The 65,283-nt window shown below is 41.9% G+C and overlaps 4 protein-coding genes across 4 annotated transcripts in view; 2 read left to right on the forward strand and 2 right to left on the reverse strand.

The window, feature by feature from the left end:
- The window catches only part of slc23a4 (solute carrier family 23 member 4), a gene marked incomplete at both ends in the record, with an annotated part of 19,786 nt that extends 12,809 nt beyond the window's left edge, over positions 1-6,977 (forward strand). Inside the window, 6 exons of the mRNA XM_083762800.1 lie at positions 188-344; positions 2,328-2,581; positions 4,993-5,157; positions 5,486-5,594; positions 6,047-6,142; positions 6,712-6,977. Of these exons, the coding sequence (XP_083618926.1) occupies positions 188-344; positions 2,328-2,581; positions 4,993-5,157; positions 5,486-5,594; positions 6,047-6,142; positions 6,712-6,977 (1,047 nt within the window). The remainder of the gene's footprint in view (positions 1-187; positions 345-2,327; positions 2,582-4,992; positions 5,158-5,485; positions 5,595-6,046; positions 6,143-6,711) is intronic.
- A 14,533-nt stretch (positions 6,978-21,510) lies between these two features.
- LOC310857420 (protein FAM180A-like) lies at positions 21,511-26,887 on the reverse strand. Its single transcript, XM_083763077.1, has 3 exons — positions 26,600-26,887; positions 22,547-22,641; positions 21,511-22,329 (listed from the first exon to the last, which is right to left on the reverse strand). The coding sequence occupies exons 1-3, from the start codon at positions 26,685-26,687 to the stop codon at positions 21,997-21,999; spliced, it is 516 nt and encodes a 171-aa protein (XP_083619203.1). The 5' UTR covers positions 26,688-26,887; the 3' UTR covers positions 21,511-21,996.
- Positions 26,888-34,576: 7,689 nt separating this feature from the next.
- Positions 34,577-35,884, forward strand: LOC310857191 (E3 SUMO-protein ligase ZNF451-like; the record flags this gene model as incomplete). Its single annotated transcript, XM_083762801.1, has 1 exon — positions 34,577-35,884. The coding sequence occupies one exon, from the start codon at positions 34,577-34,579 to the stop codon at positions 35,882-35,884; it is 1,308 nt and encodes a 435-aa protein (XP_083618927.1).
- Positions 35,885-37,447: 1,563 nt separating this feature from the next.
- On the reverse strand, positions 37,448-60,314 carry LOC310857192 (sodium- and chloride-dependent GABA transporter 2-like; the record flags this gene model as incomplete). Its single annotated transcript, XM_083762802.1, has 16 exons — positions 37,448-38,042; positions 38,168-38,338; positions 39,760-39,860; positions 40,032-40,134; positions 42,005-42,142; positions 44,571-44,683; positions 45,438-45,562; positions 47,009-47,112; positions 49,404-49,538; positions 49,753-49,885; positions 50,342-50,432; positions 51,197-51,337; positions 54,732-54,866; positions 55,101-55,301; positions 59,620-59,908; positions 60,279-60,314. The coding sequence occupies 16 exons, from the start codon at positions 60,312-60,314 to the stop codon at positions 37,878-37,880; spliced, it is 2,181 nt and encodes a 726-aa protein (XP_083618928.1). The 3' UTR covers positions 37,448-37,877.
- Positions 60,315-65,283: the final 4,969 nt, after the last annotated feature.

Consider the following 65,283-nt stretch of genomic DNA (forward strand, 5'->3'; position numbering starts at 1 on the left):
GCTCACAGTCACATAGGTGCATGGGTTAACGTCACATAGGCGGACACGGACATTGCTGTTCCTGCACCACTCAAAAACAGAGAAATATGATTTTCTCTTACTTTCACCTATAATGACACAGCAATGCCAGAGGGAAAGTAGTTAAGACTTCAGCTCTCACACGGTAGTGCTCTGGCTCCTCCTGCAGGTGCTGCTGGGTATCACAGTGTCATGGCTCGTTTGCTACATCCTAACAGTCTATGATGCGCTGCCCTCCAGCCCTGAGCAGTATGGCTTCCTGGCCCGCACTGATCTGCAGGGAGACATCCTGGAACGCGCCCCCTGGTTCAGGTTCCCTTATCCAGGTAAGAGGATGCTGCCCAGTCAGGGGGTCACCAATATGTCCGTACACGGACACATGTGTAAGTAAGCAAAGTTACCATGTTTACCCATGGTAACTGGACTAAGCTCAATAACTTGTTTACAGCCAGGCCCTGCTCATAGAACATTTCATGGTAGGGGTCCAATGCCTTGCTCAAGGGCACTTCAACGGTGGTAATTTTAACGTGCCGGTCCGGGGATACGAACTAGCGACCTTCCGATATCAAGACCGCTCCGCAGATGTTCGGTCAACACTGCCCCCGTGTCAGTGGCAAAGACTTGACCTTTTTTGGACACCATTATAATGTTTGTATTTTGATCATAAGACCCAATTACTGAATGTCAGTGTGGAGTTGGCCGACCAGCCAAGGCTCCAAAAAGACAGAAGAGTCCAAGAATGCCCTTTTAGGGTTTTTATTCACCTTTCCAGTCCCGTGCAGATTATGGTACAGTGCGGCCTCTGCAAAGACAATGACGAAAAACAAGATCTGGCCAAAATAACAGATGTACAAACAAACACACTTTTAAGACAACACTACTGAACAACACCGAAAACAAGGAGAAGCTACAGTAACAGGCCATACCCTTACTTTCTAAAGGGCCCTGGCAGCTCTCACTTAGGCTGTTACCTGTGTGTCAACCAAGGTCTAACTCCCACACATCAGCTGCAGGCTCCCTTTTATAGGAGTGAGACATACCAAACCATATCACAGCAAATTGGCAATTCAATTAACTCACCATAAGCATACGAAGACCAATGAGTTAACACACCTTACTGAAGGTTTTAACATTAACTTAAACATGAAATTCCGGACGTCCATTCATACACAAACTATAGTTTTGTTTTAAATAAGATTGCTCTCGAACACCCCTCCTCCTCTGCAGCACTTGGCACCTTCCCAATCAACAGGAATGCCACTGCAGAGGGGAGGTGTACGTGACTCACAATCACTTCAACTTCAAATCAATAAATACATTTAAAACAATTAGTATACTTCAGCAATGCATTTCAGTTACAGTATCAATAAATATAACATACACTTTACAACTTGACCCGCCACTTCCAAGCTGGCTGATTGATAATTAATTGGAAGCAGGTGTAGTAAAGTTTATGCAATGTCCCCAATCATTGTCTGTGTACAGGGCGCGGGCTGCCCCGTGACAGTCAGTCTCCAGGTTTTCTTCAGAATATGTATGACAGTTATTTATGATGACACTAATGCATATTAGGAGTCCAACTAGTACTAGTGGCTATCAAATGTTTTATTTTCAAGGACCCCTTTAACTCTGAGAGTGTACAAATGGAACCATATGGACCCGTAAGTGTCAATTTGATTCCATTTGAACACATTGTTCCATTGTTACAGACCTGCTATGGTCATTATTATTGTCCGGTCATTTTATATGTCCGTGATAAAAATTGAATTCTGACAAAAATCTCTATCACAAGCCAAAATGCCGATGACCCCTGTGCCCTGCAGTAGCAAGTATGAGTCACAAGGTATATAAGTCAAAGTCGCCTAGTCACATTTTTACTTGAGTACAGTAATGGAGTAAACTCTTCAAAAGCACATGCTTTTAAAAATACTATGTAGGCCTATATATTACAAAGTACATTTTCTTCTTCACATTGCTGTTTAGTGCGTTTTGTGTATATCATGTCATTTATTGATGCAGCAACAGTGGCCTCTGTTTCAGTGTACTAATTAAACATTCCAGGAAGAGAAAGGCTGTAGTTTCTATGAGCTTGGAATCTGGAATTTGATAATGTCATTGATAGGTTTATGAACTGTCCACATCCCACCTCTGAGACAAAGCGTTTGTTGACAAGCAATTGTGCCATCTTAAAACGAGCAGTGCACTATTAAGGAGAGGACCAATTTTATGAAGATAAGGTTGAAAATGGGTGAAGTGTTCCTGTGTATGCACTATGCAGTGACACTTGTATGTTTGAAATCCAACCTCAGGTCAGTGGGGCGTTCCAACTGTGAGCTTGGCGGGGGTGGTGGGCATCCTGGCCGGCGTGATTTCCTCCATGATAGAGTCCGTGGGGGACTACCACGCCTGTGCTAGGCTGTCTGGCGCGCCACCTCCCCCTAAACATGCCATCAACAGGGGGATCGGCATCGAGGGACTGGGCTGCCTGCTGGCTGGGGCCTGGGGCACAGGAAACGGAACGACCTCATACAGCGAGAATGTTGGAGCGCTGGGTGTCACTAAGGTGAGCACACTGTAATATCTATCCTTCCATCCATTGGGGTTGCAGAGGCAACAATAGAGTAGTAGCCATTGTAAAGATATGTGTAATACCAATTATAAGGCTCTGTTCCATTTCCTATGTAGCACAGTAGCTCTCAAACCTTTTAATTTCAAGGACCTCCATAACTCTGAGAGTGCATGTGCATGTGCATTGATGCAGGTGCATTTGGTCTCTCTCAGAGTTACACACCTGTAGGCGTAAGGGGCCATTTGGAATCCCCTCAATGAACCATGAGGGTAGCTAGACCACACGACACTTTGGCGTAGCAGTGTTTCCAGTGAGCATTAGGCCTACATGCACAATATCAGAATGCCTCTGTTTGATCGGAATGGAACAGCCTTAATTAGTTTTCACCATATTCACAGCAGCTATGTCTTAATGTCTTCATTTAACTCTGAGAGTGTACAAATAGATACATTAGCATTGAGGAGTTTACTGTAGGAAGTGATTTAGTTAGGGCGCCTGAACCGTCATCACATTTGGGCACATTTGGGTTAGGGTTAGTGTGTAGTGTATTTTGTGCAAAACGAATGCTTTGAGTGTATTCGGAATGATGAAAAACCCCTAGTTTGACACAAATTGTTTGCCTATAGACCGATTCACAGAGGGGTGCCCTGGGCGCGGCCATTACTGAGGTGTAATACATGGAGCAGGTGCTCTGTAGACCAGGTGTAGCTAATCAGTGCTGCTGCACTTAATGGTACACCTCAGTAATGGCCGCACCCAGGAAACCCTCTGTGAATCGGTCTATAGGTTGTTAATGGTGGCCATATGGATTTGGCCGCTGTGGCGCCCCCGAAGGTCGCCGTTTCCGGCGTCCTATAGCTAAATCATTAGACTAGAGCATGCGCTTACAGTATCCTTACAGTATCTCTTCCTAAGCTTCTTCCGCTAAGCATACCTATTGCATACATAATTCAGAGGAAGTGTGCGAGTCATTAAAACGTATAATGTCACAGACCTGCAAATTTACCGTCATTAGGGCCTGCTTCAAAATGACCATGGGACCGGGTGTGAAAATATGTTTTGGCTCAAATTCAATTAAATGAATTGTCTGTATGTCAGAATTGAGAATTACATTCTTAAGGTTGTGATATTGTAAATGTTTTTGTACTGTAATAATTTCAAGTGAACTGAATTACTGTGAAATTACATTTTGGCGGGGGACGCCAACCAAAATCCCCAGCCAGAATCCCCTCAAGGGCTCCATATTCCAAAGACCCCACTTTGAGAACCACTTTTGTTAAATTGCCACCACATGCACACTCCACAAAAATCCACAGTATAACTAAGAAAAACTTCTAGTTTGGGATGTCCCGATCACGCTCCTGATCCGATTCCATTCATTTTAAAATGACGTGATCGACACCGATTTCTGATCATGTGATCGTATCGGGATATATCCAGTCTAATATCATTATATGGATATAATATTGATACTAGGGTTGTCCCGATCGAGTTTCTTTGCTACCGATCCGATTCCGATCATTTGAAAATGGCGTGATTGTTACGAGTGAGTACGGATGAGTACCCAAATGCCGGCGACAGTAGGCAGAGCAATGTAACTTAGAAGGATTTATTAAACAAACTGAGGTTCTTCCATAAACAGGGCAAAGAAGGCAGGACAAAAACACAGAAACCATACAGGAACTCACACCACAGGGAACTACGAACCAACAAGAACATAATGCAAACACAGGACTTAAATACACACAGGATAACAGGGCACAGGTGGAACCAAAATACAATCAACATTAGGATAGGCTGGGGGACTAAAAGGACACAGGTGGAAACACTGACAAATTACAAGGCAGGATAGACAAGGTAACTAACAGTACGGTAACTAGGAAGACAGGAACACTAGGCACAATACTACAAAATAAGAAACACAAAACCAAGGCAACAACAGTGTAACAGAAAACCAAAACCAACGAGAAACAGTCAGGAACACATGAGCAAATACATGACATGATACTATACAATGATACTGACAATATACTGACCATGATATTGACATGATGACCATGATACTGACATGATATTGACAAGATACTCAAAGTTCACGGTCCGAGGAGCGGACCGTGTCGCGGGCGTGTGCACGAAACGAGCATGCGCGCAACAAATTAACGGGAAAACTCTCACGTAAATACGCTTGCGTTGTCCCACCGCAACTTCTCCGAGCAAAAACGCAGGTCTCATTGAAAATGAACTATAGGCGCATTTTAACGCTCCCCGTTTGCAAGGCCCTTTAAGGGACCAAAGCTTGCTGTATGTCATTAGAATGTCTAGTCTAGACTACTAACATGGGAAGTTTGGAAAATTACTCCACAAACAGCTTGGTGAATCGGCCCATTGTGATTGTCTGCCTGCAGGTTGGCAGTCGCATGGTGATAGTAGCCAGTGGAGTGTTGATGGTTCTCATGGGTGTGTTTGGTAAGGCCGGGGCCTTCTTCACCACCATCCCTTCACCCGTCATAGGAGGCATGTTCATGGTCATGTTTGGGGTCATTTCTGCTGCTGGAGTTGCAAATCTGCAGGTGAATAATGCAACTTCTGAAATGAAATTTATCACATAACAACAATGCTCCAAATGTTTAAACTAAGATTTGATGCTGTCGGGCAGAAACCTTGTAAAACAATTTGTGAAAATAGCAGATCTACAAGTTCACAACACGTAGATCGGCTATCCTTTCATGTGACACTCTTGTACGACAAGTAGGGCTTTAATCTTAAAAAAAATTAAGGAAAAAACTGAAAAAGTCCAAATATGGAAATAAGAGGTTTTTGAGGTTTTTGCACAACAGCAATGATATCATTGTGTTCACATGATTGACAAGCCTCCTTTGTTTTCATGTAATTGTTCAGTATGCAGACATGAACTCTTCTAGAAACATATTCATCTTTGGATTCGCCATGTTCTCTGGCCTGGTCATCCCAAACTGGATAATAAAGAACCCCAACGCCATCGCTACAGGTACCTGAGTCTAATGGTTCCATAAGCAGATTACTGTAGCCAGGATTCATGATGGACATTACACCTTGTTTTCATAAACTACACACAAAGATCCATCTCAAGCTAGTTTCAAGCCTCAAGCTGATTTTCATACCCTGATGAAATAATTGGAATCCAATCACTCTATCACAAGTTAACGCTCCATATTTTACTGAGTGCAGTTTTTGGTCCCTGTAAATTTTGCTTGATAATAGACAAAAATGAGGTGTGGTAGAACTGGAACAGGTGTAAATGTTGGTATTGTTCTATACAATGGTTATGGTAGAACTGGACCAGATATAAATGTTGGTATTGTTCTATACAATGGTTATGGTAGAACTGGACCAGATATAAATGTTGGTATTGTTCTATACAATGGTTATGGTAGAACTGGACCAGATATAAATGTTGGTATTGCTCTATACAATGTGTAGGTGTGGTAGAACTGGACCAGATGCTGCAGGTCCTTCTGACCACCAGTATGTTTGTAGGAGGTATATTTGGCTTCATACTGGACAACACCATACCAGGTATTCAAACACACACACACACACACACACACACACACACACACACACACACACACACACACACACACACACACACACACACACACACACACACACACACACCCTCACACACACACACACTCACACACACACACACACACACACACACACACACACACACACACACACACACACACACACACACACACACACACACACACACACACACACACACACACACACACACACACACACGCGCGCACGCACACACGCACTGCCAGATTACAAAAGGATTCCTCAGCCCAAGAACTGAATGCATGTCTGTGCGTTGTAAACAAGTATGTTTCTGGTGACAAGTAAACTCAAACCACAAGGCCAGGCCATATATTTACGATGGATTCCCTTCATTTCAGTACGGTATGTGAACATATAGCTCATGTTCACATACCGTACTGAAATGAAGGGAATCCATCGTAAATATAATGAAGCTATAATGAAACGCAATATTCCATTCCACAACACATCAATTATGATTATCAACACAGGAGACATGCTGTGTTTTTACAGTGACGTTCTTGTGCCCCCAACAGGATCAAAGCGCGAGCGAGGCATCGTGGCCTGGAACAAGGCTCACGAGGAAGACTCCAGCAACACCCTGGAGAGCGGAGAGGTGTACGGCCTTCCCTGGGGCCTCGGCGCTCTGCTGGCCTCGTCTCCCTGGCTCCGCTACGTACCGTTCTGCCCTCCTTTTGTCCCCAGCTCCTCGGACGGATCGGACACTGCTGCTCTGGAGCCCCGGGGGCAGCCGCCCGGGAGCTCAGAGCAACCACAGAGCGTCAGCACGGTGGCTCTGTGAGCTCTGTTTGCTGACAGATGGATCCACAATGAATCACACCCACCACAGGCAGCTCATATACAGTATACCTTAGCTGAATTATGTAACTTTTTTTAATGAATAAAATAATATTTTTGTCCAATCTGTATGGTAAGAGTATGTTCTGGCGGCGGTGGTTCAGGGGTAGAGTGGCTGGATGGGAACAGCAAGGTTGCCAGTTCGAACCCAGGCTCCAGAGTTAGTGTCGAAGACACTGAACCCCTAATTGCTCCTGAGACATTATATCCTGTGTCTAGATTGGACACAACATTTGAGAGCGTGCTGCGTGTTTCTGGTTGAGCAGGCAGGCTCTATAATTAGCTCAGTGGTAAAAATGTGTGCAGGTGACCCTGGTTCAGATCTGGGGTATAACAGGAAAGTTAGGGTACATAAATGCTTGTAAATGAATGCCCTACTTGATCACACTATAGCGTCACACAAAAGCATCAAAAGTAGAAGATCCACAAGCTCGGAGCGTTGTGCGAAGCGACACATTTTGAGCTTGTAGATCTACTTCTTTTGATACTTTTGAATATGAATCCTGAAAAGTATCCGAGGCCCATGTCATTTTTAACAGAATAGTGGAGCCCACAGCAGGTGGGCCTAGTAGCCCACCCTGCACAGTCTTTGTCACTGGTATTTTGTATTTTATATTGATACAATTTGGGGGCTATGTGTATGTTCTTTGGGTAGAGTCTTGGCCATCCTTCATACGCTATAATGAAACTGATAATTACAGATAGAATTGGAGGTGACAGCATGATGGTTTCTTAACATTGCTGGCGATGGTGAGAACAAATCTCTACCCTACCGAGTGGAAGTACATCGGCCATGTTGGTGAAAGGCTTCCATTATTGGACATTTTTTTCATAAAAACAGTCTCAAGACTCAAATACACACTATGTACATTTAAAAACCATAATCCATATTTCCATAATTCCAGTCCATAATTGAGCATCAATATATCCGGAAATGGATAGTCGATCTACAAGGACAGTAGATAGCTTTCACCACATGACACCACTGTGCTATAAAATAGCACATAAGGGGTTAAAGTAACTGTTATGATGTTGGCACCAGGGGGGCAGTCAGCCAGATATTTCTTGAAGCCTCATTTGAAATCGGTAGTTCATATAATGGCCTGTTGTGGCGCTGGACTGGACCCAAAAAGCCCCATAGCTCCATAGAGGCCCATGTATTTTGGCCCAACTTCACCTAGACTATTACCTTAATAAACATGGTCATGAATACTTTCTTCTTCCAGTCACTAGTTTAAAGTCTCATTTCTAATGTCATAATATTCTTTTTGGAAAAGTATGGTCCCATTAATTAAAAAAATGACCATAAAGAAAAAAAAACATCGCGTATGTTCTGAGGGGCGTGGCTACCGTTACAGTCTATGATCGGGATTCCCCTCCCACTCGAGTCAAAATAAAAACCAACGGAGAAGAAGGGGGGAAGTCCCGCCTCGTTGTCTGGGCAGCCAATGGCCAGCTGGTCCAAAACGGAGCCAGCCAATGGCAAGCTGGTACCAAACGGATCTAGAAAGATGGCGATTTACAGTGCAGGAATAACAGGCTTCATTTTACGTCCATGTTAGACCCGGCGAACGCTTTGTCCATATTTTTTACAGTCTATGGTTGGCACACATAGAACTGGTCTTATTTGGGGAACATTTTATTGATGTATGATTGGTATGGTTGATTTTTTTGTTTGTTTTCTAATTGCTGAACATACTGAAATGCATAATTGTGTAAAGATTTTTTGTACATGATTCGATTTTACAGACACAAATACATAATGCATCGTTTTGAATGCCAAGCGCAAACACTGATTCCAGAGACAGTATGGATTGTGCTTCATTTCTTATCAGACAATCATTAAAAATAATCTTAATTTAAATAAATCAAAGTTTACTGCTGTATTATTACTTACTTTGTCATACTCATTTGTTTCCACTATTACAGAAATGGTTTTCCATATAAATGCATTGTTTAAAGTCATGCTGTGTAATTTTCCTTTTAGTAGTGTTTTTGTCACCACTCGTGACTTGTGATTACAGAATTTGTCTATACGGAAGTACTGCTCAAAAAGGAATGCTGCAGAGTCCTAGCCTTAGAGTATACAGTATATGATATATTAATATATATACTCAAGGTCCTAGCAGATAAGGATATTTTGGACCACAACGACCTCATCCGGGACAACGCTCCACAGGTCCGAGATTCTTCTGGGTCCCAAACTCTTCCAATCTTCCACCGTAGTCTGAAGAGTGAAGAAAGACTCACCTCTTCAGACTCCACTTTAGCCCGTAGTACTTGCCGTAGAACTCGACGACCTTGCAGGCTTATGCAAAGGCTAAAATCTTCATTTAGATAGCATGAGTAGTATGTAAGGACACTATTATTCCCCAGAGACCCCGAGGTCCGATTTCGGCATTCTCAGGACACTCCCTAGGGACGAGGGGGGCGGGGCCTAACCCTTTTTTTCCGATGACGTCATTATATTGATTTTGGTATTGGCACTTCCGGTATCTATTGATCTCATCATATTGATCCTGTTTGGGGGCACTTTGCCAGTTTGGCAATCAGTGGTCATTAATTCAAACTAATTCGCCGTCAAGATTATCTAGTATATACGTTTATTCATTAACCAGTGGTAGTGTGTACAAGCCAGTGAAACTAATTCTCGCCTCGTCTGGGGCAGTAGGTTCTGTACAGGCTGTGTGGCTGTGTGTGTGTGAGTATTGATTTTGCATGCTTGGATCAATAGTTCGTATATGGGTCGTGACAGGGACATGCTTTTGCTGTGTGTGGTGTGTGTGTGTGTCTCTGCGTCAATAGCTTTTTCATTAGCGCCGATCTAATTTCTAATCACCCACGTCAACATATGGTACTCTATTCTTGTGCTTAGGATACAGTGGGGTTTGAATGGTCATTATATTGGCTCCACCTCACAGACTAGTGATGTTCCTCATATCTATTGTTGGGAGTTAAGCTGTGTGTGGTGTGGTGTGTGAGTATTGATTATCTATGCTTGGATCCAAATTACTACGCAAGCTCAACTCCTTTAGAGTGAGCAAGCATATCGTGGAAACAGTCTATAAAAACCTGATAGAGGGAGTCTTGTGTTTTAACATGGCAATGTGGTTTGGCAATCTAAAGGTCAAAGGAAGAAGCAAGCTGCAGCGAATAGTAAACCTAGCCTCAAAAATAATTGGGAAGAGACACCAGCAATTAGGCTGTATCTACAATGAGATACTTCGTAAAAAAAAAAAAACTATCAAGATAGCAAACGACCCCGTCTCATCCACCGTGCACCGACTTCCAGCTACTTCCCTCTGGTAGACGGTACAAACTAGGCATGCCATGGTATGAGATTTTACAGTACGGTACGATGCCGATATTGATAATCTATACCTCGGTATTCCAAGGTATTTATATTTATAAAAATAAAATAAAAAGATTACCCCCCCTGACCTATGTCTAGTGACTACCTCCACATCCTTATAAGCCCTTCTTTGTTCCCCAACATGCAGGCCTACACATATATATATATATATATATATCATAATATATGCCATGATTATGAATTGATTACCCTGGACCGAATGGAAACAAGACAGCAAGGACTTTTATCAGTGATCCCTTTGGATATGTGGTTGACTGTATCCTATACTGATTATACTTCTGCCAATAAACTATTCAGTCAGTGAATCAATAGCTATTCCCCAGTCCCCATTGTATTTCACTGTACTATGGCTCCCCCTAATGGCCGTTTTGTACCCAGTATGGTGGAGCAGAGGTGATGCAATCTGCGCATGATCACAACTGTCAATGTGTGCCTCCGTGTTGACAGTCCACACTTAGTTACTACATATGGAAATATGGAATATACATTTGGATCTGGGTGTTTTTCAGCAACACTAACTCAAAGGTAGGAAGCAACTTTTCAATCTACTGCATCTGTGGGGTGAAAATATTTGTGTTAAGTGTTGTTGATGTTGTTGTAACTGTTTGTTTTTTACTGTTTGGTAAAGTTTTGCATGGTTTAGGTTGTCTTAAGGTTTTGTTTTAATGTATGACTTGGATTATTTTGGTATGTGGTGGTGTATTTTGTGACAGTTGCATGGTTCAGGCAACTTCAGGGTGTCTTAATGTTTTGTTTTAATGCATGACATGGGTTATTTTTGGTACGTGATGTGGTGTTTTGTGACATTTGCATGGTTCACGGTGTCTTAAGGTTTTGTTTTAATGTATGACATGGGTTATTTTTGGTAAGTGGTGGTGTATTTTGTGACATTTGCACGGTTCAGGCAACTTCAGGGTGTCTTAATGTTTTGTTTTAATGCATGACATGGGTTATTTTTGGTACGTGGTGTGGTGTTTTGTGACATTTGCATGGTTCACGGTGTCTTCATGTTTTGTTTTAATGCATGACATGGGTTATTTTTGGTACGTGGTGTGGTGTTTTGTGACATTTGCATGGTTCACGGTGTCTTCATGTTTTGTTTTAATGCATGACATGGGTTATTTTTGGTATGTGGTGTGGTGTTTTGTGACATTTGCACGGTTCATGATGTCTTATTGTCTTGGTTTAATGTATGACTTGGGTTATTTTTGGTATGTGGTGTGGTGTTTTGTGACATTTGCACGGTTCATGATGTCTTAAGGTTTTGTTTTAATGTATGACTTGGGTTATTTTTTGGTATGTGGTGTGGTGTTTTGTGACAGTTGCATGGTTCAGGCAACTTCAGGGTGTCTTAATGTTTTGTTTTAATGCATGACATGGGTTATTTTTGGTACGTGGTGTGGTGTTTTGTGACATTTGCATGGTTCACGGTGTCTTAAGGTTTTGTTTTAATGTATGACATGGGTTATTTTTGGTAAGTGGTGTGGTGTTTTGTGACATTTGCATGGTTCACGGTGTCTTCGTGTTTTGTTTTAATGCATGACATGGGTTATTTTTGGTATGTGGTGTGGTGTTTTGTGACAGTTGCATGGTTCAGGCAACTTCAGGGTGTCTTAATGTTTTGTTTTAATGCATGACATGGGTTATTTTTGGTACGTGGTGTGGTGTTTTGTGACATTTGCATGGTTCACGGTGTCTTCATGTTTTGTTTTAATGCGTGACATGGGTTATTTTTGCTACGTGGTGTGGTGTTTTGTGACATTTGCACGGTTCATGATGTCTTATTGTCTTGGTTTAATGTATGACTTGGGTTATTTTTGGTATGTGGTGTGGTGTTTTGTGACATTTGCACGGTTCATGATGTCTTAAGGTTTTGGTTTAATGTATGACTTGGGTTATTTTTGGTACGTGGTGTGGTGTTTTGTGACATTTGCATGGTTCAGGTTGTCTTAAGGTTTTGATTTAATGTATGACAGGGGGTATTTTGGTAGGTGGTGGTGTATTTTGTGACATTTGTATGGTTCAGGGTGTCTTCATGTTTTGTTTTAATGCATGACATGGGTTATTTTTGGTACGTGGTGTGGTGTTTTGTGACATATGCATGGTTCAGGTTGTCTTAAGGTTTTGATTTAATGTATGACAGGGGTTATTTTGGTATGTGATGTGATGTTTTGTGACATTTGCATGGTTCATGGTGTCTTAATGTTTTGTTTTAATGCATGACATGGGTTATTTTTGGTACGTGGTGATGTATTTTTGGTATGTGGGTATGTGGTAGGGGGATTTTTACATGGTTCATGATGTCTTAATGATTTGTTTAAGGTATGAGTTGTATTATTTTGGTAAGTGATTGTATGTTTTGTGGCATTTGCATGGTTCAGGTTGGCTTAATGGTTTATTTTAATGTATGACTTGGATTATTTTTGGTACATGGGGGGTGTATTTTGTGACGTTTGCATGGTGCATGGTTCACGCATGCCACGGGCATGTCTGTGGCCGTTTGAGCTGTGAGGTTGGGGGTTAATACTGAGTAATGTACGGTTAGTTCATGCTAGTAGGGTACATGTTTAAAGTAATCATGTATATCATATTGGCGTAACTAAATTTGAAATGAGTTGAGTGGACTATGTATTTTTAGATGAACACACTATGTTGTTCACCTACAATTATAGGGATCGATGACTAGAGTAGATTGACGGCATTTTACAATAGCTACTATTACGTATTATTGACATTTAAAGTTAGATAGACTATAGTCTATACTACATGGTGGTATAGGCATCCATGGATTTCCAGGGAATTCAACCCGAATCTGTAGACGGGGTCTGTACACAAAACACAATGTTTTGTGTTGACAATAACTACGAGGCAATAACAGCCATCATACTACTAAATATTATGTATACTAGTTAAATTATCTAAACTCTGTGATTTGGCATAGACATTTTTTCACGACACATAGGAAGAGTCTAAACTACATGCATAATAATAAAATATGGTTGAATGTTTCAAATACTGGATAGTTAGAATGGGTCATGCATGTTTTTAATACAAGCACCTTAACATCACCATGTCTGATGGTGCAGTGTGTAAATGTAACAGGTTATCTACATGGTGTATACTAAAGCATGTAATACTGATGTACCGATGTTTTTCCGAGAGTTCAGATCGTATAGTTTAGAAAATTGTGTAAGTCTATACTATACGAGGTCTTTAGATCATGGTCAGCACCAAATATCATACCAAAAGTCTGTATCTTATGTTTATCAGGTTTTATTTTGATCAGAAAATAGACAATTATGCAGATGAACATACACTGTAGCACAACATGGAGCAAAATGTACAAGACAATGAATTCACCAGGACATCAAATATACTCAGTCATCAACTATTTATAATGTATATATATATATATATATATATATATATATATATATATATAGATATATATACAACGATGCAATCAGGTCAATCATAGTGGCAATAGTTATGTCCTTGATTATTATTTTTTGGATCATATCAGGGTAAATCCTTCCAGTAATGCAAATAAGATGTACATAGCCTATGGATTCTTGACATTGGCAGTGGTCCTACCTCAATACCGCTAGTTCTCAATACCTTAATAACCCCCGGTATAAAATCATCAGTCCACAACTTGTTCATTAAATCTTTAAAATGATTGTAGAAGTAATATCGTGGCGTAATATTCAAACATGTGTGCTCGGTTTGACTAGAATGGTCTATGCGGCAGCCGTTGCAATCATCCTTCATCTGTGCGGTTATAGCCTTTGCGAGTAGTTGAGCAACATGTATTTTCAGAATATCTGTAAGATTTGTGGGGTTTGTCCCATCAAACTCATCCAAAGTCAGTGGCCAATTCAATGGGTATGGCGGAGGCTGGAGGGTCATGGGGAGCAGTTGAATTTGGGGGTGATAGGTCTACCCTCTCAAAATACTCAGTGTCCCCCGCACCATAGCCCCAAAATGCCCTCTCAAAATGTTCATCGTTCTCCGGATCATAGTCGCAAAATGCCCGGGCATCATCATATTCATCGCTGTCCGTATCTGCAGTACTGATGTTATGCCACCACGGGGGGTGTATACACGGCCCATTGCGGGTCCATCCATCAAGAGCGGTCCCTTCATTCGAGTTTGATTCTCCCAATGAAGAAGTAGAATCCTCCATGGTGCGTGAATGGCGCAATATACTGGCAATAAGGATATTATCTACATCTATGCATCTACTCTATATAGCCTATGCCGTGGACTCTCCAAGCTTAAATTATAAAGTATATTGATCAATATTATTCAAAATCGTATGGCTAATAATTAACAAAAATTGATACATGTACATGTAGAAACATGCATTATTTTTTAGATACTGGTTTAAAACTGCTGACGACAACATAAGTTAATAGCCTAGTTGAAATGTATCAGTGTAAATGTATTGTAGACACTACCATGAATAATCACTGAGAGGGGTGGGGTGTATAGCTAAGGAACAAACTAATTAAAAGGGAGGGCTCAGATCTAGATGTATGTATAGAGCAAAGAGAGTTAGGCTTATTCACACCAGAGGATAAGGCTTATTCACACCAGAGGATAAGGCTATAGGAGATAATTTCTCAGGAAACATCATTTGTCATCAACTATCTCCTCTCACTATTAGTCATGGAGGCTATGGGTAAACCACGTAACCCCGTTGAACCTGTGGAGCACCAGTCATATAGCCCGTATATTACCCCTCTCAGACTAGAGGAATATAATTCAACACCCGTGATTTTGAATTATACAAAGAGAGGGCAGAGGACGAGATCATGGCCGCGGAGTTGCTAAGTAACCATATGTCGAGAATTGATGAGCAGGACTTCGAGTCGGACGGGTTAATAATCGATACGGATGAGGAATATTTTGCTACCATCGAACCATTGGACATGACTACGAGCAAGAAAACTCGTGGACTGTCCGAAAATGCGGAATTTGTACACCTCTCCCTTACAACCCCGTCCTCCCGAGCACCGAACTCTGAACCAGAGAACTACTCCAATCCACCACCATCCCCTGCAGACTCTGGTGATGAGGATGTACCCTCCCCTCTGTCTGCACCCAAGGCATGTCGACGATCTCAGCGTCTGCTTCACCTAAAAACTAGATGGTTGAAACCCAACTCTACCTGGTTGAAACCCCAAAGCGAATGGGAATGAACTGAACATGTCTATTAATTGTAATGTGTAACATACTTGTGTAAATACGTGCTATGTTTCTCCGTAATAAAAACAAAAAAAAAATCAACATATCTTCATTGTTGTTTTTATTTCATATATATATATATATATATATATATATATATATATATATATATATTTACACTATTACCGGTGTTAGATTCTAGTTAGGTTCTTACGGTGGTAGTATACTAAACTTTGCGACTATTGTAACTAATCAGGATTATGCAATGGTGATGATCCTTCCTTTTAATTAGTTTGTTCCTTAGCTATACACCCCACCCCTCTCAGTGATTATTCATGGTAGTGTCTACAATACATTTACACTGATACATTTCAACTAGGCTATTAACTTATGTTGTCGTCAGCAGTTTAAAACCAGTATCTAAAAAATAATGCATGTTTCTACATGTACATGTATACATTTTTGTTAATTATTAGCCATACGATGTTGAACAATATTGATCAATATACTTTATAATTTAAGCTTGGAGAGTCCACGGCATAGGCTATATAGAGTAGATGCATAGATGTAGATAATATCCTTATTGCCAGTATATTGCACCATTCACGCACCATGGAGGATTCTACTTCTTCATTGTGAGAATCAAACTCGAATGAAGGGACCTCTCATGGTGGATGGACCCGCAATGGACCATGTATACACCCCCCTGGTGGCATAACATCAGTACTGCAGATACGGACAGCGATGAATATGATGATGCCCGGGCATTTTGCGACTATGATCCGGAGAACGATGAACATTTTGAGAGGGCATTTTGGGGCTATGGTGCGGGGGACACAGAGTATTTTGAGAGGGTAGACCTATCACCCCCAAATTCAACTGCTCCCCATGACCCTCCAGCCTCCGACACACCATTGCTTTCGCCGCCATACCCCCTGAATTGGCCACTGACTTTGGATGAGTTTGCTGGGACAAACCCCACAAATCTTACAGATATTCTGAAAATACATGTTGGTCAACTACTCACAATCGCTATAACCGAACAGATGAAGGATGATTGCAACGGCTGCCGCATAGACCATTCTAGTCAAACCGAGCACACATGTTTGAATATTACGCCCCGATATTACTTCTACAATCATTTTAAAGATTTAATGAACAAGTTGTGGACTGATGATTTTATACCGGGGGTTATTAAGGTATTGAGAACTAGCGGTATTGAGGTAGGACCACTGCCAATGTCAAGAATCCATAGGCTATGTACATCTTATTTGCATTACTGGAAGGATTTACCCTGATATGATCCAAAAAATAATAATCAAGGACATAACTATTGCCACTATGATTGACCTGATTGCATCGTTGTATATATATCTATATATATATATATATATATATATATATATATATATATATATATATATATATATATATATACATTATAAATAGTTGATGACTGAGTATATTTGATGTCCTGGTGAATTCATTGTCTTGTACATTTTGCTCCATGTTGTGCTACAGTGTATGTTCATCTGCATAATTGTCTATTTTCTGATCAAAATAAAACCTGATAAACATAAGATACAGACTTTTGGTATGATATTTGGTGCTGACCATGATCTAAAGACCTCGTATAGTATAGACTTACACAATTTTCTAAACTATACGATCTGAACTCTCGGAAAAACATCGGTACATCAGTATTACATGCTTTAGTATACACCATGTAGATAACCTGTTACATTTACACACTGCACCATCAGACATGGTGATGTTAAGGTGCTTGTATTAAAAACATGCATGACCCATTCTAACTATCCAGTATTTGAAACATTCAACCATATTTTATTATTATGCATGTAGTTTAGACTCTTCCTATGTGTCGTGAAAAAATGTCTATGCCAAATCACAGAGTTTAGATAATTTAACTAGTATACATAATATTTACTAGTATGATGGCTGATATTGCCTCGTAGTTATTGTCAACACAAAACATGGTGTTTTGTGTACAGACCCCGTCTACAGATTCGGGTTGAATTCCCTGGAAGTCCATGGATGCCTATACCACCATGTAGTATAGACTATAGTCTATCTAACTTTAAATGTCAATAATACGTAATAGTAGCTATTGTAAAATGCCGTCAATCTACTCTAGTCATCGATCCCTATAATTGTAGGTGAACAACATAGTGTGTTCATCTAAAAATACATAGTCCACTCAACTCATTTCAAATTTATTTACGCCAATATGATATACATGATTACTTTAAACATGTACCCTACTAGCATGAACTAACCGTACATTACTCAGTATTAACCCCCACCCTCACAGCTCAAACGGTCACAGACATGCCCGCGGCATGCGTGAACCATGCACCATGCAAACGCCACAAAATACACCCCCCATGTACCAAAAATAATCCAAGTCATACATTAAAATAAACCATTAAGCCAACCTGAACCATGCAAATGCCACAAAACATACAATCACTTACCAAAATAATACAACTCATACCTTAAACAAATCATTAAGACATCATGAACCATGTAAAAATCCCCCTACCACATACCCACATACCAAAAATACATCACCACGTACCAAAAATAACCCATGTCATGCATTAAAACAAAACATTAAGACACCATGAACCATGCAAATGTCACAAAACATCACATCACATACCAAAATAACCCCTGTCATACATTAAATCAAAACCTTAAGACAACCTGAACCATGCATATGTCACAAAACACCACACCACGTACCAAAAATAACCCATGTCATGCATTAAAACAAAACATGAAGACACCCTGAACCATACAAATGTCACAAAATACACCACCACCTACCAAAATACCCCCTGTCATACATTAAATCAAAACCTTAAGACAACCTGAACCATGCAAATGTCACAAAACACCACACCACGTACCAAAAATAACCCAAGTCATACATTAAACCAAAACCTTAAGACATCATGAACCGTGCAAATGTCACAAAACACCACACCACATACCAAAAATAACCCAAGTCATACATTAAACCAAGACAATAAGACATCATGAACCGTGCAAATGTCACAAAACACCACACCACGTAGCAAAAATAACCCATGTCACGCATTAAAACAAAACATGAAGACACCGTGAACCATGCAAATGTCACAAAACACCACACCACGTACCAAAAATAACCCATGTCATGCATTAAAACAAAACATTAAGACACCCTGAAGTTGCCTGAACCATGCAACTGTCACAAAACACCACACCACATACCAAAAATAACCCATGTCATGCATTAAAACAAAACACGAAGACACCGTGAACCATGCAAATGTCACAAAACACCACACCACTTACCAAAAATAACCCATGTCATACATTAAAACAAAACCTTAAGACACCGTGAACCATGCAAATGTCACAAAACACCACACCACGTACCAAAAATAACCCATGTCATGCATTAAAACAAAACATTAAGACACCCTGAAGTTGCCTGAACCATGCAACTGTCACAAAACACCACACCACATACCAAAAAATAACCCAAGTCATACATTAAAACAAAACCTTAAGACATCATGAACCGTGCAAATGTCACAAAACACCACACCACATACCAAAAATAACCCAAGTCATACATTAAACCAAGACAATAAGACATCATGAACCGTGCAAATGTCACAAAACACCACACCACATACCAAAAATAACCCATGTCATGCATTAAAACAAAACATGAAGACACCGTGAACCATGCAAATGTCACAAAACACCACACCACGTACCAAAAATAACCCATGTCATGCATTAAAACAAAACATGAAGACACCGTGAACCATGCAAATGTCACAAAACACCACACCACGTACCAAAAATAACCCATGTCATGCATTAAAACAAAACATTAAGACACCCTGAAGTTGCCTGAACCGTGCAAATGTCACAAAATACACCACCACTTACCAAAAATAACCCATGTCATACATTAAAACAAAACCTTAAGACACCGTGAACCATGCAAATGTCACAAAACACCACATCACGTACCAAAAATAACCCATGTCATGCATTAAAACAAAACATTAAGACACCCTGAAGTTGCCTGAACCATGCAACTGTCACAAAATACACCACCACATACCAAAATAATCCAAGTCATACATTAAAACAAAACCTTAAGACAACCTAAACCATGCAAAACTTTACCAAACAGTAAAAAACAAACAGTTACAACAACATCAACAACACTTAACACAAATATTTTCACCCCACAGATGCAGTAGATTGAAAAGTTGCTTCCTACCTTTGAGTTAGTGTTGCTGAAAAACACCCAGATCCAAATGTATATTCCATATTTCCATATGTAGTAACTAAGTGTGGACTGTCAACACGGAGGCACACATTGACAGTTGTGATCATGCGCAGATTGCATCACCTCTGCTCCACCATACTGGGTACAAAACGGCCATTAGGGGGAGCCATAGTACAGTGAAATACAATGGGGACTGGGGAATAGCTATTGATTCACTGACTGAATAGTTTATTGGCAGAAGTATAATCAGTATAGGATACAGTCAACCACATATCCAAAGGGATCACTGATAAAAGTCCTTGCTGTCTTGTTTCCATTCGGTCCAGGGTAATCAATTCATAATCATGGCATATATTATGATATATATATATATATATATATGTGTAGGCCTGCATGTTGGGGAACAAAGAAGGGCTTATAAGGATGTGGAGGTAGTCACTAGACATAGGTCAGGGGGGGTAATCTTTTTATTTTATTTTTATAAATATAAATACCTTGGAATACCGAGGTATAGATTATCAATATCGGCATCGTACCGTACTGTAAAATCTCATACCATGGCATGCCTAGTTTGTACCGTCTACCAGAGGGAAGTAGCTGGAAGTCGGTGCACGGTGGATGAGACGGGGTCGTTTGCTATCTTGATAGTTTTTTTTTTTTTACGAAGTATCTCATTGTAGATACAGCCTAATTGCTGGTGTCTCTTCCCAATTATTTTTGAGGCTAGGTTTACTATTCGCTGCAGCTTGCTTCTTCCTTTGACCTTTAGATTGCCAAACCACATTGCCATGTTAAAACACAAGACTCCCTCTATCAGGTTTTTATAGACTGTTTCCACGATATGCTTGCTCACTCTAAAGGAGTTGAGCTTGCGTAGTAATTTGGATCCAAGCATAGATAATCAATACTCACACACCACACCACACACAGCTTAACTCCCAACAATAGATATGAGGAACATCACTAGTCTGTGAGGTGGAGCCAATATAATGACCATTCAAACCCCACTGTATCCTAAGCACAAGAATAGAGTACCATATGTTGACGTGGGTGATTAGAAATTAGATCGGCGCTAATGAAAAAGCTATTGACGCAGAGACACACACACACACCACACACAGCAAAAGCATGTCCCTGTCACGACCCATATACGAACTATTGATCCAAGCATGCAAAATCAATACTCACACACACACAGCCACACAGCCTGTACAGAACCTACTGCCCCAGACGAGGCGAGAATTAGTTTCACTGGCTTGTACACACTACCACTGGTTAATGAATAAACGTATATACTAGATAATCTTGACGGCGAATTAGTTTGAATTAATGACCACTGATTGCCAAACTGGCAAAGTGCCCCCAAACAGGATCAATATGATGAGATCAATAGATACCGGAAGTGCCAATACCAAAATCAATATAATGACGTCATCGGAAAAAAAGGGTTAGGCCCCGCCCCCCTCGTCCCTAGGGAGTGTCCTGAGAATGCCGAAATCGGACCTCGGGGTCTCTGGGGAATAATAGTGTCCTTACATACTACTAGCATGTTACAGTATAGTGATCATAGTTTCAATGTATGGATGTTGGATATTCTAATGTTAGACTGATGATATGTTCTTGGTTTATTTATGATCCTAGATGACTATATTTCTATGCATCTATACCTTGTGCTGTTCTTGCCTACTGTAAATCACTCTGGATTAAGAGCGTCAGCTAAATGTCTAAATTGTAATTGTAACGACAAGTTGTCAGGAACTGTTTTTATTAACGTTAAAATACATAAATAAATACCTTTCCCGGTACATTTCTGGTGACTACGTCATTTTGGCATGAGTCTTGTGTGCAGTGAAAAATATACCAGCTAAAAAGTATGTCAAAAGTAACGTTGACATTGACAGAAAAACTGTGTTTCCCATGATTAAGCACTTGATGTCCCTACTCCCTATTCTGGTGTGTACAGTTTGCGAATACAGATTATCTACTCTTGCAGATTGGCTATTTTCGGTGAAGTATCGACCCCTGTGGGGCTTCAATGAAGTATAGGGTTTTAAGTGGATAAATTCAACTGGAATCCAGTCAAAGTGTTCCACTCAGATCCAGCTTGATGGCTTTGTACAAACTGACAAAGGACTCTGCCCATATGTCCCTCTGGTGGCCAGCGGTGGAATTGACCACCCGCTGGGCTGTGTAGACCATGGTCAACAGGGTGCGTTCAAAATCCCCCTGGCGCAGTTGTCCAGCGTGATGCGACAGGTCTGCGGTAAGCCTGCGCACGGCGGTCAGTTTCCTGGGCAACGCGTCCTCGCAGATGGCCTCCAACTTCCTGGTTTGTCGGAGAGACGCCAGTTCAGCGTCACTCACCGAGAAGCTCCCGGCGTCCTCTCCAATCTGTAGGCCCGACAGCAACATCTACACGAGGGAAGAAACACACACCCATGTGGTGGACAAAGTGCTCAAGTTTGTGGAGTGTGTAGTGGAGTATTGAACATACAAAATAATAATAATAAAAATTATAATAATCAAGTACAGTACTCAAAACACCTTCTGCCAACTGAGTATAGGCCTTCATGCCTACCATTTGAAACGTGCTTTGGAAAAGGGCTCCGTGTGTTTCTTTTTTTCTCACCTCAAACAACAGATTGATGTCATCTATGGAGTTGTGAAAGGTTGGATTCAGCATGGTTGCCAGACCTCTCTTTATCCTCATGGATGGAAACAATGCTAATAGAGAGAGAGCGAGAGAGGGGGACAGGGGGTCAAGAAGGTCAAATATCATGGTCATAATGGAGACCAGATGGGTAAATATCATGAAACATCACACTCACAGCAATGATCAATATAGGGAAGAGGGATCGTTAACTTTTGGGTGGAAAGTAGGCTAAAAGGTGAAGGTCATAATGATAATGTCAAGAACATACATATACAGTAGGATAACAGATGGAGTTAGTATAGGCCTATAGGGCTTGAAACACGTGTACTTTAATTTGAACTACACCGTAAAAGTTTTACTAATATACAGTGATGATCAAACGTTTGGCATTATAGGGAAAATAAAGTTTAAACCAACATAGGATGCGACATATTTTGAATAACTGAAAACGGAAAATACACTAGTATAGAGCCCTGAGGGACTGTGCAAGAAGTTTTGATAAGCAGGAAGGATGAGGAGGGATACATGATGAAGAGGTACTGTAGCTATTCAGTGTCAGAACTTCCAAAATCCAAAATGTCCAAAATGCTACTGTTTTCACTTACTGTCCCATAATTTCTCTAATCTCTACAAGACGTCCTTCACCTCCTCTCACAAAGCCGTGCCAGGGCTTTTATTGCATTGTATTTTATTATGCAAGTGCATTGAATCTGGATCTTATTAAACAGCATGTTTCTTGTCTGTGCCAACTAGTGGGAAGGATGTCCAGATGTTATAGAAGACAGACAGACAGACAGACAGACAGACAGACAGACAGACAGACAGACAGACAGACAGACAGACAGACAGACAGACAGACAGACAGACAGACAGACAGACAGACAGACAGACAGACAGACAGACAGACAGATAGACAGACAACTACATATGCCTATTGCAGTTTTATTTGGGTGGTGCGGAAGGATAAAGGTCATGGGATCACCAAAAATCAGTTGGGTTCATCATCTGTGACGGAACCGGTGCACAGTACATACCATGGCATTCTAGCCAGTATAGTTTGTGTGTGTGTGTGTGTGTGTGTGTGTGTGTGTGTGTGTGTGTGTGTGTGTGTGTGTGTGTGTGTGTGTGTGTGTGTGTGTGTGTGTGTGTGTGTGTGTACGTGTGTGTGTGTGTGTGTGTGTGTGTGTGTGTGTGTGTGTGTGCGTGCGTGCGTGCGTGCGTGGTGTGTGTGTGCGCGTGTGCGTTTCTACGGATGTTTGCCCCAGAATACGGATGCTAGGGTACTCTATGACTACAGTACATCTGTCTCCTGGAGCCTGGAATCCAGATGAAAACCACAACATGCGTCCAGAAATCCACTTTTAATTGAAAGTTGTCCAAATCGAAGTTAAGTTTAGAATCAAACGTCTACTGGATCTCCTTCAAGGTTCAGTGTGATCTTCAATCACATGCTCATACTATACAGCTGCAGGCAGGGCATTTATTATACTCCAAGGTTTCCTCAACGCTGAAAATAGATAAGATAGAAATAAACCAAACCTTACTTAGTTTGCACTCCAAATGACCCAAATGTATCCATAGCGATGTGTACAGCGTGTGCCTATATTACAATATTCACCGATCATTCATTATCAATGATAGCCATTTCCCACAGATATTATATCTGTGGGAAATGAATAAAGGATAATGGATTTTAGACGATAATGACATGACGAGCTGTCGAGCTCCAAAAGTGGTCTTTGGCATACCACTCTACAAAAAGTGGTATATACCACCAAAGTCTGTCGATCTTCGTCTCATGTTAAGTATTTGTACTTTACTTGAGTATTTCCAAGCAATTTCCAATACTTTTACTTATACTTATACTAAATATTGCACTTTTACTTCATTATATTGATTGTAAAACTAGTTACTATAGTTACTTTGTAGATTTGGATTATTATTACAAAACATACATTAACCACTTAAACCCTATACACATTTGAAAATAGCAGATCTAAAAGTTCACAATGCGTCCCATCGCGATTATTTATTATCGCCAATGATTTTGCATGCCAATAATTTTGTACTGCAGTAATGATACTTTTACTCACACTCACACATTCCGTGCTCAGCCAATCAAATCATCACAAATGTCATTCAGCCCATCACTTTTGGCGTCCTCACATCCGTCTTCAATGTTTGTGTAACAGTAGTACACACATTTGTCTTCAATGTTTGTGTTTACAAACCTTTGTCTTCAATGTTTGTGTTTTAATACACACTTTTGTCTTCACTTTTGTCTTCAACACACTCAAAGCTCAACATAGGAGGGGCTAGCGTCCCTCAAAGATGTAAGTACATTTCCCACCACTGCTGAAAAGCTACATACTGATACTATAATTAAAAGTAAAGTAGTTGAAGCAACCCATACTGGGAAATGTAACGTTAAGCTAGTAGATTGGCTCATGAAAGCTCAGCTACTGCCCAGCATGTATAATTTGATCGTTACATCTAAAACAAAACACCTGCAGTCTCCGAGGCTACTAAATGCATCCAGCTTCAAGCTGGGTGCTACAATAATACAACCAAAAACAAAATAAAACACCCCACCTCTTCATCAGCTGAAATGTCCTGGCTTGGTTTAGAAGTTCTGAATATTTCTGCTGTATGCTTCTCATTCTTTGGAGGAACATCCGTTTCCTGAATCCCATGAATGTTGGACCCTGGCTACCATGTTCATATTGGAACCATGTGTAGATGACATGTGTGAAACAAATTGGTAGCAGAGAGACTCAGACTGAAGTGTCTAACTTCAAACAGTGTTAATATATACTGTACAAGACTTAAAGACTGTAGTGTAGTGTTATGGTGAACCAATTACCCAGTAGCAAACTAACACTTGTATTGGTCAGCTTAATGGGAGTTTCAAAGACACTGGAATTCAAGTCTTCTATAAAATGTCTTACAGCACATGAGGTTCACGACTGAATCTATATTCTATTCTATTCTATTCTATTCTATTCTATTCTATTCTATTCTATTCTATTCTTCTTCAAATACCAGAAGAAAGGTATTTTCAAGAGATGAAAAAGAAAAAGAAAAAAAAAACTGATTGGGCTGTATAGCTGCCTGGGAAACAGAAGGTCCCTGGTTCTAGTAGTTGCACACAAGTAAAATATTTATGTATGCCCAGCCAGAATAAGAATGATTCTACCCAACTTTCCTAGTTGAGTAGTTTTAAAACTGAAATTTAATATAATTCGATTCATACACGTTAAAATAACATCTTATTTGCTAAAGAGAATGTGATGGGTCGTAGTACAGTATAGCTTAAAGTAAGTCCATCCTTGCAGTTGGTGACAATGCAGTGTTTGTGTGTTGAATTCACAGTGCTGGGCTGTGACACTGTCTGGAACATCTAACGTGAACACCATCAACATAATGAGCTCATTCATTCCATTTGTTTCTATATAGTCACACTCACTTTTTTCCAAGTTCACTCCCCTAAATTTGGAACAGAAATATGGTAAAAATAGCTTCTCTTTGGGCTCAATATGGCAGCACATGCAGCTGTGTGACTCACAACATCAACAACACACAGTCAGACAGTTCATATAACTCAGATAGTGTACAAACGGAACCAATTGGATTTCCATTTGGTTCCTTGGTCCATTTGGCTCCACTTGTACACTTTTTAACTGGCACTATTTGTTATAAATGTTATAAATTTAATTTCAACAGGTAAACTTTAAATAATTAATAAAAACACATAATCCAACATGCAATATATGCCAATAATACTTCCACAATAAAAGTCTGTTGTCAAAAACAAACAATCTCTAAGCCCTATACAGCTCTAATGTTACAGTCAGGGTTATAGATTAACACAGCAATCACCAGATTCACCACACTGTGAAGAACATACACTCCAACATTGTAACAACATATACAGTTCTCTCTGTGTGAGAGACATGCACATGCAACAAAAAAAGAGAACACTATTCAACATTGAAAGGTTTTTCAGCTGGTTTAGCTGCAGGGTCTAACCTTTCCTCCGGCGCTGGTGGCCACTGCCCATGTGGAGCACGAAGCAGCAGCAGAGCAGAGAAAGCGTGATGGTTCTGCAGGCCGTCATGCTGGTCCGGTCAGTGTCTCTCAGCTGGACAGAGGCAAAGATCACTGTCCCCTGCAGGCCTCTATCTATATGTGCTCTGGTCCATGTGTACCATGTTATACTGCTCACCAGAGCACTGCACGTTCCATCTGTTCTCTGTGTGCTGCTTCCTTCAGGGTGTCACATGCCTCGGTCTACTCTACTGTGCTGTTGTACCTCCATCACCTCCCTGTTTAAGAACAATCGGCTGGACAGTCTTCTGCCAGGTCTCGCTGTTAACGCCCTTTCCCTACCGTTCTCTCTCTCTCTCTCTCTCTCTCTCTCTCTCTCTCTCTCTCTCTCTCTCTCTCTCTCTCTCTCCCCTGCCAGCTGAAATTTGTCCAGTTAGTGTTTCCAGCTGGTAGTCATCATTCATCAGGTTTAAAGACCCACCTCTGTAAATCACTTTGTTAATCCCAGTAACAGGTGTGTGTCACACATCACCATCATCATCATCATTGAAATAATATAATAGTTATTTGGTAACTACTCTGGGGTATGTTTGCCACTGTATTTTTGCATGTGTAAATTGTCCTCTGCATTTACCTGTAACTATAACAACATTAGGAGCATGTGAGTGCTATTATTACAGCGCTCGGGGAGCAGTTAGGGGTTAAAAGTGTCTTGCTCAGGCAGGGACACTTGGACACAGCAGCAGTAGTTGTCTAATGTCCAGTTGTCCAAAATCATCATCAATCAGGGTTGTGTAAGTCATGGAACTGAGGATGCTGCAATTTTGGAAGACGATTACAGGCAAACCTTATGGAATTTAGCAGTTTCACAATCCTAATAAAATTAATAATACCAGTCGCCCTGAGTACCAAGACGCCCTGAGGGGGAGGCATACTTTGGTTCAACATATCATTGGTTCGAAGGAGCATTGGTCTGACTGGATTAAGGTTGGTGAGGGGTGCGTTAAATCGACCGGATTAAGGTTGGTTAGGTTTAGGTGTGCTGCCCCGTGGGAGGTTAGGGTTAGGGTGACAGTTTGAGAAAGGTTGTCGTTATCGGACCAATGGTATGTCGGACAAAACGCATTCACCCCCTGAGGGCCCTAAAGGGCGTGCATGCATCCGCCTTGGTGACTGCAGGGCGAGTGCTGGCGCTTTGGCATGGGGGGCATGGAATGAATTCTGTACTGGCCATATATGGAGCGTGTCTTGAGTGTACAGGGTTTGATGAGGTCAGATCAACATATGGAATGTCAGGTCAGGTCCATATAAGGAGATCTAAGGATGGTAGAGCGGGGGCAGCGTCTTCAGTTTTTTCGGGCCTGTTGAAAATTCTAGTTTTCTACGGCTGCCGGGCGGCTGCAGTAATAACTGGTATCAATCAAAAGGGAGACATTGAAGAGGAAGGACAGGTTGGACTCAGGATCAACATATGGAATGTCAGAACAGGTCAGCTCCATATATGGAGATCTAAGGGTTTGAGGTTTGAGGTCAGTTGTAGAGTTGCTTGCCGGCTCCATATATGCAGATCTATGACCCAGTCTTCTTCATGTATGGAGGGTTTGATGAGGTCAGTGTTGTGATCTTCATATCACAATGCCTGACAGACTGACAGCCATATATGGTGGTGTGACGTGTCACAAGGCGTGAGGGACTGACGGCCATATATGGTGACATGATGGACGGAACGACGGAATGCAGGTTTTGCAGGTTTTCATAGTAATCTGCGACCTAAGGTCGCAACTATAACTAGCAAATGGAACCTGGAATCCGTTTTTTCTTTGCTATTAATCTCAAGCAAATCAGTTTTACTGCAGCATGCATGTAAACAAATCTATGATCGTTATTTATTTATTTTACCCGCTATGATCCCTATTAAGGCCAGTCCACACCAATCCAACTATGGGCGGATGGCCTTGAAATATTTCTGTGTGTGTATATATATAGGGGAGGATGGGGGAAGATGAACCACTTTTTACTTAAGTTGTCCTGGAAGCAAGGCAAAATGAGATGGCAGTCAAATCTAATGATCTACACATATTTCAGGATGTCCTCTATCAATTGAAATGATGAGTAAGCAGCTATGACAAAGGGCCATGAAAATATGACCTTTTCAAAAAAACTGGTCATGTGGCTCAATTTGCCCCAGGTAAGGGGTAAGTTGATCCAAAATTGAACCACATGATATTTTAATGTAAAGAGCTTAAACTTGAACAGATAATGTATTCACTTATTGAAAATAATTTAATAACAGTTTTCCCTTTTGCAAATAGTCTTATTTATCTGTTTATTTATTATTTAAACAATATAAAGACAATTAAATAAAGTTTGTTATTTAGAACCTTATAATATTTGCAATATTGTTAATACAATATAGCAAATTTGCAAACATTTGCAAACATCCAAATTAAAGGTCATTCAGTATAATTTGAGTAGCAAATACTTAATACAAAAATATGAATGGTGATTCACATTAAGAAAATTGGCTCAATTTACCCCAAGGAATTGGTTCAACTTGGATGATGGCCACTTTTTGACAAAACATGGCTAGCTTAATGCTCTAGGCTAATGTTTAGCTAAATGATTCACATGGGTTTTATACATTGGTATATCCCAACATGCATGATATATAAGTTTAGACCTGGGTGCTTTTGCTTTAACATAAAAATGATTATTCCAGAAAAGTTTTTTTTTTTACTTTGACCAGCAAAAAACAATGTTTTGTGTATAAATGTACTTTCCACTTTGTCCATGTGTCTCTCATCTTCACAGTCAGGTTGAAATGGTGGGTGTGTCCTGATTTTGAGGTCACATGACAACTCATGTGTGTAGTTTTAAAGATACAGGGGGTGGTTCAACTTACCCGACGGTTCATCTTCCCCCATCCTCCCCTACTGTGTATATACAGCCCAACACAGGCCTAAGTTACTAGCCATTTAGTATATATTTGTTACAATAATGTATGTTTTCTATGTGAAACAATTTGCATCTGTAGATTATATTTTGTTTTTGCTAACAAAATGCTTTGAGGGCAAAGTGCACTGCATTCTAATACTGAGTTTGTGGTTTTTAGAATGCTAATGGACACCTAACAAAAGTATTCCAGTTTTATGAGACCCATGTTTATGTATTTGGTCGTATAGTTATACCCCAACAACAGCAGTGTCCATTAGAGGAGTGCATGTGCACCAGTGCCAAGATCACCCCAGGGAACCCACATAGTTACACTCTTTTGCAAGGTCGATGTGGAAAGTTCACACTACAAATGCACAATCCCCACTGAGTATTTTTTTGTTTGTTTTTCACAGCTAAAGACCTGGAGAGAAAACAGATGCAGGGACCACAAAGAAAGCCTCTGTTCTGTTCAGTGGTTGGCAGCATCATGCTTCTCCAAAGGGGTGAACTGCGAAGATAGGTTAAGAGTGGTGTAAACTGAAAACAAATCAAATTACTGTAGTGTTGGTCCACTGGTTCTCAACATGGGGTCCAGGGACCACCACAGGCCCACTGTTGTGGCCTCATGGTGGCGCTATAATAGGCCAATGTGAAATGGGAGCCATTTGTTCTTACACCTTTGATGGCAATTGGATGATTTGAGGCATTTTGTTCCAAAAATTTGTTTTGCAAAGATCCAGCTATTGGTGGCACAATAACAGGCCAATGTGAAAAGGGTGGGATATATTCCTCAGCCTAGTAGGACAGTCTGTGAAAGATTTCACGTAAATTGCACACTGCGTTCATCATTTGAGGCTTTTTGTTTCAAAAGGGCCAATCCTAAAAAGAAAATGTTTTCAAAAGTCGGCCTCCTGGTGGCACTATAACAGGCCGTTCTGGAAACTTTGGGGCAGAGGTTCATTGTTGCCATCCAGGGAGTGTGTGTGCAAAATTTGGCATCGACTGGGTTAACCCGGTCGATGCCATATTTTGCACACACACTCCCTGGATGCCAACCATGAACCTCTGCCCCAAACTTTCCAGAACGGCCTGTTATAGCGCCACCAGGAGGCCGCTTTGTGCAAAACAAGTTTTTGCACAGTACACCTACAGATTTTGTCCAAACATCACGCAAATTGGTACACAGTCTCTCTAGAGCCATTCAACGAAACGGGTCTTTCAGATTTATCAGACTCCATCCTGATTGGTTAAGATTGGCTTCCAAAGTTCACAGGAGTGCTCAGTTTCAAACAAAATGCTGCAAATCATGAACACATCGCGTGATTTCCGTGAAATTGTGCACCCACATTCCCACTAGGCCGAGGACGAAATGCCACATGAACAATTTCAACTCAGCCTCAAGGTGGCGCTATAACTGGCCGAAAAGTGTTTTACCTCTAACTGCACGGATCTGTGGATAACCTGGTGGAGACCTGTGCCCGGAAGGGCACTTTTTCTAGTTGTCTCCACCAGGCCGAAGGCATGTGGGGAGAGTATGTTTTGCACTCCGTCCGTCCGCGTGTCCGTCCGTCCGTCCGTCCGTGTGTGTGTCCGTCCGTCCGTCCGTCCGTGTGTCCGTGAACAGCTAATCTCGGCCACCGTTAACCCGGTCAATGCCATATTTTGCACACACACTCCCTGGATGCCAACGATGAACCTCTGCCCCAAACTTTCCAGAACGGCCTGTTATAGCGCCACCAGGAGGCCGCTTTGTGCAAAACAAGTTTTTGCACAGTACACCTACAGATTTTGTCCAAACATCACGCAAATTGGTACACAGTCTCTCTAGAGCGAAACGGGTCTTTCAGATTTATCAGACTCCATCCTGATTGGTTAAGATTGGCTTCCAAAGTTCACAGGAGTGCTCAGTTTCAAACAAAATGCTGCAAATCATGAACACATCGCGTGATTTCCGTGAAATTGTGCACCCACATTCCCACTAGGCCGAGGACGAAATGAACAATTTCAACTCAGCCTCAAGGTGGCGCTATAACTGCCCAAAAAGTGTTTTTACCTCTAACTGCACGGATCTGTGGATAACCTGGTGGAGACCTGTGCCCGGAAGGGCACTTTTTTTTTAGTTCTGAGTTTGAGTTCCTGCACTTAAGTACGGGGTCATGCCTATGTTCCCTCAGCCCTATATGTTCCCTCAATCCCTAACATTTATCCCTAGGCCTTATGTTCCCTCAGCCCTATGTTTTTTTTTTTTTTTTTTTTTTTTAAGATATTTTTTTGCGGCTTGCGCCTTTTATTGATTTTTTTTTTTGAAGGGACAGACAGTAGGCTGACAGGAAACGGGAGAGAGATGGGGGGATGACATGCAGTAAGGGCCGTGTCGGGTCCGGGAGTCGAACCCGCGGCACACTGCGACTGGATTACCAGTCCGGTGCCCAGACCGTTACGCTACGGCCTGGGCCCCTCAGCCCTATGTTAAGTGTAATAGTGTAATAAGTGTAATAGTCTAATAAGTGCAATAGTGTAATAAGTTCGCGGCAAATCATGGGCAAACAGGGACATGGGCCCATTGTAGAGGCCATGGTCATGACATCAAAAGGTTGGGAATCACAGATTTAGTCCATTTGCTTTTAAAAGATTAGACAAATTGTTAATATTTTCTTACAATGCACTCCCTTGGGGTGTCAACAATACAATACAATGATTGGTTGGATGGTCGGTGCTCAAGATAAGGACAGACTATTGCACACGCACTCGCATCTACACACTCACATGTACACGCACGCACGCACGCAAACACACACACACGCACACACACAGAGAGAGAGAGAGAGAGAGAGAGAGAGAGAGAGAGCAAAGATTGTGGAATTTATAGATATTTCTCTGGTTACTCTGGTCTCCAATAATTGTTCAGCCATACAGCTGTTTGTGTGGGACAGTGACAGAAAGCAGTGTGTCTCACACTGGGATGTGACACAGTCACACTGCTGTAGTGGAATGCAGACAGATAGCCTCGCTGCATTCTCCAAATATCGAAGCACAATAAGTTACATAAAAAAAGTAAGTAAGTCAGAGATGCTTATTGTCGGTATCAGCCAGGGTGCGGGTCTATCCCCGTTTGCTGAGGTGGAGCACAACACCTACCATCAGCTCCCAGAATTTACTGCATGACTTCAAGCCGTGCTCCTCATATGCTGAGTTGGCGGTGCCCAGGATGAACCCCATGACCTTGCAGTCGAAAGGCGAGTGCTCTACCGAGTCCCGACTGAGCAAATATTATAAATTTTTGAGTTAGAACAACACAAAACTGAGCTCCCTGCCATACTTCGGTCAGTTCAAAGGAATGCTCCAGAACATTTTTCACCGTGATTGCTCCTGCTTCAATTGATTTATTTTACTGGTTGTTCTGCATTTAAGTTCCTTTGTAATTTATCCTGATTTATAATGTTGTGTTGATGTACTGTTTTGACTGTATTTGTGAATTGTAACCTCGGCTACATTGAAAATGAGGGCTTGATCAACTGTATTTCCGAGTACAAATAAAGGTGATGATGATGATGATGATGATGATGATGATGATGATGATGATGTTCGGATAGGAGGGAAGACAACACCACGTAACAATCTAATGTGATAACTATTCACCCACACACAACCAATAATCACGGCAATAACTATCACACCCAATAATTATCACAGCATCCGATAATCAATAACTCATCCCTCCATCCTCACATCCCCTCATCACATCCCTTATGAATACCCTAAATCCCTCCATCCTCACTCCATACTGAACATGGCAAGTACAACAGTAACCTTTATTACATTTCGGTCTATTTGTTTAAAGGTGTGGTCTTCACTATATATAGTGAGTGACTCATTGCTCCTTTGACTATAGGACCCAGAAGTTAGAACCTTCCATAACCTGGAACTCTACAGAACCCTTTTTGTGTATTTCTCCATCATTTTGCATCATCATCACACATTATTTCTTACTGGATTGGTACAACCATTAACCACATTAACACGTCTTTCCACAGAAATAGCAGACAAAGCTCATACTGTATATCGCATCACAATGTGACACAGTGTGAGCTGGTACATTTTGAAATAACCAGTAGAGTCTGTTGTAGTCTATATGTTCTGGATCCAGTGATCTTGATGAATAATTATCTGATAATCTCTACAAATATTTACTTTGAAGTGCTTCAGTTTGTAACCCCTGAACAAAAATTCCTTAGGGATAAAAAAGGGGACAAAAGAGGGAAAAAAAGACCAAGGGGACAGGACATGCCTGCAGTCTGGCAGCGCAGTAGTTTAGCTGCAGAACCAGATGAGGTAGCCACATGGTTCTTACTATCACATTCAGTCCCCTGACTGCACCCACTGACCCTCCTCTCTTCTAAAGTCATCATTTCTGAGGCTGAAGCTTCATTTATTCCATTCCATGACGGTGGAAATAACAGTTCTTCGGCCAGTGACACCAGCCATATAGGCTTGAACTGTAGTTCAAGTGACTTTCAAATAATATATATTTTCTCCTATACAGCTGTCCCCACACGTCTCAATATTTTCCATTGACAAAGAAAGGGGAAATTAGGTAAAATGTCTGCTAAATCTTGTCCCCACAAGTCTCATATTTGCCATTGACAATGAAAGTGTGTCATGTGTCGATTGTCATACCGTTTCATGGCATTTAATATTAAGTCGCCATGGTTTCCGGATACATCTATGATACCATCGGGGTTGCTGTGGTCGCTAATCAGAAAGTTTAGAGGCTAGTGTAACATCATGGAAACCCTATATTTGGGCATGTCTGACCCGGAATTGCATATTTGGGCATGGCTGAACCGCAATTCCATATTTGGGCATGGCTGAGTCATTGTGACCTCATTGCAATGGTGAGAGTGCCATCAATGGACAGGTTAAAAGCTACTCACCTTCCGAGTCTTTTGGAGAGCTTTTGTAACCTCTGGTTGGACCCCCGTTCCTAGTCAACTAGTTGTATTCTTTGAGTTGTTTTTTTACCTCATGGCTACTAGAAGCGATTATGATGCAAAGCGTTGTGTGGACATGTGGCTAAACATGCCAGATCTCGAACCTGGCGTGGTCAGTACTAGTCCTGAACTAACAAGACAAGGCAGCCGAAGACGCAGTCATGCCCTTTCACTCAGCGATATCTTAACCAAACGCACCTGTCCAGTGGTTGACGGTGAACCTGATTTGCTCTCCACTGGTCCTGGCAGAATGGGCAGTCACGCCCGAAATACTTTAACCAAACGCACCTGTCCAGTGGTCAACTGTGGTCGGGTTTTTGACAATGTGCATCTTGTCATGGGTCACATGAAAAGGTTTGACCATTCCCCTTGTGATCCAACGATCCACCTCAAAGGAAGTCCCTCAGAGCTCTTTGCCTGTGTTGCGTGTGGCCTCCATTTCAAAACCAAGGAGGCATGGAAGGTCCATGTTCAGTCCAAGATCTCCTCATCCGACACTGAGGGCCACCTGAACACTCAGACCTGTCAAATGATTGTATGCTTTGCATGTCCTGCATGCTACCTCCTCTTCAACAGCACAGATGAGTGCCTTCAGCACATGTTAGCCAAAAACCACTTCACCGATTCAGTAACCCTGAACGCGTCCAAAGGAAGAGCGCTACCTGTTCCAATGCCACTCTACGCTAAGAATCGTATGATCGCCTTATGCAAGGATGTACCTTTTAGTGTCCGATGCACGATTTGCCGAAGAGCGTTAAAGTCACATCAGACAGCTCAGGCACACTTTAATGTGTCTTGCAATCAGGGCGGTGCCATTGCTGTAGCAGAGAAAACAGTGGTGCAGATAATGAAACAGCTTCAAGTGCGAGGACAATGTTCTCTATGCTGTGAGATGTTCCTCACCCAAGATGTAATTGAGAGACATGATGAATCAATGCAGCACAAGGCAGAGGTCAACCAGACTATGGACAGAGCAATTCTTCAGTACAGCAGCTTGAGTGAAATTCAACATGGCAAGAGGGAAAAAGAGAGACAGAGCCTGGCGCTGGCATGGTTATGTGAGTGTGGTCAGCAGTTCCCAGAGGAGGCCACCGCCTGGAAGCATCTCCTGTCAATCAACCAGATTCTCCACCAGTGTGGCGTCTGTGACAAACGCATGGGCGATGCTCCACTTGCCCGCCTCCACATGAGTCGCTTCCACGGAGGGGCTCATCTCCACAACTACTTCTACCATTGTTGTCTGTGCACAGTGGACTTGCCACGATGTGAAGACATCCTGCGGCATGTGTCAGAAGCTCACAGCAGTGATCACACCCACATAACTGAAAGAGAGGTCGTCTGAGAGAGGTCATTGTCATTGGTCACCAGTGCCAAGCTACAGGTACAACCATGAGTCTTGTTCTGGGTGTTCACTCCAAACTCACAGGGTTCACCTTCTATAGCAAAACGATGTGACACCGCTGCTATTTTCACTATATTTTTGAGAGCCGCTATCCCCTCCAATGTCTGGCTTTGTGTGTTCCGCCCGTGACGTATTGTGTATGGACTTCTTATGACAAATGTTTTGTTTTGTAAATGTTTTGTAGTCAACGGCAACAAGTTGTTGCAAACGAATAGTTTCATTGAATAAAAGAGCATTTTGGCGATTAGACTACATTTACACTTGATTATGAGAATAGTTTTAATACCCCCCATTGGAGTCTAGTTATAGTGGTGTCAGTGCAGAATGAACCACAATCCATCCTTCTCAATACTAGACACATTGGGGCTGGAGGTGGGTTGATGTTGCATGCTAAAACAAGAACAAACAAGTGTCAGAAGCAGTGATATTTATAGGTGGAGTCCAATCACCTGATTGGCTGACTGCATATTGGCAGATTGGCTAGAGGTGCTCACCTCTCAAGCTGTAGATGACAACAGAGATTCCTTATTGAATGTTTGCTTAGGGAGCGGGCACATTTGTGTGACGTCATGTGGGTCAATAGAAATACATCTTCACAACTGAGCACATGCACATTGATGATTAATTGGCGTGTATACTTGCCGTTATTAGACCCATCCATAAAAGGTTAAAGTAAAAGTCAAATTTGTTCTCGAGTTAAGCAAGTAATGTTCCAAACTTTACAAATGCACTATCTACAAAACCTAATCATTAACATTCACTAATGTAATGTCCATGTTGACTCAGTAGTCAATGTGCTTATACTTCTATGGTGCTTCCCTGTCTTCTATGGTCCTTCTGGAAGCATGGAATCCTCCTAGGGTTTAAGTAAATGGTCCCGCCCCCTTCCTACTAGCAGTAGGGGAAGCTTCCCTGTCTATGGTGCTTCCTTGTTATCCAGCATAGAATGGTGAAATCATTGTTTATTTTGTATGTAAAACCAAACTATTATTAACAGGCTAAATTGAAAGTGAATCGACACAGTAGACCTACCTTCACTGTAGAGTATCCATGCAGTATATACTTTAGAAATATAATAGAAAATACATCATATGTCCCACAGTCTCATTTCATTCCCAGACACACATGTAACTGGCTTTTATTCAAGTGAAATTCTATGATCTGTCCCTCCATACTGTTATAGAAACAATTAATCTATACATTTTACATCATGTCACACACATACTTCTAGAGATGTCCATGAAAATGAGAAGACAAACAAAAAAAGCTTCCTCAGAAAGCAGACGTGATAGTGTACATTCTCAGCCACTGTCAAAACACAATGGACTATATGCGCATTAAAAGAAACGTCTGACAAACATATGGACAAACAATATATTTTTAATGATTATGACCTTTGTCAGATATGTTCAGGAAAATAAAAGAAGCCATATCACACAATTAACAGTCTCGTGACAACAGCCCATACAGTCAGAACCTTCCTCTGTGCTCCTCAACAAAAATATTGTGTGCAAATATTTTTGTGCGCTTAGAAAAACAATACAGCAGGAAACAACATATGTCTTCTTTTATATTCCTCAACCGATTATTTGCAAGGGTTGCAATCGTTCAGAAATAGTGTTCGTTCCTAAGCTTCTCCTTCTGGTGGCTGTCATTGAACTTTAATGCATTCCATCAAACTTCCAGCTCCAGTTTGCCTCCTAGTGCGACAAATCTGCCGGATCAAGAAAGTGGCGTAGTTGTCCTTTCTTAAGTTTATTCACATGTCCTTGGATAGAACCAACAGAACCAGACAGCACAGCTCCGGTGTCTGTGTCTTGCTCCTGTTTCACCACAGTGGCTGGTGAGGTATTAAGTAGAAAGTTGAAGATGTTGAGGCCGGGCAAGTGACCCCTACGACCCCTAGGAAAGCCCTGATTTCAACCGGCAGGCCTTAACAGTGCGATTCCGATTCCTCAACGGGGAAGTATCCATCCTTGGTGGGGGGTGCTTTCTGACACACAGTGTCACCATCGGCAACAAAGATGGCCGTCATCTTGGCTTGTTCTTTCTTGGTCTTGGGAAGGTCGGTGGAGGGAGTAGTCAGGAAGACGAGACGCTGTATAGAGACAGGACAGACCAAGGACAGTGGACGGTGGAAAGATTAAACATATAAAAGTATGGATAGATTCTGATCTTGCCAGTTCGATTCTGCTGAGATTGTTATAAACATAATAAGCGTACCTCTCTTAAGGTCCCGGGGGTAGAGTAGAGTTTCATGGCCACCCACATGGGAATACAGAGCATGGAAGAGAAGGCCAGGATCCAGCCTAGACCATAGCCCCACCATGGATACACATACTCATTGTTGTACTTCAGAGGAGTGTACTTGATCAAGGAGAAGGCAAAGGTTCCCTGAAAACACACACAAGCACGCACGCACGCACGCACGCACGCACGCGCACAGTGGCAGGTGGTTGGTCCAGCTACAGTATAAACTAGAAAAAGTGCCCTTCCGGGCACAGGTCTCCACCAGGTTATCCACAGATCCGTGCAGTTAGAGGTAAAAACACTTTTTGGCCAGTTATAGCGCCACCTTGAGGCTGAGTTGAAATTGTTCATGTGGCATTTCGTCCTAGGCCTAGTGGGAATGTGGGTGCACAATTTCACGGAAATCACGCGATGTGTTCATGATTTGCAGCATTTTGTTTGAAACTGAGCACTCCTGTGAACTTTGGAAGGCAATCTTAACCAATCAGGATGGAGTGTGATAAATCTGAAAGACCCGTTTTGTTGAATGGCTCTAGAGAGACTGTGTACCAATTTGCGTGATGTTTGGACAAAATCTGTAGGTGTACTGTGCAAAAACTTGTTTTGCACAAAGCGGCCTCTTGGTGGCGCTATAACAGGCCGTTGTGGAAAGTTTGGGGCAGAGGTTCATCGTTGGCATCCAGGGAGTGTGTGTGCAAAATTTGGCATCGACCGGGTTAACAGTGAAGTTTTTGCACAAAGCGGCCTCTTGGTGGCGCTATAACAGGCCGTTCTGGAAAGTTTGGGGCAGAGGTTCATCGTTGGCATCCAGGGAGTGTGTGTGCAAAATTTGGCATCGACCGGGTTAACGGTGGCCGAGATTAGCCTGTCACGGACACACGGACGGACGGACGGACGGACGGACACACAAACGGACGGACGGAGTGCAAAACATACTCTCCCCACATGCCTTCGGCCTGGTGGAGACAACCAGTGATGCTCAACCTTTTTCATTTCAATGACCCCCAATTTGATATGCATTTGGACAAAGACCATCATTTGATATAACGTTTTTCCCTTTCATTCATTCATCCATCCATCCATCCATCCATCCGTTCGTTCATTCATTCATTCGTCCGTCCGTCCATCCATCCATCCATTCATTCATTCGTTCATTCATTCATTACCTCTGTTACCATTAATGTAGACTGTAAAATGTTTAAAGTTACAGACCCATAAGATTCCATTTGTACACTCTCAGAGTTGCAGGGAGGTCCCTAGACCTGACACTGAGAACCAATGCGATGTAGGCTAAACCTGAAAATTCCTCAAAAAGATGTTACCCTAACAAAAGTTGATTATAAAAACACCTCACACCTCCATAACCCTCAGCTTAACCTCACTGCTCATCTTAAACCTAACATTTTTATTTATTTTATGATACAGAGACTTATTTAACTTAACAGCTTGACTAGAGAGTGAAGTTCATTAGTACATTTAATTGTGATCAGCCACCAGGGGGTGCTATTACTTCACAATGAAGGAGGGCTGGCAGACTGTTTCTGATGAGAATGAATGGGACTCACAAAGCATGTAGCTGGGGTGAAGAAAAGCCAACAGTATTTGATGACAGCGTTTGGCCGATAGCCAATCATGTCCTCGATGTTGTCATAGAAACGATCAGCACCTATAATCAGGGAGGAGAACATGGAAGAAAACCAATCAATAATACTTACAGTATGTGGCTTGTGTAAATGACGGCCTTTGGCTTCGGCCCATGCACTCCTACAGACTGTCACCATAGGCGACAAAGATGGCCGTCATCTTATCCTGCCTTGGTGGGGCAGCACACACTCACCATAGATCCAAGCAATGCAAATAGTCTCAAAAAACGCCACAAAGAGCAGGCACATCCCACTAGCCGCGTAGTAGTCGAACAGCTGGAAGACATACATTCCTCCCTGTGGAGAGATGAGAGTTACCAAAAACACTTTGAATCTGGCTTCCTGATTTTGGCCATGTTATTATAGGTGAACATAAAATAAAAAAAAGTAAGTTAAGCTTAGCAAAATCAGTTGCAGAATCAGAATCAACTTGTCACGTCACTGGTTTACAGATGTAAACTAGAAGTGCCCCTCTGGGCACAGGTCTCCACCAGGCCAGGTCAGTTTTGGCGCTATAATAGGCCAATGTGAAAAGGGTGCCATTTCTTCTTACGCCTTGGATGGCAAATGGATTATTTGAGACATTTTGTTCCAAAAATGTGTTTTTGTTGGTGGCGCAGGCCAATGTGAAAAGGGTGGGGTTGATTCCTCAGCCTAGTAGGAACGTCCATGAAATATTTCATGTAAATTGCACGCTGCGTTCATGATTTGAGGCTTTTTCAATCCTGCAAACTGCAAAAGTTCATCGTTGGCATCCAGAGAGTGTGGGTGCAAAATTTGGCATCGATCGGGTTAACGGTGCCGGAGATTAGCTGTACGCGCGAGCACACACACACACACACACACACACACACACACACACACACACACACATGGACTGAGTGCAAAACATACCCTCTCCCCATGCCTTCGGCCTGGTGGAGACAAAAATCACACCCGTGTGAAGTGAGGGACACTCTAATCAATTATTGACCTTTTACCAACCTTGAAACATACCGTAGTTACGTCACCAAGAATGGTGCTCCCTTATTGGCCAAGGGTATCCACCGAGAAATATGACGTAAATTCTCCAATCATTGTCAATGGCATTTAATGTTTGTGTTAAGACAGAATCTACATTATAGCTGTATATAGGAGGGGCTAACTCCCCTCAAAAAGTGGATGGCATTTGTTAGTTTTCAGAAGGGGGGAAGAAAAATAAAGTTGTAATGTAGATATATTGCGTCACATGTATACACATATAGCCGTTTAAGCATAAGGAAAGCATGGAAACAGATTGGCATGTCCGCATAATGGCAGGTATGTGTGCATTACATACTGGTGCCAAAAACACAAAGCTGTGAAAAAGAAACCATGGTATCAGGTCAAGTCGGGCAAGACCACCAGGTCTTGCCCGACTTGACCTGATACCATGGTAGACCTCCAATTGGCCATATTCAGACCGCAGCCATCCTACCAGCAAGTTGATACCTAGGTGCTACTTCCCATAGACAGCCCATTCATCCAAACAAAAAAGTCCTCTCTAATTATATTAAACAACGTCAAAATCACCAACATTTCAGCTGTAGGGAAAGCTTGAATTATCCTCTTTGAATCTGTAAAGTTTTTGTTTAATAGAAATCCGTAGACATGTTATGAGCTACTTCCTGTCAAGAAATTCCTTGCGGATGATTCAGAGTATGAAAGCACTCGTTATCTGTAAAGCAACCTCCTGCTGCCTCCTGCACTATGTGCACATTCAAAACAGGTGGTACGCATGGGCCGTTGAGCGATAGTCAACGAGCGCTTCCAAACTCCAACACTTCGAAAAAATATCACACCCGTGTGAACTGAGTGGTGCAACTCCCCTCTCCCCCCCCCCCCCCCCCAGCCTCCTCTCCTCTCTCTCTCTCTCTATCTCTCTCATTAGCAGGCAACAGTGCAGCACTAATACTATCTCTCTCTCTCTGTTTCTGGCACAACAGCGCCCCTACTGGTACGGTAGTCATAGTCATACTGGTGCTCATGAACCAACACATACATAGGCACACACATAGGTGAACACGGACATTGCTGTTCCTTGGAGTGGTTGCACCACTCAAAAATCACATGCAAGGAATTTCTTGACATCCTTGCTGGCAAGATGGCTGCGGTCTGAATATGGCCAATAGGGTGTGGTGTGATTTACCTGGGTGAGCATGATGAGACCAAAGAGGAAGGAGACCACCGCTACAGCCAGGATGAACAGCTCTCTGCGGTTCTTTCTACGGAAGGTGGAGGGGTACATGTCCACCATGGCTGTCACCAGACTCTCCACACACACAAACTGATGCAGGGACAGAAAGAGAGAGAGAGAGAGAGAGAGAGAGAGAGAGAGAGAGAGAGAGCACAATATAACCACGCATCCGCCTGGGTAACGGCAGACTGCTGGACAAGCGCTGGTGCTTTGGCATGGGGGGTATTGAGTGTACAGGGTTTGATGAGGTCAGAAACATAGGTATGGTGGACATTATGGAATGTCAGAACAGCTCAGCTCCATATATGGAGACCTAAGGTGGCAGTGTCTTGAGTGTACAGGGTTTGATGAGGGCCCAGGTAGGGCCGGGCCTAAATCTTGTTGAGAATGAGAACTCTAGTTTTCGCCGGCTGCCGGGCGCGGCTGCAATAATAACTTGGGGCAGGCCCGTCTAGAGTTTGAATGGACAGGCATCAGCCAAAAGGGAGACATCGAAGAGGAAGGACAGGTGGTGTAGGATCAACTTATGGAATCAGCTCCATATATGGATATCTAAGGGTTTGAGGTCAGATGTAGAGTTGCTGGCCCGGCTCCATAATATGCAGATCTAGGTGATGATCCAGTCTTCTCCATGTATGGCTATCCAGGGTTTGATGAGGTCAGTGTCGTGACCTTCATATATGGAGACGCCGTGGTGGCACGATGTGTCACAATGCGTGATGGACTGACGGCCATATATGGTGCTGTGACGGAATCACTGACAGGTTTTACAGGTTTTCATAGTAATCCGCGACCCATGGTCGCAATTAAAGTTCATCAGTTCAGCAGTCTGCCATCACCCAGGTGGATGCGCGCAAGGGCGAGGTCGCTTCTCGCCCTCAGGGCATCTTACTGGTACTAAAAAGCCTTTGGCTTTTTTGTGTAGGCCTCATGCCGTTTTAACTCAATGTACTTTAAAAATGTCAATAAAATATTTGAGCAATCAAAAATAAGTGTGTGTGTGTGTGTGTGTGTGTGTGTGTGTGTGTGTGTGTGTGTGTGTGTGTGTGTGTGTGTGTGTGTGTGTGTGTGTGTGTGTGTGTGTGTGTGTGTGTGTGTGTGTGTGCGTGCGTGCGTGCGTGCGTGCGTGCGTGCGTGCGCGTGTGTGTGTGTGTGTGTGTGCGCGCGCGTGCGTGTGTGCGCGCGTGCGTGCGTGTGTGGCATTGGTTTTTGGAAGTGGTGTGACATGTTTACAGACTGCGTGCCAAAAAAAGGGCACAATTAGTACAACAATGTGTTCAGCCTCCTCAGTAATTAGTTTCTGGTCTGTGAGGGAGAGACAGTGATTTCTGTGTCCTTATTTCAACCCTGTTGAAGCTCTTTCACTAATTCCCACAACAATTATACTCATACTGCATGCTCTAGGTCTAGATAAATAATAAATAAATAAATAGCCTAATAAAAAATATTTAGATTATCAATACTATGTGTAAAATTTGTTTAGTAGTCCTTTTCATGCAGACAAATTCATAGAAATTATTAATTACAGATTATGCAAAATAATTGTGATTATATAAAGTCATTGTGATCAGGCGATTTTATAATAATTATGACAGGGTACCCATGAACTTGTCTTTAGGAAGTCATGTGATGTTTCAACTTAGTTATACGGCCTGTATAACTGAGCCACTCCACTGACCTCCTGACCAGAGCCAGGAGGCCACAAGGCCAGGAGGCCATGTCTGTTTTGGGCATAGTCCAAACATGTTGCACAAAATCATAGCTAACATACAACATTATCATTGCAAGGCACACTAATGACATTGTTAAAAATGAAAGAAAGCATGGGGCTAAATTAAGTGGTTGACATGTCTAAACAAACACGGGTGTAGGTAGGTGTGGGGGGTTTCAGCTTTGTCAGAAGTATGAATGCGGCTCCAAGGAAGGAACACGCACCCCGGGCTACCGGCCGGCCCCCAAATGTTCCCTAGTGTTAGCCCAGACCTTGTTGCATGGGTGTCAATATAGGCCCACCTGTAGTGCACACTTGGTTCTCTTTGCCAGACCACCTGCAAACATTCACCTGCACAATACAACCAGTCAGGACGGCTTACTCAAGCACTGGCTACATTGCCAAGTTCTCAAGCCTTTTAGCTTCAGCCTTGTTCCGTCATTCTGACTTGCTCTGTTCTCTAAATCAGTGGTTCCCAACCTTTTATTCTTACAAAGCAAGCTGAGACCCCCCACACTTGTGAAAGTGGTAAAAAAAAAATCAGGACGTATCAAATGCATAATAATACCAAACAATGACGATATACCGTATGATGGCAGAAACCCATACACATTTTAACTTGTTTTTTTGTAAGTTGATGCCATACTACAGCGTCACACAAAAGCTGCAGATGCACAAGTGACCTGCTACTTTTTTTAATCCTGAAAAGTAACGTTTTTGGACATACAACAGTATCAGGTTTACAGCCGACAGAGACGACATAGACAGGTGTGGCTATTTGTACCTTCATAGTTTACAGTATCTCACCTGACTGTCCAGTCCCAGGAAAACGATCATGATAAAGAAGCAGACCGCCCAGAAGGGAGAGAAAGGCATCATGGTCACGGCACGCGGATAGGCTATGAAGGCCAGGCCGGGACCTGCATGGTAACAAAAAGAATGAACACACTGTTTGATTGGAAACAAGAATTGATGACATCAATGAATTACCAGCTGCTGCCTTATATCCCATGGCTGAGAGGTCGGCTAGAGACGAGGCAGCCAATAAGGACGATAGGTTGTCAGGACAGCCAATGAGAAACATAGGTCTCAACTACAGAAAGCGTGCGTGAAAGCACCACAGAGAGAACATTGACCAGCTGTGCTTACACAGCAGCTGGTAAAAAAAGCGCTGCAACTATCCCTTATTTTCTTAGTATTCTATTGATTGATCTTTTCGATTAATCAAATAATCGAGAAGCGTTTCATTTTGTTTGTATACATTCAAAGAAATATGAATGAATCAATGAAGTCACAAGAGCAATGAAAAAATAAAGGGAGGCTCAAAGGATCAATTTACTGCTGCGGAGCTTTTTTTGCCTCCCTTTACATTTTTGTGTGTAATAAAAATAAAAAAGATAGCCAATGAATAGCCTCACATAAGCTCACAACACTCACAACAAGCTTTTTTGCTTGCTATTTTCGGTATTATATATTTTTTATCTTTAGAAAATAAATTATGACTTCCAGCAATAATGACATGCGATTGTATATATCCATAATTTTATGAACATTTTCTACAGAAATAATAATCTATGAAATTGATTCGTTGTTCAAATGCTGCGCCATGTGAATGATATCAAATACAAATTCAGCCTCCTTTGTTGGTCACTGCCTGGTACACTTTGGACTCACCAGATTCAGCCACTTCTTTTATGTCTACGTTCTGTTCATAGGACATGAAACCCAGGATGGAGAAGATGGCAAAACCTGCCACAAAACTGGTCCCACTGTTCAGGAAACACAGCGACAGGCAATCCCTAGGAACATCAACATAGAAGTTATAGGTATTAGAGATGCACAATATAATCCGTAGTGTAATCGGAATCGGCCATAAAAATACCATATTGTTATCGAATTGGTCAAATTATTTTCACAGATTTTCGCAAATTATAATGTGACCGCCAATGGCTAAATTCTACATTTGATTTGTGTACGCATCTCATTCAGGACAAAAGAGTATGGTATATGTATTGATTGAATGATTGAATACTTTATTAACAGGCTTTGGGCCAAGCGCCTAGGGCAGGGTTCCCCAATTAATTAAGGGCCATATTTTGACTACGGTACCAGGCTGGGGGCCGAGTCGGCACGCGCGAGGTCGAGGTCTTGCCCTGAAATTAATGTTCAGGGCAAGACCCCATTTGAAAAGGACCCCCAGTTTGACATGCAGAGGCTACTGACCCCAATTTAATGCCATTTATATCTGGGACCCCCCCCCCAAAAAAAATAAAAAAATATATATATATATATTATTTTATTTTTTATTTTCTTCCGTGGGCCACAAGGGGGCGCTCCGCGGGCCACAGATGGCCCGCGGGCCGCTAATTGGGGAACCCTGGCCTAGGGCCAAGGACCTAGGCTTGTTTCCATTGTGGTACTGTGTATAATATTGGAATCGGTCAGAATCGGTATCGGCAGATATGACCCGGCAAATAATCGAGATCGGGTCATAATTTCATAATGGTATATAAAGGTATACATAATGTATGGTGAACAAATGGTTTAATAGCTTTTTTCTTGTAACTATAACAGTAGTAGAATACTGCACATACTCAGATATGTTTTTTCAGTAAAGGTAGCAATACCACATAATGATGCAAAGCTTGCATGACTAGTTCAGGCAGACAACTTGTGAGTGCGCCTACCTGATCAGGTGACTAGTCTCATGCACTCTTTACCTGATCAGAGCGGCTATTAGTATCTGCCTACCTGCTCATTCCTGGCTTCTCTCCTGCTGTGCGGACGTGCGCCACTACTGCTGCTGCTGTTGCTGTCTCCCTGCCTTGCTTGCTGCTAACCTGCTGCTCATGAAGTTTTTGCAAATCCCACCGCCTCCCCAGCATCCACCTGTAGGCTCTGTTTCTAGATCCCCCTGCATGGGGGTCTTATTCATTCCCTGTAATTCTATTCGGCTTATAACTTAAGTTAACTAAAATTGTTACAGGGAATGAATAGGCACAGAGCCCTGACGCCAATCTATGCTTCATATATCTATGCTCAATTATGCTCAATACATATTCTAAATTCACTCTCAAAGAGTTGTCTGCCTGTCTGCCTGAAATACTCTTATGAGTAAAGGCCCTGTATCCAAATGTTTGCTCACAACACATCACATTGCAACGCATTGTGAGCTTGTTTTACATCTGCTACTTGAGTAAAGTAGCCCACACAGTTACTTTCCAGCATTGATTTAATATACTGACCTGTAGCAGTTGTTGTTGTACTTGTTGTAGCTCCCCAGGGCAGTCAGACAGCCCAGACAAATGGCATAGGAGAAGAAGATCTGCGTGCCTGCATCCATCCATACCTTCAGTTCACAAAGAAAACATGGACTGTTATTCTTAGATAGACATGAGAAAAGTGACATTTCAAGTCATAATATGTGTGTGTTAGTGTTTTCCCATTAATAAACTTTTCAACTGCATTTGAAGTGTGTGGGATTCTTTTTCCTTTCTCAGCATGTCGGGCTCTCGGTTGCCCTTCTCCTACGTACACACCTGTCGCCTGTACAGTAGGTGTGCAAAAGCCTTGTTATTTTTTTAATAAATTCTAACCTTGAAAAAAAAAGCATTTTTTCTTATCACATTGCTTCATTGTTTCTTTACAGACAAGACTAGGCAACAGAACCACAAAAAGTAATTTAGTTGTGAGCCCAATCACATAAAGTGCTGTGAGCCAGTAGCCACTTGAGCATTAGCTCCTTCAAATGAAATACAAAAACACCCCATCTATTCAATTATATTATACTATAGTGCCAAATCACAACAAGTTGTCTCAAGACACATTAGAGCAGAGACGTGACATTGTACCACTCTGAGCGAGCATTTTTTGCAACAGTGGCAACGACCAACTCCCTCTTAACTGGAAGAAATGTCAGACAGACCCATCTCTCATCACAGACATTACAAAGCCAGACCATGCAAACTCCTGATCCCAGGGACTCAAACTAGTGCCGTGAACAATGCCAGACTGGCCCATTCTCTATCCTCATCTGCCTGACGGCATCAAGTGCACTACTTTCCCAGCCAGAATTGGGACGCCAGTGTGCAGTTCCAAACTTGAATGAGGGCTCTCTTTGTTGTTGAAATGTGGGGTAAAGTGCTCCCAGAGAGCCAGGGCATGTTTTAGATCAGTGGTTCCCAACCTTTTCTGGATTAGCGCCAACTTTGAAAATCTCAGAACGCTTTCGCGTCCCACGCATCTGACCACTTAACACAGCACCACCGTGTTAAGGCCAAGGGCCGACTCATACTCCAATTTAGTGCCGAAAGAAAGTTTGTTCGAGTAGGGACCCCCGACTCGACTTTAGTTTGGCTCTATAATAATCAATTCATACTCTCTCGCGGCTAACGCCGAAGTCGCTTGTGAGTATTGGAGGTCCTTGACATGAATATATTTGTGGTCGGGAAATGAGAGTAGAAGTCCTTTGGTTTACATTAAACTGTTTGTGGCCATAGCTACATAGATGACTGTCTTGAGACGCTATTTATCATTCTTTTTTTTTACGCGAATGGAGTTCACGTGTCTCACCGTTTCTCTCTCTCTCTGTCTCTCTCGCTCTCTCTCTCTCTCTCAGCACACTTAATGAGCGAGTTGATATTGAAGTGAATGTTTTCTCATGCCAATAAAGAGCTCCTTTGAATTGATATTTCAAGATGTATTCGAGTGGAATGAGGACATTTTTGCAGAGTAGGATCAGTTAACCCAGTTGATACTGTAGGCTAGAATATATTGGAGAAGAGAGTTCATTCACGTGTGTTCTCTCTCTCTCTCTCTCTCTGCGACCTACAATACAATACAAAGGCTAATTTATTGAATGAGTGCGCATTTGAAAATAAAGAGTCTGTAGGCTATATAATATTAATCAATATTGAACAACTATACGAGACATATTTATTGTCTAAAGGCCAGCGAGAGGCAGCTAATTTATCCACTCTGCAGAGCTCATTTCCGGGCCACAAGCTTTTGTTGGCTTGTGGCTTGTGTCTCTTCTAAACTATCTGTGTTTCCTTGGCTTCACGGACGACAAATTGAACTCAAAGCTGGGCTGAATGAATGAGGAAGCCAAGGTTCCATCCTCGGCCCCATCCTCTTCACCCTCTACTACATGCTCCCCCTTGTTTCGTGTCATTAGCCGGCATGGGGTATCCTACCATTGCTACGCTACATATACTGTAATATAGTTATTATGTATTGGTATCACTTTGAAAAAACACCATTTCAAGGTTTTAAAGAAACAAATACCACTCTTGTGCCGCCTCCAGCCCATAGGAATACGAGCAGTGACTTATCACTTCATCCCCGCCCGGCTTCACTCATCTGAACACGGGCCAATTGTGCAACCCCCCTCTGTTTCTGGCACAACAGCGCCCCTACTGGTACTCATAGTACTGAACACGGACACATAGGTGAACACGGACATTGCTGTTCCTTGGAGTGGTTACACCACTCAAAAATAGCAAACGTAGCTGATTGACAAGCTCAAAACGCATCGCGGATCTGCTAATTTTGATACTTATTACTTATGTGTGATGATGTAGTATGAAAAATATGGAGTTTCTCCCCGACAGCGGCAAAATCCAAAGAGATTACCAGTACCTGTGGGTCAGACAGTCGGCTCAGGTCAGGGTAGAGGTAGAACTGGATTCCTCTGTACGCTCCAGGCAGGGTCACTCCTCTGACCAGCAGGATGAGCAGCATGGCATACGGAAACGTAGCGGTGAAGTAGACCACCTGAGAAAGATTTTATCCTCTGTGTAGAAATACATGTCGTATGCCTTATCGCCAGCAGCTAAAGAGTGTGGGGTCGCGCCCCCAAAATAGCGGATCTACAAGAGAGCTTGTTGGATCTGCTATTTTCGCAAATTCTTTGCCAAAAGTGCCCTTTTATGGAATTTCAGCGCCTGCCTCTCTAACGTTCTCTCCACATCCCTGTTAATGTAAATACCTTTCCAGTTGACTTGACTCCCTTCCAGATGCAGAAGTAGCATATGACCCAGGCTATAGCCAGACACCCCACCAGGTCATAGTTCAGAGATCCCATCTGGTCGATGCCTGGGGAGATCCTCAGCACCCTGCGCCTAGTGGCATGTGGAGATACAACCATGAATACAGGTCTACACTACCACACACGCACGCAAGCATGCACACACTTTGTACTTGCACAAGTACAAAATACATTTGACTATTTTCAAATGGCTTGTTGATTGGCTATTTTCTCATTTCTATTTTCTGATTTGTATACATTTTGAAAACTTGAAATGGGTTGAAATCTTTGATGCCAATGTACTGTACAATGTCAATTTTGATTACCCTGACTTGTACTTGCAGTATTGATACTTTTACTTAAGTAAAATAAAACATTTGAGTACTTTTTCCACCACTGCATTGGAGCTTTCTGCAGGACAGCGACGATATATTTTCTTGTAGTGTACAATGTACATTTTCCTCCAATTTAACTTTCTTTGGGTTTGTTTTTGGGACACGCAGAGACAGCTTTTCTTGGGTGACAGACAGTTGTGAGAACAGATTCTTACTCCCAGAACTCGATGACAGGAGAGGTGCTGGTGTTTTCACGCTGCACACTGATGCCGCTGCTGTTCCTCCTTTGAAACTCCATGCAGGAATCTTGAAAGGAGGAGGGAAACAAAAAGGCATTCATTCATGTGCTGAAATCCTGGGCTGTCTCAAAGGCTCTCCAAGAGAAAAAGACCAGTGTGAGAAACAATGTCACAACGAGTTTGGAGTGAAGAAACTGTGAGGTTATGCTTGCTTAAAGACGCTGTATTAAGTGATATTTTTTGGTTAAAACAAAATAGGTTTTTGTTAAAAAGTTAAATCTCTATATTCAAATTGCTAGTGTTTCTTTCCCCCCCAGTAACAGGGGTCTCCCCGTACTCCAGCAATACAATTTCAGGAGGGCTGCCAAGCCATTTAGGATTCGTCCTAAATGGCTTGGCAGCAGAAGGCATTTTTAGAATCGGCCATAGTCCTAAGGACTATGGCCGATTCTAAAAACGCCTTCTAAATCCTGATCTAAGTCTTCTGAAGGCCCGCTTCCTATACAAACCAATTGTAGCTTCAAACTCCATTTTAACCATGTCAGATCCATCAAAATCTAAAAGTTATTATTTTATTTATTACATTTCTTTCAGTGGATTCAGAGGGTTCAAGTGTTTTTGTGTGGTTTAAGTGTTCGGTACCCATTTGTGGGCCATGGACCAATTTTTATGGATCACGACTCGAGTAACATTTTTATTTTCCTAATAAAACAAAAAGTTAAATAATGTAATTATAACAAACAAAACAAATCCAAGAAATTCCATAAATAAAAATAATAATTAAGTAGTGAAAATAATTAGCGAGGGTAGTGTGTTTGTGATTTAAACAACCTGTATTCCATGAGTTGTTGCATGAGGCCCAGGGCAGGTCCCAGGTGAAGGAGTGGGACAGGTAGAAGATGGCCCAGGCCAGCACCACGATGTAATATATGTTCAGCAGACCCACGATCACCTGGGTGGCATAACCCAAACCTGCAATATACAGCAGAAACACATGACGCAAACCTGCAATATACAGCAGAAACACATGACGCAAACCTGCAATATACCGCAGAAATACATAACACAAACCTGCAATATAGCAGAAACACATAACCCAAACCTTCAATATACAGGGGAAACACATGTGATTGATTGATTGAAATATTTGTATTAACAGTTTGCAGAATTACAGTACATTTCAAGCACAACTCAATACAAAGATTGTTAACTGTGAGTGGACGACCCAATAAAGCATTACACTTGTTTACACGAGGGTCCACCTTGTTCAATTCATCAAAACATTTAGAGACGTACAAATAACTTCTAAATAATACATAACCCAAACCTGCAATATACAGCAGAAACACATAACCCAAACCTGCAATATACAGCAGAACACATAACCCAAACCTGCAATAAACAGCAGAAACACATAACCCAAACCTGCAATATACAGCAGAAATACATAACCCAAACTTGCAATATACAGCAGAAACACATAACCCAAACATGCAATAATACAGCAGAAACACATAACCCAAACCTAGTATACAGCAGAAACCAAATTAACCCGAACCAATAATATATATATAGGCCTACAGCAGAAACACATATTGTAAGTAACCCAAACCTGCATTATACAGCAGAAACACATGAATGAATGAAACCGTGTTGATTTCCATTGCCGACTCACTCCCAATCTTCCACCATAGTCTGAAAACTCAGCTTACTATTTTGCATAGCCTCGACGACCTTGCAGGCGTATGCAAAGGCGAAATAATTTAGATTGCACATTATGTATATATAGGCATAGCATACTTATAGTTTCATTGTACAGATACTCTAGAAGTTTGTATGTATGTACTGTATGTATGTATGTATTTACAGTATTTTGTAGAAGTACTCTACTCTATGGAAGAACCGGTAGGTTCTTACTTTAGCTTATGATCCTTGATGAATATTTCCTATTTGATGTATCACCAATTCACCATATGTGTTGCTCTTGCTTAATACAAGTCGCTCTAGACTAAGAACGTTTGCTAAATGCCTGAATTGTAAATTGATTGAGTCGACTAAAATATATATTTTTTGCAGGGCGTGATGCCATTGAAATGGCTGATTTTCACTTAGCGCCAGGAATGTTATTTATTTGATCGTTGTCATGGTAACATGTCGTCTTGGTAACATGAATTTACCTGGGCTCCAGGTGACCGGGACCTTTGTATCGTCATTTGCTTGTATCGTCATTTGCTTGCACAAGCTTCAGCAGAGGAAATTATGGTACAAAGATCTCAGTCACTTCAAAATTGCACTTAAGTACCGTTACTTAGTAAATGTACTTAGTTACTTTACACCACTGGCGAAGACCATGTTTTGCTCCTGTGACTGTCTGACAACTAATCTCAGGCACAGCCGGACCAGTCGGTGCAAAACGTAAAATTATCAAAGGTCAAGGTAACAAATTACATAAGTGTCTGTATATAGTGTACAGTGTATCTCAGGAACAGATCGATTGTCTGTCGGGTAGAAACCTCATACCAAAAATGGCATTTCAAATTCAGAAATAGCTAAATACGGCTCAAGCTCTAAACCTGTCGCTTTGTGCACGTTTGGTCTTACAGATCTTCTACCGTTGATACTTTCATGTTAATATAAGAAAAAACACCAAAAGTTGGAGATGAGGTTTCTGCCCGACAGCAACAGTGGCGGAGATTAATCAAAGTACATTTACTGGAGATTCGTTCAGAGCTATTTAGTAGAGTATTAGAAAAAAAATACAATACCCTACAGGCCTACACAATTTGCCACATAGATTGCAAATTTTCAACACTAGATTTTTTTTTAAATAATGGGAATCACCTGCATGGATTCATCATCACAAGGGACACATTCAATTCAATTCAATTTTATTATAGTGTCAAATCACAACAAGTTGTCTCAAGACACTTTACAACCAACAAAGTTCCACCCAGAGCAAGCAATATTGCAAATTTGCGACAATGGTAACGAAAAACTCCCCTTTAGGAGGGGAGAAACGTCAGGCAGAACCCGACTCTAGGGTGGGCGGCCATCTGCCTCGACCGTGTCGGGGGGGGGGGGGGGGAGTAGACCCTCACTACTCAGAACCTGACTCATTCCAACAAACCTCATGGGATGATATGGACGTGGCTGGCATAGCCACATCATTGTTACTTTTCTGTTGCCTTTAGAGAGACGCAGACTTTTATGCGCCGTGTTCAGATCCAGTGTGATTGCACAAGCATACTGCAGGAACTCAGCTCTGGTGAGGGGACCGGGTTTTGGTGAGGGAGGAACATCTTGGAGTCCTCCTGTCTTCAGGCTCTCCACCACCTCAGCCAACATGGTGTTTCTACTCAGAACCGGTCTGGGGATGAAGGCACTGTGGACATTCAAACTGGTCATAAATGTTCCAGTATCCATCGATGCATTGGCTGCAGTAGTTGTGTCCACACGGTACACTTACTGGATCCATCAGTAGGTACAGACATATAGTGCAACAGGGTCCAGTTGAACTTGCTGCATCATTTTCTTGTTGACTTTGACAAACAGAATACTTCTCTGCAGGTGTTTTAAGTACCGCTGATTACACCTCGTCAGGGCTGTTGGGGTGTGAACCATAGGTGTGAACAAACTAGCTTTGATTGACAGCTCCCTTAAGTTAACCATGAGGGTACCCTGGTTAACCACTCCCCCTTGAAATGATTAGCCAAATTCCAATACCCTCACTCACACTCGGTCACTCCAGCATAGTGTTGATGGTGACCTGCTGATCTGCATCTTATGAACTTCACATAATTACATGGAGGTCTTATACGTGGCATAAATACAGCTTGGTTGAACTCTGCTAATAAACAAACCGCAATAATTTACGTTCAGACACTGACGTTATGTGATGTCATTGTCAACGCGATTGTCACATATTTCAGCAGGTCACCAATTTTACAGTAACACCACCATGCTGAGTGTGAGTGAGTGAGTGGCCGAGATTTGGGGTATTGGAATTCAGCTGTTGCATTTATTTGGGGGGGGGGGGGGTGGTTAACCAGGCTACCATGAGGGCAATCTGGGTACCCACTACCCATTGGCAAAACAAAGGAAAATTAAGCACTCTCTTTTCCTTTGACAGTCTGTCTCGAGAGACTACCATGAGGGTACCTGGACGGACCACACTTTGAGACAACACTGGGTGTAGCAGAGTGTTTCAATTGAGCCAAATATCAGCACCCTGACTCTGTTTGATGGAACGATCCTCCATTAGTTAACTTGATCTGTGAAGTAAGGATCAAGAGGCCCAATTTTCTTCCAATATAGCTACTGTGCATAGAGCTAATTTACTCTGTTAATCATTCTTATATAATCTTACCTTCAAACAGAGGGCAGATCTTCCTCCAGCATGTGATGCCTCCCTCGCTGGTGAACTGACCCAGCGACGTCTCCAGGAAGAACACAGGGATGCCACACGCAAACAGGAAGATCAGGTACGGGATGAAGAAGGCACCTGTTTAGGAGGAGACAGCTTTTCATATAGCTTTAAAGTGATGTACTGAAGGTGGTGTATATTAGTTATTTTTTTTAATTATTTATTTTTGGGCGTTTCAATTGCTTGCTACGTTTGATGCTGTTGTGTGAGTGACACTGTAGTATGATCAAGTAGTAGGGCATTCATTTACGAGAGAACAAAACAAATATGGAGATAGGGGAGGTTTCCGCCCAACGGCAACGTGCTTCTCACCTCCTCCGTTTTTGTAGCACAGGTAGGGGAAGCGCCAGACGTTGCCCAGGCCTATGATCTCTCCAGCCACTGATAAGACAAACTCTATCTTGTTGCCCCACTGGCCTCGCTCTGTCAACTTCTGCTCTGTGCTGTCGGGCCCCGTGTCCCGGGGCCCGGCGGCGTCCATCTTGGACAGGTTGTCCACCTCGCCTGCAGGTTCTGAACAGGGGTGAAAATGCAGAGAACCCATTTCACTAAATGCAAATATACAGTTAAGTAATAAAAAAATAAAATAAATGAATGAAAAAGTGGCAAAAAAGGAACTAAGTATAGGCTACATTTACTCAAGTGCTATTACTGTGAAAGCCACCTCACTTTTATCTGTAATTGCGCGACAATAAAGTTAGAAGTACAATGGAAACATTGTTATCCTTTTAGCCTAAGCGTGTGTGCCTCCGCACTGTTAACATTTTGGAACAATACATTTAATACATTTTAAAAAAAATATGAATTGATTTATTTTATTTATTTATTTTAAAATGTTTTACCTAATGATATGCACAAATTGGACCACCATGGTTGAAAGTGGGTAATATAAATATTGTTCAATAACTAGCCTTTAATGGATCTATTGCAATATCTTGTTTGTTGATATCACGTTGCCATGGTTCCATAATGTTTCCAACCGGAGTATGTAAAACGCAAAACCTGCATCACACACCTGCATCACACTAATGTGTGTCAGTGTCCATTATGAAACCTTCCATCTGAGACCAAAATTAGCTATCAATAGTAATTGTTATTGTTCAGATGGTTCAACAGTTCAGGAGTCAGAAATTGAAAGAAGACTATGAAAGAAAGGTGGCTAAAATTCAGCAGATGATCCAGCAGCGACAACTGATGCAGATACGGAGATAGCGAGCTCATTGGTGTGATTGAAGAAAATCAGAAAACATCAGAGAAACAGGCTGGAGGCTTCATAGAAAGAGCTGCAACTGGACATCATTCAGTTACAGAAGAGAAGCTCTGAGCTGAAGCAGCTCTCACAAACTGAAGACCACCCCCACCTCCTCACATCCACCAACACCCCATCACAGACTGGACAAAGGTCAATGTCCATCCGTCTTCATGTGAGGGGACTGTGAGGACAGCTGTGGCTGAAGACGCTCAGTCAAGAGATGGAGAAGTCTTAGGAACACTCCTGAGGTTCAGTTTGAAAAAAAGACTGACTGGGCTTTAGGAGAGGCCAGATAATCATCAATAGGAATGGAACAATCTGAGTCGCAACAAAGGTTAGTGGTCTATATGGTTGAGGAATGGAAATGAGACAATTCTGTGGGAGTGTTTGTGGATTATGAGGAGGGTCTGGGCTCCTTTCATGATGTGAAGGCCAGAGTTCATCTCTACTCTTTCACTGTCTGCACTGATGCATTTGCACTGTACCCTTCTTTCAGATGATGATACAGTATGGTTGTGGGAGAGGGTGAGAAAGCTGTCTCCGTGTGTACAGTATGTATGTGTCTGTATAATATCTGTATCTGTATGTTTACTGTATGTTTCTTTGTATCTTGTTCATGTTTTATGGGTACCCCTTGAAAATGAAATCTGATGCATCTCAAGGGTCTCTCTCTCTCTCTGTGTGTGTGTGTGTGTGTGTGTGTGTGTGTGTGTGTGTGTGTGTGTGTGCGTCTGCAATCCCACCATGACGGGGAGTGCAGTGGCCGGTATCGAGTCCGTCCGTTTTCCAGGACCAGCACAAAAGCCTCTGCCCAGGCTCTGGCCCTGTTCACCCATATCTCCATATATGGAGCTGGCCAGTGGGACACAGACATAATAACTGGGTGGGGCCTGCATTTCCAACTTGCGTAAATTCCAAGTAGGCCAGTGCCCAACGAGCAGCGCTCTGGTCAATATAAAACGGAAAACAAATGAATAAAATTAACAGTTGAACACCCAATCATTACAGGACATTGCAATAAGGACACGACATGACACAAAGGAGTTGCAGGCACATAAAGTTTAACATCTGTTTGGTGTTTTAAATTGTCAACAGACTGAACAGAACAACTTAGGTCCAGAAGTATTCATATCATTCCACAGTCCGAGGACAATGATGTTGTGTATGACAAGCAGGTTCTGGACAGCCAGATAAATGCCTCGTTTGAAGTCGGTCGGTCTGATGGTTCTCGTGCAACATCAACATAATTATTATAGTTAACTAAAACTGATGAAATGTCGAAAAATTTAATATCGAAAAGATTTACAAAAAAAAGATAAGTAACTGAATTGTATATTCACAAAACTAAGTGAAACTAACTAAAATCATAGAAAAAATATACCTTGGTTTTAGTGTTAATTGAAATATTTGAATTACTAAGTATACTTTTAAATACTTGACCAAGAGTATCCCAGTAGGCATACCACCACTGAACATCATACGCAATACATCAAGTTGTGAGCTTGTACTATTAGTCTAGTCTCTGGAGGGGGGTCTCCTGCACCCCCCGGAAATATACTTCTAATCAGTGTTTTCTTATTGGAAAAAATGTGCTGAAAATGATGAGCTATGATAAAAAGTTGTCAAAATGTCCCACCTACCTCAAAATCCACTGTTTTGTATATGGCTCTGGCGAAATTTTGTAAATGCAAATATTAATTCACCAAAATTCCATAAATAGACATGGTAGTCTGAAATTTGTCATGGACTATCCTGACACATAAGGGTAAGTAGCAGAATAGCATTTTGGGGCTTGCTACCATTGTATTTATAAATATGACCTATATAATCCCCAGAAACACAGAAAGATATACTGTCCGCTTGACAAATGACAACAAAGATGGTAATTTTCCAGCACTTCTTTGTGAGTATCACTGCCCCACTTGTATATAGAAAACTTCCCATATCCATAAGCTTTAATTTAAGCCCAAGATGACCTTTCTATCTTGAAAATTACTCTTTCTGTAGCCAAAAGTCTGCACTATACCTCAAATCGGAGAAAATATGAAATTCAGTCAGTAGCTTTCTATAAGCCTAGAATCCAACAATAGGTTTCTATGTGCAAATAAGATGTCTAGACAGAGTTTTTAAGCAAGCTTTATAACATATAGCATAACATCACACACAAAACAACATCCTCTGTAATGAACTAAATACACACATTACAGAATCCTGCCCTGTACACAGGGAAATTTTAAAGCAACATTGTACAAACAGTGTCCACCATGTACACTAACTTGCACCATGCATAACAAAATGCACAGTCACATTAATCAGTCATCATAGAACTCGTCAGAGTCAACATTTTCCTCAAATTCCTCAATCTCGTTGTCTTCTTGTCCATGATCTCCAGTGTCAAGGAGATCAACCAGTGAGGTTGGTAGGACTGGACCGCAGGACCACACTGGTGTCAATTCCCCTTCGGTTTTCAACCATCCCTGCCCTTCATCATAGGGGTTTGGTTTTTCCACAATAGCTTCATCAGCTCGCTTGTATAAAGCAACACGGTGGTTCACACGTTGGATGTGTGGCTTCAGAGCAGAGTAGCATGGAGGAAGGCGAGCCAGGTCAACTTTAGATTTAGAACCGAGTTTGTCATCCGCCCCCACCATTTTCTGCAGCAACTTGGCACGGGCGACATCCACTGAAGACTCGTGACTCTGTCCATACAGCAGACACGTGAATTGCTCCAACTGCCTCATCACCTCAGGCTTGACATTCCAGTCGTCACCAAGCTGACGAAATGCCTCGTGAAACCTGGGATTCTTTTCCAGCTTTTTCAAGGGCCCCACCTTCCCCTTCCCTTTGAATGCACTGGTGCAGTCTTCTCAACTGAACACATAGAATCCCAGAAGAGTGGCACAGTAGTCTTCTCCCAGGGATTCCGCAAGCTCAGTGAGGTTGAGAAGTTGGCGATGCTTCCCTGATCCTGTGTCTAGGTACACCGTCAACTTGATGGCATGAGCATGGTACAGAAGAATAGCAAAAATGTCTGTGTCTGGTGTTCTGACCACAGCACTCTCGTATCCTAGCGCAGCAGCATAATGAAGGTACAGCACCACCCTTGTGTCAGTTTCTTCCTGGTTGCTGTAAATTTCAGGGCGCTCACACACCTCAACCTGAAACACTGGGCCATTGCATTTTGATTACTTCACCACCAATTCTAGATCTAGACAAAAAATCTCAATAAGAAGAATATAGGCTTCCTATTTACCTTTCCATTTGATGAGGCCAGTTGATGGGCTTTCCCCTCCACGATCAGCACTGCCATCTCTGTTCTCTCCAGCCTTGAAGCTGCATGTTGGTCACTCCATACACGTAGCAGGAGCTGGCAAAACTGCTTTTTGTTGTCGTCATTGGCAAGAAACGTCTTGAAGTCATATGGCTTCCTAGTTGCTGGTCCAGCCAGAATTATTCTATCTGAGCTGCCCCGCCTCAACCTTTCTTGGGATTTGATTGATTCTGGATGGTAACTGTCAGTTGAGAACAAAAAGTGCTTCTTGGCCACCATTTGATCAAGTATCTGCAGACATATTTCACCACAGGTTGGGGGAAGGTTGGTAAGAACATGAAGCAGTGCCATGCCATCCTGGATGAAGAGAGCATCCTTGGGGTAGGTCAGATTTCCAGGGGTTGAATCTTCCAGAAGGTAGTGCAAGAAGGAGGCTTTATTGGTCTTGGAGAAAACACCATCCTGTGTCCCTAGGCTGGGGGGTACAGGCACCAGGCAGTATTTCATCAGTTCTTCCAAGACCAATGGCTCATCTTGACTCTGAGACTTAACGAGGAGCTGTAATGCAATGTTGCTTTGCTCCTGATACTGAATAACCTGGAATGATACAACGTGGTGTTATGTTGATGTGGTGTTTAACATTACAAATATAATGTAAAAAATAAAGATTACCACTTAATTACCACTTAAAATGCAACATTACCTTCCCCTGTGAGGATGTAAGGGTGACCTTCTTATGGCAAGCCTATGTGCTCCTTGATGGGGTCTTTCTGTAGGCGTTTCATTAGCTTTTCAGAACGATAATTTGAGTTCTCGTGCCCATTCAGTTTCAATTGTTCGACATAGACCAAGCGTAAGGAAGCTAGCTGTAGGACTTCATTTTGCTGGATGATATGAGTTTTAATGTGTTCCAATACCGAGATGAATGCTTTTTCATGGGCAGCTGACATACAATCCTGTTCAGTACCCTTGGCTCCTTTGGCTCTTTGAATCCTGCGTTCATAGTTAGTGAATGCTGTGTGGAAAGATTTAAAGCATGAATGGTGATGTTTGGCCTCACAAGCAAATAGATCTTTGCCTTTCACCTGTCTATGAAGTCGAACTAGACCCATTTTCTCTGCCCTTGATTCAATTTTCTCCCATGCATTTGTTTTGTTCCTATAAGATGAGAACAATTCAGGTCTCTCTGTTTTCCGATGACTGACTTTGATCGCAACTTTGTTACAAAAAATGCACTCTGGTGGGAAGATGGGACCAGACGACGATCGGCGAGGCGATCGATACCCCCCTGAGGTTGATGGTTCTGGTTCGGCATCATGTCTTAGGAGATTAAGGTTGGCAGTAAAGCGCCGATAACAGTTGCGGTGATATCCAACACTTTCCAGGTCATCAGGCAGAGTTGAAGGGATCTGGTCACAGACTGACTGCATGCGATATGTTACCTTGGTTGTTTGGAGGATAGTGTTGAAGGTGTGTGTAGTGAAGGAGGGAAGTCAGCTTTATAATTTATGCATTGATTAGCCCAATGCACAACAGCCTTGCAGTCACAGTTAACTCTGTGGTCAATAAGTTTGACCCAGTTTCAAGGCTATAATTTAAACAGTCACACCTGGCCTGAGTCAAATTAATAAATATGTTAAAAGTAGATTTATTTTTGTTATGGTGGCACTAACTTGCACACCAGATGCAAATGTGATATATATATATCCAAATTATGTTGGATATTTTCATATCAAACATAAAAGAAAATATATATTTATTTTGAACACCATTTAAAAGCATTTTCCCTGCTGAAGTATTCACTTTTTATATTTCAAACCTAAGGTATGCAGTACATTGCAGTACATTGTTAAATTCTAGGCTTGTGGAAAACTGACTTGAATATACAATTTTCTCCAATTTGAGGTATAGTGCAAACCTTTGGCTACAGAAAGAGTAATTTTCAAGATAGAAAGGTCATCTTGGGCTTAAATGAAAGCTTATGGATATGGGAAGTTTTCTATATACAAGTGGGGCAGTGATACTCACAAAAAGTGCTGTAAAATTACCATTTTTGTTGTTGTTTGTCAAGCGGACAGTATATTTTTCTGTGTTTCTGGGGATTATATAGGTCATATTTATAAATACAATGGTAGCATGCCCCAAAATGCTATTCTGCTACTTACCCTTATGTGTCAGGATAGTCCATGACAAATTTCAGACTACCATGTCTATTTATGGAATTTCGGTGAATTAATATTTGCATTTACATAATTTCGCCAGAGCTTTATACAAAAAAGTGGATTTTGAGGTAGGTGGGACATTTTGACAACTTTTTATCATAGCTCATCATTTTCAGCAAATTTTTTCCAATAAGAAAACCCTGATTAGAAGTATATTTCCGGGGGGTGCAGGAGACCCCCCTCCAGAGACTGTACTATATAGACCTGCTATTGTTTGTGAGTGTGTGTGTGTGTGTGTGTGTGTGTGTGTGTGTATATACACACACGCAAATTTGGATGTGCATGAGAAGCTATATGTTTATATATATATATATATATATATATATATATTTATATATATAAATGCACTGATAAACAAATGCTGGGTTGGGACCCATTAATAATAAAATATATAGTTTTAGTTTTAAACTTGTTTTAAAAGATTATATATTAACCCCCCAATAAATGATAACCAAAGAACTTAGGAAGTAGTAAAAAAATAGCTAGTAAAGAGCTAAACATTCCATACCTTTCATAGTGATGTAGATAGAATGAACGGTGCTCTTCAGAATGTAGGCTAGTGGTTGATCAGCTTGAGGGTCCGGGTTTCATTTCAGTGTGAAACGTGTTAGGAGGGCAGTGCGTCTGTGTGTGTGTGTGTGTGTGTGTGTGTGTGTGTGTGTGTGTGTGTGTGTGTGTGTGTTTGTGTGTGTGTGTGTGTGTGTGTGTGTGTGTGTGTGTGTGTGTGTGTGTGTGTGTGTGTGTGTGAGAGAGAGAGAGTGTGTGTGTGTGTGTGTGTGTGTGTGTGTGTGTGTGTGTGTGTGAGAGAGAGAGAGTGTGTGTGTGTGTGTGAGAGAGAGACTCAAAACTGTGTTGCAGCCAAGAATTAGTTTTTCTCTCTGCTTTGCCCTTGTGCACCCTCTCTGTCACTCCCCCTCCTCCAGTCCCATTCACAACAACCCCTACACACACACACACACACACACACACACACACACACACACACACACACACACACACACACACACACACACACACATATATACTAAAGGTCTGTGCCGACTCAGTGTGGTGACCGATTGCATAACCTTCCGACACACACACACACACACACACACACACACACACACACACACACACACACACACTCTCTCTCTCTCTCTCTCTCTCTCTCTCTCTCTCTCTCTCTCTCCCTCTCCCATGCAGGGTCTTTCTGTCCAGTGTGAGAGAAGGTTTTGGTAAATGTGTGTGTAGCCACCTACACACAGAGTGTTTGCACACATGCACATACAAATACACTGCACATGCACATGCACACGCACACACACACACACACACACACACACACACACACACACACACACACACACACACACACACACACACACACACACACACACTCACACACCATTTTATCTCTAATGCTAAAGCCAATGTTAATCTTTAATAACTAAAGGGGCAGGGCCGCATGCACGCATCCGCCTGGGTGACAGCAGGCGGAGGACTGCTGGGAGAGCGCTGGTGCTTTGGCATGGGGGATCAGATCAACATATGGAATGAATTCTGTACTGGCCATATATGGAGCGTGTCTTGTGTGTACAGGGACAGAACATACAATATATGTTTTCTCCGTCGAAACGTTGTTTGTTTGGTTCGTTTGTTTGGCATTCCCTTTTTTCTTCATTTGACATTTGTTTTGGTTTCAGCACCATATTTAAAAACTGTGGGGATGTGCATATCTTATTCCTTTTTAGTGGAGTTTCTAAACCATCTGCATTGACCGATTGTAATTAAAACATCAAAACGTTAAGGCCCCCCACCCCCCCACTCTGAAATAACCTCGATTCAGCCCCTTGGAACAGAGCCTGTCTCCCACCAACCATGCAGACCCCTTCCTCACATGCAGGCCCAGTGGTCCATTCACTATATACTTTCACACCACACGGGTCCTGAGCAGTCCGCAATTTGAAGATCATCATCATGAGCCTTAATAATATTAATCCATTGGTTTTTTTAACCCTGATTAAACAAGGAAAGGACGTACCTAAGTAATGAATTGAAGCATCCTGCTGTTCCTTCACTGTATATGCTATGCTCACAGGTCAGTGAGCAGAGGAGTCAGTCTTTTTCTTCCAATCTCAATCAAACGCTCACATCCACAAAAACAACCCGCCCTGCTCTTCACTATTAACCACTTGAACCTCAGCATCATATTCTGGGGAGAACTGGATATGAAATCTAACTTCCAAAAAAAGGGTTACTGAAGACAATATTTTGAGAACAACTGCTCAGACCCAACTTTAAAAAAAGAAAACGTTTTTTCTGCATGTAGCTTTTAGCGAAGGTTCAATAAGGAAGATCTTAACCAACGTCATTCGACCTTTCAGCACTATCATATAGCTCGTCATTTCTGTTCTCACTGTCAAATCCAGCAGCCAATCAGGTGATTTGACTCCGCCTTTAAATATCACTGCCTCTGACACTTGCCATTCTGTTTTCAGTCTGCAACAAGCAACCCACCTCCATCCCCAACTCCACCTTGTCATCTAGTGTCGAGAAGGAAGGAGGTTCATCTGCTCAGCTGCCACCACCAGCATCTACACTCCAATGCTTCAATGGGGGGGTTTTCTCCCTATTAAAAGCTAATCGTATTCAATAAATGCAATTGGAGTCTAATTGCCAAAATATTCTGCTATAAACGTTTGCCATTTTGCTTGCTAGATTGCTGCCAAATAATCCTTCCAATAAACATTAGCTTATTCCATATTGGTGTGATCTCTCCTTTTATTGAAATGATGCTGTCACACGAGAAGGTATATGATTTATGCTTATCAATATCATTCCACATAATAGCCTATGAATAGAAGGAAGATGATGAATCATCAATCTGCTCTGACTTGAGGTTCAGAGCTGTTTCCGTTTGTTCATTAATGAGTAGGCTACTATAGACGAATAACAGTTTTAGAGACCATTCATACTCCTATTTTACCGCTGTAGTAGTAGTCGGATCGTCAGAAATTTTCAGTAGCACTGAAGACCCGACTTTAGGACGGTACCCGCCCCCCATGAAAATCACTGATTAATGGGTTCTCTCACCTGACTGGATGAAATAGGTGACCCACCTAAAAAAGTATTTTTACTAAAGAGCTGGAGATTGGAGAAGGCTAACAAACACTCTATAGCCGTGGCCATATTGTGTTTCCAACTTTACATAGATATAAAGCCCATTCATTTTCCCCACAGAAATTTCCAAAAATATGTATATTAATCATTTTAAACTGGTGAATCATGACCATAAAACATTTGTGTGAAAACGTATTAAAAACAGCAAAGAAAATGATATTTATTACATATATACAGGTAATACAATTAAATATTCAAATATTGTTCACAGAGTCTAATGTTTTATGGTTTATAATAATTATAAATATTTTCAGAAAATGTCTGTGCATGGGAATAACAAATAGGCTTTCTATCTGTGGAACAACAAACTTTTCTTTTACTTTCCTTTTTCATCAAACAATAAGCACCTATACCCATTGTAGTATACTTCATTGATAGGAGTCCCCCTAGGCCTATAGGCCTCTATGCTCCATTTGTCCCTCCACATCCAAAGCAGCTCACAAGCTTTGTACAGTAGGCTACATTGGCTATTTCCGGCAAATGTCTGTCCCCAGGGATGCTAGGGTTCATGTAGTTAGCTGAAAAGCCAGATCAAGGCTGCAGGCTGGTCACTGGTCAGGGTTATACACTGCTGGTTAATGGTTATTA

The sequence above is a fragment of the Protomyctophum parallelum genome (assembly GCF_964188405.1).
Source record: "Protomyctophum parallelum genome assembly, chromosome: 4".
Taxonomy (NCBI): Eukaryota; Metazoa; Chordata; class Actinopteri; order Myctophiformes; family Myctophidae; genus Protomyctophum; species Protomyctophum parallelum.

Excerpts from the sequence above, each read along its gene's own strand:
- LOC310857420 (XM_083763077.1), bottom strand. The coding sequence starts at position 26,687 with ATGACGGCCTGCAGAACCATCACGCTTTCTCTGCTCTGCTGCTGCTTC. Across the intron at positions 22,642-26,599 it reads CCACCAGCGCCGGAGGAAAG|CATTGTTTCCATCCATGAGG; the intron begins GTTAGACCCTGC and ends TCTCTCTATTAG. Across the intron at positions 22,330-22,546 it reads ACATCAATCTGTTGTTTGAG|ATGTTGCTGTCGGGCCTACA; the intron begins GTGAGAAAAAAA and ends TCCCTCGTGTAG.